This window comes from Pseudopipra pipra, chromosome 3, assembly GCF_036250125.1.
Source record: "Pseudopipra pipra isolate bDixPip1 chromosome 3, bDixPip1.hap1, whole genome shotgun sequence".
NCBI classification, from domain to species: Eukaryota; Metazoa; Chordata; class Aves; order Passeriformes; family Pipridae; genus Pseudopipra; species Pseudopipra pipra.
In genome coordinates this window covers 39,793,305-39,865,393 of record NC_087551.1, presented here as the reverse complement: position 1 = coordinate 39,865,393, position 72,089 = coordinate 39,793,305, and the positions used below count along the sequence as shown (strand labels likewise).

General features: G+C 39.3%; 1 protein-coding gene across 1 annotated transcript; it reads right to left on the bottom strand.

Annotated features, from left to right (window-relative positions):
• Window positions 1–25,573: 25,573 nt before the first annotated feature.
• Window positions 25,574–69,746, bottom strand: NID1 (nidogen 1). The gene is made up of 20 exons (XM_064648773.1): window positions 69,492–69,746; window positions 62,713–63,012; window positions 61,357–61,586; window positions 60,301–60,728; window positions 59,147–59,296; window positions 57,692–57,943; window positions 56,375–56,575; window positions 54,352–54,597; window positions 53,356–53,499; window positions 52,095–52,223; window positions 49,146–49,289; window positions 48,300–48,422; window positions 40,908–41,132; window positions 40,116–40,288; window positions 36,969–37,095; window positions 33,194–33,365; window positions 31,678–31,835; window positions 30,237–30,360; window positions 28,933–29,045; window positions 25,574–27,430 (listed from the first exon to the last, which is right to left on the bottom strand). Exons 1-20 carry the CDS (start codon window positions 69,696–69,698, stop codon window positions 27,309–27,311), a joined length of 3,768 nt encoding a protein of 1,255 aa, XP_064504843.1. The 5' UTR covers window positions 69,699–69,746; the 3' UTR covers window positions 25,574–27,308.
• Window positions 69,747–72,089: the final 2,343 nt, after the last annotated feature.

Below are 72,089 nucleotides of genomic sequence, written 5' to 3'. Positions count from 1 at the left end.
AAGAATATCAGCTCCTGATTGTGCCCAATAACTTCTTGCCAGTGGAGGTGCCTTAGGAGTGTTAAGTGTACATGCACAGACAGGTACATGACCAGCCATACTGTACTTTAATGTGTTTGAACTTTCACTGTTTATCAGTTCAATAATATGTGAATCCTGCCTGGGTTACCTGAGCCCATGGTGGTGAATGAGACCACAGAAGTTGCTCAGGCAGGCAGTTGATCTTGTCACCTAAATAAAACTCCCAAAGGTTTGAATCCAGACCTGGCCAACAACAGCAGCTTGGAGTGAACTCCTAACTGACATCCTTAGGAGAAAGAATAAAGCAGAACTGAGGAAAGACAAAGACCCTGCTAAGATACTGAGAGGAAACCTAGGCAGTAGGAAAGGCATTTTGAAGTGTGAAGTTTTCTGTTCATTAAATCCTCACTACAGTGAACATTTTAATATATCCCCTGGCAAGGACAAATAAAAACCTTGGTATTTTAAGTGGAGGAAAAAAAAAAGACAAGCATAGAGCAGTTTTCAATGAATGATGTAATAAATAAATACTTCAGATATGCAAGCCTGTTCAATCTCCCATAGAGATTGTTGTTACACTGTATATAGGAAAAAGAAAAGAGAGAGGAACGAATGAGCCCAGGATTTTATCAACCAGGTTTCTAGAAGATTGTTGATGAGATATGAAGACCATTGTGTATTGTTCCTTTAAGCCCAGCACGTGCACAATTCTGCTCTTCTCTGCACCAGGTAAACAGAAAGTCACTCACTCAACTTCACTTGACTGATTTAGACAGTCTTTGCAGAGAGCAAGGGCTCAGCAAATGTGAATCAGCGTGTTTGCCTGCTGCTGTCAGCCCTAGAGGAAATGTCTCATAGATACTGAACTTCCTGGAGCTTCTCAAGAGCCATGGTTGGTAAAAAATGTTCAGCCTTAGAGACACAGGGTGGTTTATCCTGGGATTTTACAAAAGGCAAGGAAAGAGGGAGTACACTCCAGAGGGGCCAGTGAGAAACAAAGATACAGATTTGCTGGTAATGGTCTTCCCACCTGTGCAGGGGCACACTGGCAGCACAGAGTATAACAGTTCATTTTGCAGCTATCTCTGGGTTCCCAGGCTTGTCGTCACTGATGCAGGGGGCAGTGGCTCCATGGTACTTCTCCATCACCAGAAGATCCAGCTGAAGAGGTTCCTGCACCCAGGGAGTTATCCCTACCTCTCCTGTAGAAGGTGAAGCTGTCACTAGTACAGGTTCTCAAGACACAATTCAGAGTCTAGTCACACAAAGAGCTGAATCAGCTGCAGCAGGGACAAAGAAGGAGGAATATTTTAAGGCAGATTTGTCATCACACATTTGTAACATGAGGGTACAATCTTACCTACTCTGCAGTGTAACTGTGCAGCTCTGGAGTCTTACTGTGTTGACATTCACACTTGACAAGCTAATTCAAGATGAATTCTCCTGGATAGCAGTTTATTTGAATTAGTGCTGTGATGGAAGCAAGCACTCAAGTCTTATCAATGAGTTTTGGTTCTTGAGCATGAAGTACACTATGAGGAGCACATGTATTTTATTAAAGCATAAGATTCCTTCTTTCTCTTCCTCTAATCTATGAATATTTGTTTTATCTACAGGCTTTGGACTGCATTTTCATTTACTGTGGCCTACTAATTCTTTAGGTTTTACACATTGCACAACAGATGATACTATATTAAATGTGTTATGCCTAACAGCATGAGCACTGTTAAATCAAATTATGAAAACCTCAGAAAAAAAATGGATAAATACACATGGCAGGTAATGTTATTAAACTATTGGACATAGACTGATCACTACAAATGGAGTTACATCATTAGAACATTTAAGGAAGTAGAATAATGGCCTGATTTTGCTAATCAGTCAATTTCTGCTATGTATGAAGTGGCTGCAGCTTTGTACTCCTTTATAAAAGAATTGTTTTGCAAGATGTACTGAAACTAAAAACATCATACATATTGATGCAAAAGAGGAAAGTATCATGATATATGACATATGGCACCAAATATAACTTGACATGCATGGCTAAAATATGGCCTGCATCTAAAATAAATAGTTTCTATGCACAGCTCCTGGAAATAGCACTTGAGATTATTGCATAGACTGACTCAATATACATGAAATCTACCACCAGATCCTAAAGGTTGCCTTCTGTGTCTTCTTAACCAGATAAAAGTCAGGTCATTAGAAATCGGTGTTTCTCTGCTTTGATGGAAGCACACAGAGGCCATGGCTCACGCAAAACAGAAAACTTCTTCAAACTCTTAACCACACGTTACAGCACAGACAAAAAAAATATTACAAAGGCTGAAAAAACATGAACAAAGCCTTGAAATGCTTGGAAGATTCTACTTTCACATGTGTGACATGTTATACCTGTAAGCATAATCGCAGAGTACTACTTAGCTGGACTTCTGTGAGAAGGTGCAGTGGCACTGGAGAGGGAGTCTGAAGGATCTAGGCAGGTCACAAAGGCTAAAGAGGCCATTATTTGTCTGGTGTTAGATAGGGGTGTCCAAATTGAGAAGTACTAAGCTAGTAAATGCTTGGACTAGTTACTGCATGTAAGTTATTGCTTAGATGTTGAATGAAATAAATATTTCCCAGCAAGGAAAAAATTACATTTTTGTGTTGTTTTTTTTTGTTTTGTTTTGTTTGTTTGGTTGGTTGGTTGGTTGGTTGGTTTTTTTTTTAATACAGAGCTTGGCCCAGCTATCCTTGCTGAAGTTGGATACTGAAGTCCTACAAATGCAGAGTCAAAAGACAGCAAGAGAAAGGATGAGCAGTGTAGTGTCTCCTGCGGAGAAGAATTCTACAGCAGAGCCCTCATCAAGGGCTACCAAGTGTCTGCCAAGTCTCCAGCAGCTCAGTAGAGTTTGCTGTGTAATTTTCTTTTGGCCATAATGTTTCTGTGGTGTGCAACATTGCCCACTAACTCTTTTTGTGTCATTGAACAGCAAGAAGTGGATAACAACCATCTTCTTTTTCACTTTTCCTCTCTACTAATGGGCAAGAAGACTTGGACTATCTGCGAGCCAGCTTGTTTTCAGCCACAAGAGGAAGCAGAAGGAACGGTCTTACACTCTAAAATGGGAACAGGGAACATATATATAGCCAACCCCTACCACCCACTATAGGCAATTTGTGCATATAAAAGCATATTGCTGAAGAAATACCCCAAGACCACTTTTTAAATGAAAACATGTGAGTTCAGCAATTGTAACTCTTTTCTTCCACTCTTTGTTTGCCACATAACTGTGTATACCACCACTGACATTTCCTCACTATCTGCAAGTAGATTTGCATGCAGAGCGCTTTTTAAATTGAGGTTTCAGATTAATATCACAGGAAATTTAAATTTTTAGATCTGAAGCAATAAATCAGATTGGAGGCAGTGCATGAAAAAACCTAAAACTTCAGCAACTGGCAAAACACAATTCAACTCAAGAAGGAAATTTTCCCATAAGGTACCTAGCCAAATTTTTAATGACATCAGTAGATGAAGGGAAGAACCTTTCAATTCATCACATCATTATCACATACATATCTGGCAGCATGCATGCAGACAGACATGCTATATATATTGTTCAAAACCAATGTTTTCTGTTCAATTTTGTTCTTTTCTCCAAGAAAAAGAAACTTTAAAATATGTGATACCTGATACAAATTCAAATTCTAAATAGTTTCAGTTAGTAAAAATCATCCAAAGTCAATAAAAACCATTAACTGCTTTCCTTCCGAAAAATAATAAGCAATCTATTAATATTTGGTACAGTACAAAGTAAATATTATCTGTTTTCTTTTAAATATTAGAAGGATATCCAAATCTCTGAAGACTTCTTTTTTAAAGATGGTGGCTACTGTAATTCTGATTTTTTTTACCACTTCTTATAGTTTATTAGAGACATACAGGGTTTCCCCTTTTTTCATCATCAGCATGACAGTGAGCTGCAACATGAACAATTCACACTCCTACCTGTGGCTGTAAACAGAGAATGCTGTTGGCAGTGACTAACATGACCTGAGGAGAACGCCTGTACTCTCGATAAGAAGGATTCTCCCCCATCCTTTGCCTCAGGAGGAAAATTGAAACATGACCCTGATGGAGTGTAAGCAGTGAGAGGTCCTCATGCAAGTGGTTGTTTTAAGAAGAAATGAAACCATGTGAAAGTGGTTGATTGCAATGAACATTTCATTAATCTAGAACTTGCTCTTAGTGCTCAGTACCATGGCAAGTTTGATACTTCCATTCACTTTAAGAAATGTAAACATAGATATGTAAATTTTCACTCTTGCATTCTACATTTTGATTAACACCTGCCTGTATTTTTCATACTGAAAGTTCCCCAGTTTTATTCTCACTGAAAATTACGAAGTTCAATAAATTATCTAAAATAACATTGAAGTTCAGAAGGCAGAACAGAAGAGCTTTCTTGTCCCTGCCAGGTGGTAGGAATTTTTTCTTCCTGAGAATTTTCTGTCATGTTGGCCTAGAGGTCAGTAGCTCTGGCAGACAAAGCCAGAACAAGAAAAATACTCAACTACCCAGAGTCAGAAATCCTGAAAATTTGTCACCCTTTCCAGAATTTTACTATAAAATAAAAAACAATTACAGTAAGACAGCAAAAAGGAAGCCATAATTGCAAGTCTCACCAAAGAGAATCAACAACTATATCTATAGCCTGCCTAGAGATATAGATCTTTACAGGGTGTGCCCTTCCTGCACGCTTCAGATGTACGAAAGAGAGTGCTGAGTATCTTCTGTCAGCTCTTAGGATGAGAACTTAGTAACAGGAGTCATTTTGCTTCTAAACAGACAGGAAATATCTGGTGATACTTCCAAAACTGTTAAGGGTTCTCCAGTATCCCAAAATATACATTTTTGGCTGCTACGCTCTATCACAGGATGACTTCAGAAAGGTTGTGTTGTGGGTAAAAAGATTTTTACTGTACTACCTTTGAAGTCAGTGTTAGCATTTCTATTTTTCTCTGTAGAAATGAGGATAGCAAATTTCTAGTAAAATGTTTCATCCCTTCCAAGTTGAATGTTTTAACAAGAAATGCTAAAAGGTTAAAAGATCAAAAAGCACCATGCTTTAGGGGCTAAACCAATCCCAGTTCCTAATGCTTAAGAGAGAAGATTGTAACAGAAATGGGTTACCCTCAATCTATCTGCTGCTGTTCCCCACTGTTAGGGGTGGAACAATGGAATAAAAGGGCAACAGGACTGCACTCAGTATGGCAACTCTTAGGAAAGGCTTTGCATGTATGTGAGGAATGGTTTCACTAACAACTGATGTAAATCAGTGCCAATTACATCACACAGCTCTAAATGATGTCCATCAGGCTGCCTGCTTTCCTGCAGGCACACCATCTGTTTCAGTCGAGTGTGCTGGAGGCTTGAGTCAAAGCCCATTGAAGTTACTGGAAGGATTCCCATGAACCTTTGCCTCTGTGACTCATCCTTAGCTTATACAATGCACAAAATATCAGGCTCACACACTGCACTGTGTAAACATGACGGCTAATGCCTAACCAAAACACAAAACAGCAGTCAGCGCTCTCACACCAACATAAGCCAGGACTTGGTCTGCTGAAACTATCCCAGCTGTTGTGATGTGCAGCAGGAACACACGGGAAGGTGATAAAACTGAACTGCTGCCTTTTACTGGCACGCCTCCAGGAGACAAGAGGACTCTTTCAGAGCCTGAGTAACCAATTCCGTATCTTCGAAGTGATACAACTATCAGTGGGGATGATGCGCCTAAAAGGAAAAACATGGGCCACAGTGGCTGAGGAAATCAACCACTGGAGAGGTGGGAGGAAAGACTCTCTGAAAGAACAGTAAGGGTAAGTAGAATTCAATGGCAGTAAATAAAATGGGAAGATGACATAAAAATAGTCAGCTATATTTATGGATTTAAGTTGCCTTCACTAAGTAGAGACGACAGCACTTTTCTCTCTCAAGATTATATAAAGGGACACAGTTCCCTGCATGGAGCTTCCACTGAAGTCAGTGTGAGTCATTTGTGCAGGCTGCTGGGAAATACGTTCCCAGGAGAGCTAATTATTGCATATATCATAACGAGCTTGCAGAAGAGGCTTTATAAACATCTGCCACTGGTTCGTTAACTCCAGTTCAGGAAACCGAACAATTGTCAGCCTAAATCTGAAAATAAATCAGTGAAGGGCCAGTCCTGACAACACCTTCAGTTTCTAAGTTATTTTCAGGTAAAATGTATATTTTGAAAAGTATGATGTTTTTATCTCCAGTTCCCCATAGGAACATACAGTTATTAAGACCTCTTCTCTCACTTTATGTACAAGAAAAAGAGACAACCAAACGGCCCCCCAAGTGCCTGATTTCACTTTTGGACTTGCATAAAACACAACACTGCACCAGTGCTAAGGGTTCAGCAGAACTCAATAGGGTGAGAAACATAAAATTTGATCGTATAAAGCCAGCAGAAGAGAAAGGAGGTTTTATTAAGGGCAGTATTCATGTGTTGCATTCCACAGTTTAAAAAGTCTATTTGCCTAAAATTGAACATGTCTGTAAAACAAATTTACAACTACAATCTGTCCCATCTGCAAAGACTAATTTATGAACCTTTAAAGCATGAGTCTGCTTGTGATTTAGTCAAAAATCTTTGATCAATAAAATCCTTTTATTGATCAAGTACTGAACATGAGTCATATATGGCAATTGAGATCTCTTCCTCAGCATCAGCAACAGTAGAGGCTTTATGACAATCCTGAGCATTTAGCTCTGTTCTCATAGAATAGATACAAAGTTTATTCCTACTTTCTCATTTCAAGAGAGAAATGAGAGGCTAAAGGATTTCAGAAATCAGCGAGATGGAAAACAAGGGCAAAATCTCAAGCAGAACACCTAATCCTGAAACAAAACTGTGGGATTTGCAGCCAAAATTTTCTGGATTAGTCGTTCTTTATATGCCTCATACTCAAGAAATCCCTTCTCCTGAGGGACTTTCCTTGGGTGGGTAAGTGAGAAGGTGTCATGTGAAACCATTTATCTCCACATGATTTGCAACATAGTGAGACAATAACATCTCATTATGTACAGCCTACTGAAAAATAGGATTGTGATAAATACTTGCACTCGTCATCATTATCTTGTACCAGACAATGAGAGATAAATCAAAATAATTCATAATAAATATTTAACAAAAAATAAGAAAGGGAATAGAGATTATGGGGTTTTTCACAGGCTGACAATGTTTTTCTGAGTCAATCGATTGCTCTGTGAGGACCTTCCTTGTATACACTTTCCTGAAAATGTGTCAGAAGAAGATGCAGCTGCATACCTGCCTCCTGTACAGCTTGTTTTTAAGGCAATGTAACCTCACACATGCAAAGTGGTCCTCACTCAGCACAGGAAGACAACAGAATAGATTGACTGGCTCAATAGCTATTAAAAAAAAAAGAATCAAGCTGACTACTTTAGCTGTCATGAGCTTCAAGATCTGAACAGTTTTATCTTTTTAACACTTCACTGACTTTTATACAGTAACAAAACAATTCAAAAAAGAAATGCAGCAAATTTGGAACTTGGTGCATAAATACAACAGAAAATAGACTCAAGGACTAGGATGGCTGTGGACGACACCTTTTCCCAATGGTTGCTTTAGACTGAGCCACGTTACCTTGGAAAAATATGGAACTGAACAAAATATACTATTTGCTTTTTGTTTTGTACAGATACTCTTTGGAGTCTTTCCTATATCCCTGTATTCTGATTGTGTACTAGTGTAAATGAGAAATTGCTCCAAAGAAATCAACTGATACTAACAGCAATAGGCAAAATGAGAATGAAGTTCAAAAAAGCAGTAGCTGTATCTACCTCTAGAGCATCTCTAAAACAAGGACCTATGATGTCCTTTCAAACACAGTTCACAGGTGAGAATTCCACTCTACTTTCATTTCATCACAAGCTGAAAATCCAGCACATACAGAAAAGCATTTTCCCAGTTTCAGGAAAGTCACTAGTTAGAGCAGGTTTGGCTACAAGTCAGATCTGGCTTTCTCCTTTAAATAACATTAGTAGGCCTAAAATGTTCCAATTTAAAAAGATTCTGGAACAAAAGTATCATTATGCACTGTGTAGCAGGGATCTGAGACCCTTTGTTATATTTTTTACTGCTTACCAATACACGTGCCTCAAAAAACCTAGGAAAGTATTGGCATCAGACATTATCGGGCTGAACTGGAAGAACTCCAAATCCTATCAAACGTATAGCACTGGCTGCACCTAGTATTTTGTGACTGTATTTATAGAACAGGGATATGGAAAGATTTAATCAAGGAAAAAACACCCTCTTATTATGGCTTGACCAATTCAGAAATTATACAGTCTGTACTCACACTGCTCAAAGAGTTGTCTGACGTGTCCTGTCTAAGAGAAGATTCCTGTAGCTGAATTTCCCTTTTTGTCCCAGTTCTTTCAATTTTTATTTTTTTTTTCTGCCTACGATTTGCTTTCTCAGTGGAAGGGATGTAAAGATATAGGACACTCAGCTGAGCTGGGCATACCTGGGATGATGGATGGTGGGAGTAGTTGCCAAAAGCTTGCACGCACTGCAGCACTCCTACAGAAAAACCCTGTGCATGAATGCCATGCTGTGAGGTATTGCCTGGATGAGTTTTTTTCAGAACAAAGCACAGCATCATGGCTCCCCATGTCACAGGGCTCTGAACCAGCCACATATAAATTTAGAACTAGGAGTTAGGGGATTATTTCTACCCATCAATAAAGTGATACTCTGGAACAGACTTCCAGTTAGGAACAGTGGCTGGAAGAGGCCTAATCAGTTTTAAGATAAAGCTTGATAAATCTTTTAAAAGAATAATAAGATAAGGCTGCCTGCAATTGCAGACAACTGGATTCATTTTTAGACGATCCCTCCAAGCACTAAGCTCTCAGAAAATTGTTAAACACTATATTGAGTTTGCTAAACTGTGTGCAGCATTTAGCCTAGGAAATAGACCTAATTCAGGTCTTGGCTTAAAAATATTGCTATTTCCAAGTGCCATATATAAAAGGCCTTTTGCATAGAGAAGGAAATTGAGTGGCACAATAGTGTTGACAGAGAATAATCTCTGATTTTCTGAGTTTATATCATCCCTTATTTTCAAATACTTGGGTGACCCTATTATTATAATTTATCCTTTCATAATTATTTTGCAAGGTGCTAGTAACTACCATCATTATTTTGTGGCTGTACTACAAACAACAAAGGCATCAATTTATTAATTAATTAATAAAACATGCTGTAATGCCCAGAATTACTCCACGTGAAAGAGCTTTTAAATCACTACACTCAGAATTTGGAACCTCTCCCTGAAACACTGGAATGGAAAAAAAGCTAGGATGGCTATCTCAGTGTTAGTCAACCCTTGGCTCAAGGACCAGTGATGACCCTCCAAAAGGAGCAGATGTTTTAAAATTTTTGGGTTTTTTGAACCACATTTCCATTCAGTTGGCTTAGCTACGCCAATAATACCTTTACAGTCCCTTTGTGATAAAGAAAGGTGGATGAAAATCCTGGGAGACTTAAAAGGCCAAGGCACTCTAAGGTGGGACAATACTGGTTACAACAGCTTCCTGACAAGCACGCTGGTCAGTCCTCTCCTAAGGAACGTTTTGGATTTCTTTTTTTGTTTATTTAGTTGTTTTTTTGTTGTTTTATTTTTTTGTGGTTTTCCTCCAGAACTGAACAAAAAATTGGAAATGAGATTAAGCATGTGAAAAATATCTTTTGCAAAGATTCAGTGTCAGATGAGTCACAGATCTAGACCTTCTCCCACTGTCTGTTCCAATGGCTCCATTGTGGTCTGGAGTGGCCAGTGGCCAGGTACTCCATGCTCAGCCAAGGCTGTGGGGCATGTTGGTAGCCCAGGACACTGACTGCCTGGCATGGCAGCTGATCTCAATAGGCTGCAGGCAGATGGACTGACTGACGTGTATGAGAGTGTGGTAGAAGAAAAATCAACCTTTGGGGGTTTGTTGCATGTTTCCTGGAATTGATATTTTCACAACAGGTTGCTTTGTTGGAACTTTGTTTCCCTGGGAACTAGTTAACAAGAAGATCACTGACTGGCCCCAGTATTACTGTTGGCAATTGCCAGTACAGAGCAGAAAAAAAGTTACTTCACAGGTCTGAGCTTCTCTCTGCCTGCACTATTTGAGTCTCTCAGACTGAACCTTAACATCAGCATTCATAACGCCTTTTTTCAAGAATCTAACAGCAATTGCTGCAATATATAGTACTGATAAAAATGAACTTAACTCTATTTCAGTCGAGGTTTTCAGGAAATTCGCTGAGAGGAATAGTAGTGTCCAGGGACCTAAAAGCTGAAGATTGCATAGGGCCTAGATGCCTTAATGCAGAGTCATCTCAGTAGCATGATAGCTGCTAAGAGCTTTAAGGCAGATTAGTAAAATGATAGCAGCTTCCTTACAATAGCTGTTTTTCAGTAACCCAGAGAGTGAGTCTGTTTGGCACAGTGCCATCCTAAGAGGTGTGCCTCACTATGTTTGGCCAGAATACTGCTCGTCTGTTTGTTCTGCTCTTTTATTGTTAATGGGAGGAAAAGGGTTCTACTCCCAAAGCTAGCTGTTCATCTTCTTCATTCCATTTTCCAGTAACATTTTACTGTCTGAACCTTCTGTACTTCCTGATGTTGCCACTGAAATTCACAGTCACCACAGTTTTAGCAGGGAATGTGCAAAGTTATATTCCTTTGTAGTCCAGGAATCACAGCAGAAGTTCTGAAGATCCAAACCCTGCCCAGCCTCTCCTTGCCCCAAGCCCACCCTGGCTGCCAATGCTTCAGGTTTGAAAAGCTCACAGCTGTGGAAAAAGATATATAGTGTTGATACACCACCACCTAGTGGTATATACTGCTCCCACACGGACTACCACGGGACAAGTGGAAGTCTGGAGAAATAGCATTGCTCATGCTCTGCCCAGGCATGGCTCCTGCAGCACCTTCGGGCTGCTGACTTCTTGCTGATAGTGGTCTTTCTCCAGGCCACCATGAACAGCAGCATCCTTTCTCACAACCCCTTTTTTTATTTATTTTTTTTTTCCATATTGGCTGTCCACCCCACAGAGAGCTCTGCTCAAACCATCAGTCCCTCCATTACAGACCTGACAGGGCCAAACTTGTGTTTGAGCAGAGATGTTAAAGTACTGCCTCAGTAGAAACCATTGCTGTCTGGAACTCAGGTCTGCCTTCCCAGGGTTAAGTAGGCATCTGGGAGATTGATCTGCAAGACGGATTCAACTTTTCAAAATTACTCTGGTTCTTTTTGGGCAAACTCCAGCTACAGCCAACAGCTTCCTAGGCAGACACTCTGTGCTTGCCCTCAAGAACAGGACCCTTCAGCCACTGGCTCCAAAAACACCAACACCTAGCTTCAGAAAGCAAAAGCAGGCACGAGGACACACTTTCAGCTGAAGAAGTGCTTCTTAGCTAACACAGCGCTCTCAAAGAAGTTCTATCTTATTAATATGTGAAACATATTAAGCTAAAGATACTGTAACATTTTATCCATTAAACATCTTTGAAGATATGAGAATGCTTAGTCTAATGCTATGCAGGCACTCAGAAATCAGAGAATACGGGCTGCCTGAAAACACTCCCCAAAACACAGAAATGAAGAACATACCACAAAAAACAAGTGTTGAAGTAGGACAAAAGAGTAGATCAGATTCTGCTCCCCTGATTTGGCAGTGTGAATATGCCATTGCAGAGCACCCATATTTGCTGCTGAGATAAGGCAAGTACTGGTCTTAAATATTTCCTCTCTGACTAAAATTCACCCTCTTTGCTTTTTGTTTTCTAGTTAGCAGATTTTAAAGCTGAAAGTACAAAAGAAGTGTCAGCTCTCCCACCAGCTAAAATCTGTGGTGAAAACATGCAATAGTGCAGAGCTCTATCTAACCTCAACATTCCTTGGAAGGAAAGTAGAGAATTCTTTGCAAATTCTCTCGACCTTTCTTTTTCAGCTGATTTTGCAACTTGGCAGTTTTTCTTCATCCAAGGATCACAGCCCACTATTTGGGGATTATAGTGAAGTATGGGACAATTATTGTTTAGCAGTTCTTTATGTAAAGTATTTCTAAAACTGACAGACTGCCTTTTGCATATACTGTGTAGGAAGTTTTCCAGTTGTGGAATCCTTTACAAGGTGAATCCTTTTCAAATTCCCAGGGATTGGTTCTACAGGAGTGGGGGAGAAGAGAAACAGCATTTGACATTTGAAATGCTGTACCAACCTTAATTACAATGAATTATAAACCTATTAAGAGATAGCTTTCTCTGTCACTTGTATCGAACTTGTATGGACTGTATCGAAAAAAATACTTAATAAGCCTACCATTTATGTCTTTGTCTCATGGGCACTGTGTATGTTATCTTTTAAACCTTTTGTTCCTTCCCTTAGTGATGCTTATGCCATTTTTACTGTTGCATTCAGATAAAGTCACAAGACTTGACTTTGCCTGCTACAAAAACCACGTTTGAGATCTTTAAACAAAAACCAAAATATGTTAGAGAGAAGCATTGTTAAGCCCTTTCTCTGTGTTGCACAGGGTCAGAACAGAACACCCAGCTTCCCTTTTGAAACCTTCCCTTTTTTCTGTCCAGTCAGCCACTCCTTCCAGCCAGTTATATCACCATTCAAGTCCAGAATCGGTGCTGCAAAACTTGTTATCCAAACCAGTTAATGCCCTGCTTTGGCAACTCATCTACTCCTTCCTGATTCAGATGACTCTTCTTCTGGGTCATCCAAATTCCCATGGGCAGTCTTCTTGCTTCTTCCTCTTGTTATCCTCAAATTGAACCCTATTCTGTTGTCTCTACTATATATTTCTTGTCCTCACTTCAAAAACTTTCAGTCTAGTTTTGCTTTAGCAAAAGGCTGATTTTCTATTTCTCTTCCTGCACTTTCACACTGCCACCCATATTACCACAGAAATATATTTTGCTTGCAAGTCACTAGACTCACCACTGGTATACTTCAAAAGCATGCCCTTCCCTAATGCATCCTCATAACTCTGAACCCATAATAGAGGTAAGCAGTGAAGCCTCTGGACACAATTTTTGCCTGGTTTCAGTTCATTTGGCCCAGACTCAACCCTATGTTTGAGCTCAATTACCTATCACACATCTTGTTTAGGCCTGTAACCCTCCACGGATGGCATTGTCATTTTTCTGATGTATTTGTTTTCTCTCACATGCATATACATGTGGGGTAGAATTTAAATCAAAGCACATCACACAAAGCTCCTCATTGCATTAAGTTTGATAACCTTTTCCTGGGCAGCAAAGGTATGCTGACAAAGTATTTTTCTCCATGAATCTGGACTTAGCCCCCACTTAAGAGATCTCAATGAAGAAGATCACACACCAGAGCGTTTCATGTTTAAGTGAGGAACAGACAGACAGGCAGCAGAGCTATGGTTCATGAACATCTGCCAGTGGAGCACCATCATGGTCAGACCTGTGCAGTCTTCCTCTTCATGCACCTCTCCACATTAGATCAAGGCTGCATCTGCCCTGGTTCTATCACATGGCAATTCTGTATACCTTCTCATACTCATGGTCTAAAGTTGATCCTGACAGCAAATCCATGAGGTGAGAAACTATTATTTCCCCAATTTTAAAGCAAAAGAAGTAAGCAAGTCATATCATCTTTCTGTCATAAAACTACCAACAGAAAAGGTTTGAACACAAGGCTTGGTGTTCAGGCTTTGTTTATGCACTTGACTTGCATAAGAACTAAGACACGTAATATTTCTGAAACTGCCAAATATTTTTTCTCAGGCCTGTAAAAGTTTTACCATGGACAGCTTACAATTCTGCACGTTATTCAAGCAGAAAATGCACTTACAGAAGATCGCAGAGCAAAGCAGAGAAATCAGACAGATCCCTATGCTAACCCCCAACAAATGCTACAAAACTTTAACCCACGCGATGATGCCCTCACTCTAAGAGGCACTAACCACCAAACCTGTCTCCTCTCTAACAATCTCTGCTCAATAGGTGCTAAATACTCTTAAATTCAGAGTGGTTCCTTTTAATCCATGGTTGAAGTATGTAACCTGTATTTCACACCTGTGCCTTAAAACCATCTCCTCATAGCTGTCTGCTCTAATAAATCACAGCTTCCCACAATTCTGAGTACTTTCAAACAACAGGGATGTCAGCGATTTCATCTCTCTGTCAGAGCAGTCTGTTCAAGGTTCTCAGCCAAAAGCAGCATCAGAGACAATTTGCTAGAGCTGCACAAAACCAGGCAGCTGCCAGCAAGATTATGAAGGAAGGAGAGGTCTAGGGCAAGTTTCCTGATGTTGTGCAGGAGAGACACAGATGGTGATTGCTGGGTGGGTGGAAACCTGAAGCTCTGTAAGGCTGTGGGTGCATTGATATCACTTCCTAAGAAGGTAGAAAAGGTAATTCAAAGCGCTGGCAGCAAGTCTGGATACAGTGTTGATGCGGCTACTGGGTGGTCCCATAAGGACTGGCTGAGGATGAGTTTCACAGGAGCCTCTTCACAAAAAGTAAGGGAGTATAGTATCAGCACTGGGCTGTTTGCCACTTGATGCTGCAGACACTTTTTTCCCTAGTGCTAATGGGTTTGATTAATAGCAGAACCTAAAATAACCCATTTGTGTTTCCCATATCCAGGAATGTAGAAGATATATTTTAAGATTTTTTAAAATAAAGATATGCTTGAGCTATAGTAAATAAAAGTTTTAAATTTACTCCATTAGTTACATGGATCTCAACTTTATATGTGGTTCATTAGAGACATGGGATAAAGCAGGACTAAATCTACTGGGATTTCTCATATTAACTGTTGATACAAGATCTCTCATTTCTTCTGCTTTTATGTGTACAACCTGCCTAAAACATTTACTTCAAGACAGAGGTTCATGTCTCGGGGTTTCTGTGCATAGCCTAAAGCTCTGGTAAAATAAGAGTCTTTTCATAAAAGAGAATGAGACCCAGCTGTGAAGTTTTGAATTTCAGCCCCTCTTCAAACATGGAGTTTAGACTGGAGTTCAGTTCCTAAACTGCACTTCCCTGTTTGGATGCTGTAAATCAGCTGGTCTGTTCTTTAGGATAGCTCTTTTTTGTTCCCAGCAGCCCTGATATTAGATGCCGATTTAAGACCTTTGGGTTTCCAAACAGTGACCTCGCCTTTCACTTGGCTATTGAAGAGTGAAGTATTGTCATACAATGAAGTAAAAGAGTTGAAATACATTGCTAATAGGTGACATCTATTTGTGATGGAAGACAGGTCCAGTGAGAAAGGCATAGACTCTGTATCAGCTTCCTGTACTTGAAAGAAATACGGATTTTTGAGAGGAAAGGGATGATTTTCAATTTTACTATTCTTCCATTTTACTGTATTTGACAAATATTCACCCACAGGCCTTGCAGACTTCAAGAAAAGAAAGTACCTATACTGTTCTCAGCTTTAGTAACTACTAACAATAAAAGATCTGTATAATTAAGGCTGAGATTTGTTCTTTAAATTTGGCTTTATTCTGCTAAGAAGAGAGCAACACAAGTATTCTATACTATCAGCTGAGAGCCTCGACAAGTCATCCATCATGCTGTGCCAGCCAGCACAAAATTAGTTACTCAACATCCTGTTGGCAGTGTACAAGCAAGTAAAAAAAAAAGTAATATCGTATTTCCAAAAATGAGCAAACACCACTAAAGCCTTCACAAATGTTTGTTTGTATAAACAACATCCAAAGCAAACACTGAATTTTCTTTTGAATTTTTAAGATACTGCACTCTCCAATAACCTCAAAACAACTGAATGCATGAGGTTTTAAGCAAATATTAGGAAAAACATGTGTTGCAAGTAACTAAGCAGTACTTTCCTTCCGAAGTTGTTCTTTAGCACTGCACTCAAATAGTTCATGCTTTTAAATCAGAGCAGACAAAAAAACCCACAAAAAAACCCATAAAAAAACCAAAACCCAACTCACAACAAAAAAAATCCCATGCACACTTATGAACTAACTGGTTTCAAATGCATGACTGTATTCCACATATCAGACTACTCCTAAACAAGATACTGGTTGATCATACTGATTAGAAAATAATTTCAAATAATTTCAAGTTATTAATACACTGGTGAGGGATGCAAATTATTAATACATTATTTGACAAGAAGCTGATATTTAATCCCCTGAGTTTTTGTATCACTACAACAAGCAATTTTTTTGTCTGATCACAGAAAGGTCTTCAGTAAGAAGATTCAATATAATGCCCACCATGAGCATTTGAATAAACCTCACGGAATGGATCAACACAATCGTAATCAGATTATTTTTGATCTTCTGCCACTAGACGGTGTCCGGCTACCCGAGCTGTAACCATGTCTGCATTAATCAAAAAGCAACCTTCAGAATTGCTGAATGCTCACTGTTGTGGTTTTTGCTGATATTTTGGGTAAGCTATTTTCAAGAGAGGTTTGGCTTTTCAAGTCTTACTTTTGATCTCTGTATGGTCTTTTAAACGGGAAACGATGAAGTCTTTGATGTGGATTCTTGCATAAACAGCAGCAAGGAACTATAGAGCACCTAACTGCAGCAAGGAAATGTGGGCCAGGGTTGAAATAATGTAAAATATCCTTTCTAAAAATAAGGGGAAGAACAGAAAGGAGAGTAATGCAAAGTCCAGAGAGTAAAAACCAACACCACTGTCCAACCAAGCAAGAAACAAAGGATCATAAAAGCAATGTCTGAAAAAATATAAAACCCTTCCTCTGTCTGTTGTGGAGCTTGCTATTGTGATCTTTTATCTCATATTTGAGAGCTACTGCAGAGCCATGCTGTTGTGAGGAAAGCTGCAAGAAAAAGAAAGGGTACAAGAGACTCAAGAAATGTGGGGTCCAGGCACGAATGTGTATTGGAAAAGAGCATTTTCTCTTTCGTCTTTACTTCTCTTTTACCCATATAATTAAACATGAAGACAAACGGAAAACTCTGCAATGCTTCACTCTGTTCCCAGAGCTGCTAATAAATAAGGCACCAGGGGGCCCCAGTCATTTACTAGCAAAAAAACCAGGGCAGGCTAACTCTTTACTTGCTGAAATAGTACACTTCAAAGTCTTCACTTAGAAAGAGAGGCAAAAGCGGAAGGAGTAATAGCAAAGGAGCATTAAAATTCATCTACATAGAAATTTGCAGTAAAATTACTAGAAAATTTTGACTCAAACTCAGTTTTACTGCTTGCATGCCAAGTCTCAAAGTATGGTTTTGTGGTGGAAAAACAACAAAAAAACCCGACTTATTAGTGTTACAGTGGGGATGGAGTGATTTAAAATCGATTTTAAAAATGCATTTGAGAGTTTTTGATCAGCTCTAGTGATGAGAGGTGTTTAGAGCTACCTATGCTGTATATGAAGGAAGTCAAGTCAGTGATGAAACTCAGGAGTTCAGGGCTGTTTAGCTGTAATTTAAGAGAGAACTCTCCTTCAGCTTTTCCTCAGAGTGATATCACACGTGCAAACACAAATTAGACTCATTCTATAAGAGTATTACAAATCACTGCACCCATCACAAGTAGTCTTCAGTGATGTCAGTCAGGTTGCATGTAGTCTTTCTCCTACACATCTGGAGCTCGCAACTTTCAGCACATTCAAAGCCATTCAACAGCTGCCTGGCAACTGGTTTAATTCAAAGTAGCTCACATTTTCTACAGATTAATTTTACTCTTTTTTTCTTTTTTTTTTTTATAAAACACTAGTATTACAGCCATTTGAGTGCTGTAAGGGGACAGCACAGCAAAGTAACAGGGATCCAATTACAAGCAGTCTAAAAAAAATCCCAAACCTTCTATGATGCCCAATCTATTTTCCATTTAAGGCAGCTGCAGCTGGATGCATCTTGGGAGTTCAAGGCAGCACACTGATCCAAGATACAAAGAATAAAACATTGTTCTCTTGCACAACTCTGGGAAGCCTCTCAAATTGCGGAAATGGACAAGCCCCTAAGGAAACTATACTTGAAGACTCTCTCTACAGAATTAGTAACTTACCTTCTGAACCAGAAATTGCTGTAACTTAGGTGATACCAGGCAATTTTGCACAAAGAAAATGATACCTGAGCCATATACAACATTGTGGCTAACTTGAGGATGATAAACTGCATAGTTAGATGGCTATTTAACTGATTACAATAATACAGTATTGAAGTTTAAAACATTGTTTCTGTTATGCAACTTGATGGTATACACTGGCACTGAGGATTCATTTCTGAGACTTGCCTGAAGGTATACAGCACTGAGCAGTATTTTACTGCTGATTGTTTTGGTATCTCATGACTGGACTGACTGCCTTTTAAACATTTCATGAGACCAACAGCAACTCAGAGAGGAAGAAATGTAGAATCTGAAATACAGACAGATACAGAAAAAAATAGACATCTCATCTTCAGCATAGCCTTCTGTCATACATCACTAGTTCTGCATTTTCCACATCCATTAATATATTTCAGATTGTTGTATTAGAATCATTATTTTGTTTGAATTATGCCTTGTTAGTACTTGAAATGACATCTTTAATTTAAATGTGTTTCACAATGCTCCTTTTCCTTTGACAACATTATTCCTGACTTCACTGCAAAATAATACTGATCAGTTGGATGAAGGTCCTTCTTGTTTTACTGATCTTGTGAGAAAATGCTTAGCCCCTCCACACACACATTTGCAGCATATGTATCTTTGCAGAAAAGTCTGAGGGCTGTGCTCTTGAACTTTATGTTTTCAGACTGCAGCCTAACAGGTAGCAGAGCTGCTGACCTGATACCTATGTTTATAGTCCTGCTTTTAACCACATAAATTTTAAAAATTTTCACATCCCACTAGTGAGTTTGAAGCTGGCATATCACTTTATGCCAAACATATATAAGCAGTTATTTGGAACAGAACATCTCTTGATGCTGAACGACACTGGTAGCCATCACTGCTCAGGGAATCCATGAAAGGAATGAGGAGCAGACCCAGAAGGGGTCTTACTCATCACAGATATGGCAATGAGACCTTTGCATCCCCCTCTGCACAGCCAGTTACTGCAAGGGCCAAATTTGACCTCGTACATACCCAGCTCTATAGTTTGACCCTGCCCAATGCCTCGGGCCCAGCAGAACTTTAGAGGAATCATTTCTTTGCCTGTCCCACACTACCCTTCCCAGGGAAGCTCCCTCTAAGTACTTCCACCTTTCAGTATCCAAAAGCCTTTCATCTGCATTTTGACAGTAAGAGGCCCTCTGTGTTCATGCCAGTCCTTCCAAAGTTGCAGTTTGGTGGATTAATTCCCCTCTCACTTGGAGAACAAATACAGCTCTCATTTTCCAGGACTTATGTCAGTCCCAGGGCTTTCAGTGGAGAGGAGTAGTAGTTCAGCCCCTCCACATTAGCCTCAAGAATTCAAAACAGGATCAGTAAATGGATAAATAGCTATTTTTTATGTTGGAATAGGGCTCCTGCAAGATAGAAATGCCAAGAACCATGAAGAATAACATTTTCAGAATCACCAGGAAAAAAAAACCCCACACCAAGTATCCCACCTACCCCCCACCCCTACCCTAAAGGTAAGCTTAGTGCAAGTCTTCTGCTATAAAGAAATGACCTAGACCCAAACCCTTTGCACAGGTGCACAGGGAAATGAAAAGAAGCAATGGTCACTAGTTGCATCAGAGGAAATTCCCACTGGACTTGAGGACTTCAACACCAAAGTGATTCAGTACTGAGATGTTGTCCAGAGAAGTTGTTGCACCTCAGTCTTTGGAGATTTCAGAAGCTGACTGCACCAGGTCCTGAGCAATCAGCTCTTACATGGAATTTTAACCACCTCTGAGCTGAGGACTTGACATACTCCAGAGCTTACTTACAATCCAGATTTGTCCATGAATTTTCTAAGAAGGCATACAGTTAACAGACTTGGGAAAAAATAATATCTTGTGTTGGTCTTTTTATTTGCCTCTGGGAGACAAGATTATTGAGGGTCATATGTATAAGGGCCGAGGTTCTAAAAGAAAAAGTTATTTTTGATAAAAATTTATGAAAAAACCTCTTATTGTGTGTTTCTTAACTGTTGTACATTTGTTGCTTATTAAAAAGATATCTGAAGGACTTTTTTATATAAGAACTTGCTCATTCTCCCTTTGTGATTGTTCATTCAAGTAAAAATCAAGTTCAAAATGAAAGAAATAAAAATTCCATAGCTGCAGGAATGTGAATTTGTCACAGCACCAGAGAATAAAAACAAAGCTAAACTTTCTAGCTCCACTAGTAATAAAATACTGTATGATAACAAATGTACAGTTTACAGACGTTTTCAGACCCTAATGTCATTTCTCACAGACAGTCAATTGGGCAGACAAACTAAGAAACAGACAGACAAATATGAGTACTGCCAACTTGTGCTTGAAAAGTTTGGATTCCAGAGAACACCCAGTGAGGACTGAACTTTCAGAGGGAGCACCTTCCCTGAGAGAAACAATTTCCTCCTCTCTGTCTTAATCAATGGCTAACATTAAAACATCATTACGGGCAAAGTCCAGACTGTCAAGTTCATAAAATTAATCACTAAAATCTAACAGATGGATGAGTGTAAGTCACAGACAGCTAGGGTGAAGCACATGAAGATGACAGCCATCTGTCAGTACTGAAATTTGCCCCTGCTCCTCCACATCTATGTGGAAGAGACACATCATGCCAAATGTTTTTGGCCCAGGACTAAATTCACTTTATTCAATTGATACAAAGGCCATATCAGACTTCATACTCTGCCTTAATATTTGGGTGTAACACAGTACAGGACCTAGCAGACATGACAGGGCCTAGGCTGAAACATCTATAAAAAAAAGCCATTGGTTTTGCAGGTTAGGGTCACTCAAAAATTTCACTGTGGTCTGTCAGCATGACAATTGAGTAACAAGGCATATAAGCACAAACTCATTTCAGCACATCAGTCTTTTACTGTTTTAAAGAAATCAGTGCCATGGTTGCATTGTCACTTGGGGTACAAGAGCCTAGAATTATACTCAGACTAGAAGAGAATGAAACGAGATATGTGGTTTGCCATTTCCTCATATGTGTATGTTTGAAAGGACAATAGACCACTAAGATAAATGATTAATTACAGTGCAATCAGTTAAAAATACATAAGATACATCTTCCCAAACGTTAATAACCAATAAGACAGACAGCCTGTAATACAATGCAAGGGGGAAAAAAATCTCATTCTTACAAATACATCAACAGGGACCTCTAGACTCAAGCTGCTGGATAGGTTTAGCAGCTTGTTAGAAGACTATTGCTTTGTTGCTGTTTATTATTAAAGAGATCCCTGTGACACACTTGGTGTACAGTTAATATGCACAGCAAGCCACAGCTAGAGGATCTAGTCCTGGAAGAGGTGGTGCAGGTGGGTATTAGAAACCATCTTGAAAGTACCTGCTTAGGGGAGCAGCTGCACCATGAAATACCAGCGGTGGTTCACCAGGCTATCTGGGGCTGCGTCAGAAACGAGGGAAGTCATGCCCAGTAGCATGTTCCCCTCTGGTAAGAAGCTGGATGGACTATTACTCTCTTCTGGCTTATCTACTTTGGTTTCTTATCTGCATAAAGCAGGGAAGAGAGGTGGAAAAAACAAAATCTCATGCTCTTGGGTTTTGTTCTCAAAGAGAACAGGATCTGGAATGCTACGGTTTATCCCACAGAGTTTGAAGTGCCTGAGATATTATGGTTCTAGTGGGAAAGGAAGAGGCTGGAAAGGTTTCCAGAATCCAATGTAATACAGCAACTCTGCATCTTAGTCTCTCTCACCCTATCCCCAGCAGTGCACTGCTGAACTAACAGACTGCAAATACACAGTATAACCATAATTTTGCTAATTGCTCCCCCTACCTCCCAAACTTCACACACATCTGCATCCACTGCAATAAAATCTTCCCCTTTAGTTGCTTTCCATCACATTTTCCCTTTCTCTATAACCCTGGGTAGCTCCTGGCAAAATTTACACTGTTATTCCCAATGTTGCTGTGCAAGTTACTGGGTCAGATCCAGAGGCACCACGTGGCATACCCCATTAACATCTGTACAGCCAGCCATTTTCCTCATCTTGAAGGCCCTGCACTTTACAGCTCCACTGTGTGCTTCCTGTGTGTTCAAGACACCCCATCAAGTAGGAAACACTGCCTGCCCAGAGTGAGCAACACCACCACAAACCAAATGGCCTCTGGTGAATACTTAAAACTAAGAAGCCAAAGGCTGAAACTGGTTACTTGTGGGAATGGCAGTCTCTCTCCATTTATCAACTCCAGAATCCTTCTGGACAAAAAAACCCATTAAGTTACTGCAACCCCATCTGCTTTGCCACAAAGCAGCAGGGAAGCCCACTCACTGCATTCCAAAAGCCAAGCCTTTTGTTTGTCAAACAAAGCTCCAGACTCATCAATATGTACATTTGTAGGATGCAATATATCAGCTACTTCATTGACACAGTATCCTAAACTTATTTATAAGACAAAGGACAGATTTCAATTACAGCAGAATTTAAACAAAGAAAGTGATTCAATCACTCCATGAACAAACTGCTGCCAGATCCCCAGCTGAGAACTCAGGTTCTGGAGGTACTATTTCTTTCTTACAGACAGGTCAAACAGGGGGCTTCTCACAACTGTATTCTCTATAGCAATATATGTTTCACATCCTGCTTCCCTCCACCCACCCAAGGCAAGTTCTCCAAGGAATACAATGTGAAATCCTACACAAAAAACCAGTTTGCATTTAACCATAGGTTAAAGTGATGCATTGTGACACTGCCATTGAGGGGTCATTATCCTCTAGTAATCATCTGTCATTCTTAATCATACGCCTGCAAGTTAAAAATCTAATACGTTGTGACAAAACTGTGCAAGTGGATAATGCAGAGTAAGCAGTTTGTCAACCTGGAAGAACGCTGGTCAGGATGCTGAGTTTTATAAAGCTACAGTGGATTTTCACCATGAGGAGAGTTATTTATAAGATAAAAAGTCAGTAAAGTTGGGATTTTCAAACACTCTTTAGAAGGAAAGGTAGCCAAACCACATCGTTAAGTCATCAGGAAGCCATTACTACTTTCAGTAGTTTCAATTTTTTGCAACTTATTACAATATTGGTAAACATAACTAATAATAGTCTTACCATTAAGTACTACTGTGTGTGCTGAAAGATCTGAATGTAAGCATTTAAGAAAACATTTAACTTATCTCTGCAATAACTCTAAGAAGTATTTTGTCTTTTGCTGAACCACTGAAGCAATTGTTCTCCTTTCCTGGAAAACCTGGAAATCTACCTATTTTTTGTAGCAAAAAAATGTGAACAGTTGTTACACAGAATCTTTTCTTCAACCAGAGACTGACACGATTATTAATCCCAGCCTATTATAATAATAAAAACTTAATAACTAAATAAAATACATCTTTTTTCCATCACCTCTTTAAAAAAAGCATCATGTACAAATAAATCTGAAATTTACTTGCTCTTGAGGCAAGACCACAACAATCAAACACTAATAAGCAAGTCAGGAAAAGGAGAGAGTAGTTGAATTAGACCCAGGTCATCACAAGAAAACCCTGTCTTATAAAAAGATACTGTTAACTCTCTATGGTTAGAAAAAGGAAACTGAAATTGACATTTTCAGTATTTAAAATACTTGTGAACTTTTAACTGAATAAATATGATAGGCACAGTAAAGATATCTTCAAATGATTAATGCCAAATCTCATCAAGGTATCAGATTCCTGGCCAGACCATGATGAAAATAATGCACTCAACAGCACAGGTCATTTTAGTGACCAAAGATTTAACAAGATTCAATGAGAAAGCAAGCATATAGGAATAAAGAACTCCAGAGTGCCAGGACCCAGAGACCACTCCAAGAACTAGCAGCTTAGCTGGTCGTTCAAGGCCAACCAGTTGGCAGAAGGTATGAAGAAAACTTGAAGGAACTTCAGCAGAGGCTCATCCTCAAACAGCTCTGTTGGGAGGCCTCAGTGAGGGCAATCCTCTTTCCCTTCAAGGCTATGGCTCTCACCCTGGTCCTCACCTGAGCTGTGCCACAGCCATGTATCCCATTGATTCAGGTCCTGGTTAGTTTGCCAACTTGACTGCAGACCTGCCTCACCACTGTGGACTTGGCTGGCAATCATTGGTCCTGGCCACTATGCTCAAACCTGATTATGATCTATGATCCTGACTCAATTTCCCAACTTGACTTTGGACCTACCCTTGTTACTACAGACTTGCTTGGTGGTCTGGTCCCTGGGGTGAATCCAACTACCCTCACTGGCACTGTCTGCCTCACTTGGGGTGCACTGTGACTCGCCCATTGCTGCTAAAGCCACTGCTTCTGCTGACCTCCCTTCCCTGAGGCCTTTCCCTGAGGGAACAGCTTTGCCCTTGCTGGATGCCGGCATTGAGCTACAATAGTTCAAGTTAGCAACAAGCATTAACTGAGGAAAAAACGATGATCCTTGAGCTTTTTTTAAAAGTTCCTTTTTTAGGGACTGGAATGCTGAAGGTTGCTTTGAAGTTGTACAAACTGCCACATCTACACCACCGAAACAAGTCTGCTGAAGCTCCCCAAAACCTAGTGCTACCTTCTGCCAGATGCAATATCAGAGTTAACAGAGAGTTATTCAGTCTTAAAACTCAGTCCACAGTAATACCGTTTCCCTTCGGGCTACAGATTACACTGGAGCTCACACATTAACACTAGAAGTTCTGCTGAGGTGTATTTTCCTTGACATCTTTGCCATTGTTCATTGATTCGCACAGAATTAGCTAACTAGGGTTTAGTGAATTAGTAATCATCATAATCAGAGGAATATTGTGTTGATCAAAATTTAAAAAAAAATTATAAAAATAATCAAAGCATACAGTAAAGAATGAACAAAGGCCCACACCTCATCCTCCCCAAGGCAAGGACATGTGGTAGCCATAAAAGTTGAGGAGTTTAAGTCTCAGCATCACCACCTCCAGCTGGCCACACTTCACTTAGCTCTTAACTTGCCCTGCAGCCACAGCCCACCTGCGCGGTGTGGCATCAGACAGCAAAGCACCCAGAAACTTGGTACCAGGACATCTTTGAGCATAAGGATGAATTCTGCCCCCATTCAGTCTTGCCCTTGTCCTATATTTCCACTTAGATAGAAGTCTGAAGTATGAACTGATTTATGCTTACTTGACAAAGGTAAACAGGAGTTTACATTCAGCTAAAAGTCTGTGTCAACACAGAGAAAGCTGTGCGTTCCTTAAGCACTCTCACGTATTTGTTTTCAAGTATCCTACAGTTTCCAAAAGACAAAAGCCCCAACAGCAGTTTTTTCCCCTGCAATGTTGCATCTTTGAAGAGAAGTATCATCACTAGATATGAGAGTTAGCTAAAACCCAGAACTCAACAGGAAAAGAGATTTGAGACACCACATATCACTTCCATCTGCAGGCATGACGTTCTTTTTTATAGAAAATAAAAAACAACCATTTTTATTGACTGTACTGTAGATACCTGTACAGAGTGTAAACTTTAATATTTCACCAGATATGTGAATAATTCTGGAGAAAGAGTTATCAAGCACCTTCATTTCAACAAATTTTTGATATTTACAGTAAGATATACCTGATTAAGTGTATGAATAGAATGAATTAGAAGTTATAAAAAGTTATACAAAAAGACTTTTAAAATGTTTATATGTTATTTCATGATAAATACACAATTAAGAAGAAGATGTCACACATTTAAGATTCAGAATTGGCTCTGTTTAAAACTGTTACTGTTATGTCTGAAGAGGGAGTGAGGAAATGGGGATGTTAGCTTACTGCTCTGATCATGTCAGTGAAATGTGCTCTGGCAGAAGCCTCACGAGCCCTGTTTTGCTCTGCTGCAGGTTGTCTTGCAGGCAAGCTTCCTTCCCAACACACAGTGTAGAAGACAAACTTCACTCCCAGATTTGTACTGTTAATTTGACATAAGAATATGCATTCTGATTTTCCCCTCTCTAAACTTACTGGTGATGACAAAAATATCAACTTTCTTTTGATTTTCAGTGCATTTTTTTGCTGTTACTGAACATGGGGGCGTATCACTATCTTTTATTCTTTTAAGCACCAAAACACAGGTGAGCTTGCTGAAAATCAGATTTTTGACTGCCATGGTATCTCATTGTCTACAAAAAGGCATGGCATGGTTTGCTAAAAAAAAGATTGCTAGGGTAGAATTCAGAGACCACTTTCAGGCTCATAGAATCAAACACAGAAGTATTATTTTACAACCTCTCAGGAAACAAATGTGATTCTGTATCTCTTTAAAACCAAATGAATCAACATCCATTCTTTGATGAACTATCAGCAATTGTTTAAAATACTATATTTTGCTTAGTGGATTTTAGGGAACTTTTTAGGGATCCACCTCAGATGGAAGAAAAGTATATCTCTTAAGACTCAAAAACTTCAAATACATCCACTAAGCGGTGTTGATTATCTTTAAGAATCATGTGCTGTAGTAAAGGATCCCATGAGCCAGGGTGAGAATTATTATCCTTACAACACACCGACAAAGTACTGCTGTAATGCAAGAGTCAAAAGTTGAGATTCAACTTTTGAAAGTGAAAGGACTACTAGTGAGAAGGAATGCAGCTAGGCACTAAAATCTGTGATATTACTGGGTGTTCCACTCACATCTATCCATCTTTGGGACCCCCTGGTTGCTTCTCAGCTCGAGATAAGGCCCAGCCACATGGGCCTTATGATGGGCTTAGCATGCCACTGTGCAGATAACTTCTGCATACTCCAAGGTACAACCCAGTCTCAGGATTCGGGTAGTGCCACCCTCTTCACTCTGTTCGGTATTTGTTACTTTAATTTTGCCAGGAGACACATCCTCCTAGACCAGCACAGATGCAACTAATGCCTCCACATTTACCTTTAAAAGCAAGGGGACAATATTAAAAGGAATAAGGTAAAGTTGGACCCAACCTGGGCAGCTTTGTATTGCTTAACTGCTACAAGACATCCACTGCCTGCGTGTATGTGTGACTGCACATGCACATTGTGGCTTGCTGTCAACAGCATGGAGCACTTATCTTTAGGGCTTGATTGTGTTGATAGGAGTGAATTGTTTACAGCACATTTCGAAAAGGTGTCTGCTGCTCTAAAGCTTATTTTAATGTTCAGTGTCTTTCTATACAATCCACTCCAACTGTGTTGTCAGGGCAGCGGCAAGTACGGCCTCCTGGGGTAGCCAAGCAGAGGTGAGTACAACCACCATTATTCACTGTGCAGTAGTTATGCCCTGGAAAAAAAGAGATGTAAGATGTTAAAGAAAAACAAATGCAAACCCACAATAAAATCCAAAACAGATATCTATAAGAGACATGCAGATTTTATGGCTACACTGAAGAAAAAAGCCATAATGAGATTAAGAGTGAAACAAAACTATGCTTTGGGCAGATGACAGTCACCATATCCTTTGTTTCACGTTGATATTCACATCAAAGAAAGATCAAGATATCAGGACAGAGTGGAAGAGGCAACATGAATCAACTGGGCTGCTCCTGAAATACATGTCATAAATTGGCCACATGGTCACAGACATTAGAATGAAGAGACAGTGGGCGAGGAAGTAGAGAGAATGTAATACGTAGGGGTAAAGTCCAAAATGCTACAGAACATCATCCTCAGATACCACCTACCACTAAAACATCGAGGAATGATCCATGATAACAAAACAAAACAAAAAAATTGGGTGGGTGAGGAGGCGTTAACATTAAAGCGTAAAATGAAAGAGAAGGCAGTGCCAGAAGCAGTGGTCTGTGAGGAGAGGCATCCATCCCAGGAAAACACTTGAAACAGATATATGATGAGAAAGAAATGACATTAAGGTACTGAATATTATAGCTATAAGCACATACTCAGAGTACACAATGTTGTTTAGTTTTACATCGTCTACCAAAATGGAACTGTATATTAACTAGTAATAGCAATGTAACTGATTTCTTAATTATGATATTTATGCATTTTTAGGCTCTGAGCCAAGACTTCAGTAAAAAAAAAAAAAATCAATTTCACTTAGTGCATATATTGAATAATTTGAAGAGAAACTATCTTGGGGGTTTTTTTTAGGCTTAAAGCAAAAATATTGCCGCTCCTATAATTCCAGACGTTGTAATAAAAAAGGGTGAACTCTTCTCCTAACTGTGATTTGCTAATAACAACATTACTGCAAAGTGATGCTACTTCTCAAAAACCAAATTATATTTCAAGGGTATCAACTTCCTCTCTTCCTCTTTTCAATAGGATTTTTGAAAAACTTAACATTCAACAGAGCAGAAAGGCCAGCTCAGCTCAGCCACTCCACCACCTGCTGTTTCCTGAACATTCCATTTTGAAAAACACTATCTCATTAAGGAGATCTGAAAGACCATAATATTTCCTTAGTTTAAACTTAAAAATAAGTAAATAATGTCCCAGCCATGAATATAGCATTCAATTTAGCTGATGAGCATCTGAACTGTCAAAAACTGCTATATCTATCATCTTGATCATAGACTTGTCCTTTCAAAAAGGACAGAACTTCTCCCCTCCCAATTCTTCTGTCATGTGGCAACCACAAAAGCTACTTTTATGTAAAAAAATTGAGGTGGCTTTGAATTTCTTAGTAAACAGAAATTTAAGCAGCAACCAGTTCTTCACTACCTAAATCAGTTGGCAGCTTATAAATGGGAGCTACTACTAAGGTCATTTATACACTAAGGTGTTAGGCAGCTGTAAAAACTCGAGAATCATATGGATTACCTCCTGGGCACTGAGCAAAGGCCGTGGTGATTCCATAGAGACGGGAGCGCTTGTGAGGCTGGAAGTTATCATTTTCTAATGAAATCATGCGATCCACTGCAACAACAGCATCCCTGCCATATGCAGAAGAGAATATACAGAAGAGAGATGAAGTGGAAGTACAGGGATAAACAAAACAACATAAATAAAATCAAAAAGCAAACCCCCAGTAAACAAGCAAAAAAACCAACCAAAATCAAAAGTCTGAAGTTGCCTCTTTTTAACAATTAGGAAGAGGTTCCAGAAGTAAAATCCTCCAAGACATCATCTTTCCTGGACAAATCAAGTATGTTATGACTTTCATTCTAGGCAGATAGGAAATTTAGCAGGGAGACTCCTTACTAATTTTGAAGGTGCTTGCAATAGAGGACAATGTCACCCTACCGGAGGGGACATTTGTTAGTAGTTTTGACACATTCTTCATATTCTGCCCCTCCAACATGTTCTGTGGTATAGCTGTTGTTGCAGCTATTATGCATAATGATTATGAAAATGTTATATTTTGGATGGAGCCTGATCTCCAGAAGGAATACAGTTGGTCACAAGCAATCTTTTCTTCCTAAATATAAAAGGGCAGTCAACTGACAAACCTGTATCACACTTTCCCATTTATACAAGCCTGTTCTAGAATAGCACTTTCCAGCTGTTAGGTTCTAACTTGCAAATTCTTACACACATTAATAGCTATTAATAGCAGACAGAGCCATACAACCATTTACACCAAGGAAAAATAAATATTTTAAAATGCAGGGACTGGATTTATTTTCTGGAAATTTTAGAGTGAACTCTAAAGTCTTGATCATATGGCAGCATTTTAGAGCATTTACTCTAAAATGCTCTGAAATGACACAAAGAAATCATCATCAAGAGAGTAAACCCTTTTTTTTTTCTCTTATTTCTTGTTGAACATTCATATAATACAGGGCATAGAAAGCCAAGAGTAACGATTTTCTGCCCTTTACAATGCAGCAAGTACCACCATAAGGGAAACAAATTAGCGCCCACTCCTTTTCCAAAAATGTACAGTGTTAAAAGCATTTTCTTATAGGACAAATCACTCTGCTGAAAATGAAAATGCAGTTAACTGGCAGCATCAATAGGTCAGCTCTACAGATCCACTCCACTCTGGATCAGCTATCGTCAGGAAAGCAACAAAAGAGGAATATGTGAGAGGTCAGACATGAGAAATGCAGTATGTACTTCAGTTTCTACCAGGGAGAAGAAAAGATTAAAGCACTCCATAATTTCTTTAACAGATAACGTACCTTCTCCAGTCTGTATAGTATAAATTCTTCCCATAGCTTGTAACACCAAAAGGATACTGAATACCTTCAACAATCTTTCGTCGACCAAGCTGGTTAGGGTTCATGCACTCCAGCCTCTTGGTACCTGGAACGTCATGAAACAATTAAGCCTTTGAACCATAGCAAGGGAGTTCTCATGAGGGATGAAGGACAAGCACAAGCATGCAAGCAGGAACACGGTAAAAAGTCCTGGAGGTCTTTCAGTGTGCTGTTTAGTCAAAGCCTTCCTCCGTGTCACATCTATGCACGTGCCAAAAATTGAATGAAAAGTACTTTGGTGCTAATACTAATCAGCACATCACCTAAGTTACAGTAACACAGATGTCCCATGCAGCCACAAGCTGAGATTCCTGCTACAAAGACCGGCATCCTCAAATTGGTGTGGAAGCTGACAGAAGGCTTCCTCTATTCTGGAGGGATACTTCAGCCATTAACTAGTTCCACCTCCTCTGCAAGGCATTTTTGCAAAGCTCATTTGGTGAGCATGTTCCTAAAATGCTTGCTGGGTTGAGCCATGAGGGTGTGACTGCAGGAAGACCATCTAACTTGTAGATGCAAGTAGGGTGCAAAAAAGGTCTACCTGCAAAACTACTACAGGCTAGGAACACCTGTAGTTTTCTCCTAAACAGTGGGTTTCAAAATTAGACAAAAAGAGAAAAGAGACAAATGTGAGAACAAGAAAGGCAGAGAGAGAAAGGAATTAGAGATAGCAGAAGAAGATATATTTGAAGGTTAGAGAAAGTGTTTTATGGTGAAAAATAGAGTTCAATCATTTTGTTATTCAAAGCTTGAAAGGTGACTTGAAGCATAGAAGTGCCTCCACAGGAAGACATCTCTGCCAGAGTCTACAGGGAGAAAGACAACAAGATGCCAAAAAAAACCCCAAATAATTAAATGAGAATTAAGAGTACACTTTTTTTTAACCAGTAAGACACTGGCACAAAACAAGCAGTGGGTCGGTGGCAGATCTTTAGGGTGCATTGCTTTTTCAGGCCTTGCTTCAGTCAAATATAAGCCAGACTTGGCCTCAGGTTACAGGTCTTAGAACAATAGTGCCAGGATGACATTCTGTAAGCCAGATCAGATAAACCTGTGTTTTTTCCCCTGTTCTTAAACTAACTTCTTCTACAAAGGCCTAAGCATTACCTAAAGAGATGGTCACATATAAGACACACAGACAACATCTGTTGAATTCCTAGAGAGTTTTGTGATCAGAAATTAAATCTTTCAGCTTGCACAGAGACTCATGTGAATTCCACAGCTACCCGGAATAAATCAAGAGATCGTTAAAGCCAAAGCGAAAGGCATGAGGTTTGACATGTAGCTCAAAGAGTACATAATTTCAGGATTGGGCATATTTGTTCTACTACTAATATGAAGAAACATTTTAGCACCTCTTTACCTGCATCTACCCAGCACAGCATTGAGGAATAAGGATCAAATGTCAGTCCATTTGGTAACCCAAGATCATCTTTAACAAGAATTCTTCTGTTTGTGCCATCCATGTATGAGGTTTCAATTTTAGGAGCTTCTCTGTTCCAGTCAGTCCAGTACAAGTTTCTTAAGAGGAAGAAAAAGGCAAGAGTCAAGACAGTGACTGATCTCAAAAGACTGTTGTAATTAAGGAAAATGCTAAGGACACAAAAGTAACACACGCCTCCCCCAGATAATTTAAATAGATAAGAAGAACCACATCGCACTTCAATATAGAAGTCACAAAAGTATAGTAAAGACGTAGGAAACATACTTTCATTAAAAACAAAAAGAACAAGCACACACATGAGATGAAATGTTTTCTCTACATTGTTTAGCTTTTGTGCAAGATGCCAGCCAAAAAGACCTCTATTTCAATGGTTCTAGGGACCATTCAAGATGTACATCTACATTTTGAGTTCTTCATCTCGCTGTCCATCATGTCTGCTCAGGCTGAAGCAAGAGTATTTTTTATTTAATTTTGTATCACTCCAAAATTCATGGATCATATGCATTCTTTTCTCACTGGAACATCTGGAATCAGGATGCCCCTTTCAAAAAACTCTCCCTGAAAAGAACAGTACTTTTGTATAGTACTAATGTCAATTAAGCAGTCATTTAGTAGAGCTTCCTAGCAATTCAAGACTGAGAAAGCCTCTATGCTTCCGAGCATTTTGAGTTGCATGAGGGCAACAGCAGGCAAGTTCAGACAATAATTAACAGACATGCACTACTACTATGGACTCTGTACTAGTTTTAATTTTCCCTGTATTTCTTTCAATATTCAGAGAGAAAAAAATGTCAACTGATCAAAGACTACATAAAAGTATGTAGTACATCAATCTTTGCAGGCTGGAATCTTAACTTAAAAACATTTACACTTTCCTACTGACACTCTGCTACAGGCTCAATTTTTAAAACACGTAGTTATCTGCATCTTCTAATAGAAGCCTAATAGAATCTTCTCAGACAACTCAATGACAGAGGTAAAACTGATGATAGAAGAGATACCATGGGAGTTTTCAAAGATGGAACTGTACAGGAAGAAAGGTTGTCATGATGGAAATGAAAATATAAGATTGCTTAATCTAGTATTTTAGACCAGTAATCTCACAAAAAAAAGATTCTTAGGTAAGGACAATGCTTGTCATCCTACAAACAATGTACTGAAAGCCAGGTACAAATAACTATTTGAAAGGCACTCAACAAAATTGTCTAGCACAGTATTGTCTAGCAGCCATTTCAGAATTTTCATTTCCAGTATACCACTCAGACACAGGACACAAGTAGATTGTTTCATTCCTGTTTGTTAGCTGTTTTAGGAAAAGGTAATCTATTACTATCTACAGACAGCCGGAAAACACAGACTCAGAGTACACACTCATGTTAAATAATTAAATAAATAAAGTTAAGCTTGCACACATCTCTTGACAGCACATCTATACCCTCTCACAGGATCCACGACAATTGCTCTGGGGTTCACCAAGCCGGTGTCAAAAAGGATGCGACGCTGGCGCCCATCCAGCCTAGCCACTTCTATTCTATCCAGCTGAGAGTCAGTCCAGAAGATGTTGCGACCTAGATGATCTACAGCTATCCCTTCAGGGCTTCCCAAGTCTGCAGGAGGAGAACAGAGAAAAACATTCCTAAGCATTATATTTATTCCCAATACACATCAGCCTCATAAGCATAACTTTTAACTGAGATAAGTTTTCTGGCTGTGGTCCAACAAAAGCTATTTCGTGTCATTTGGAAGAGGAACATACATTTTACCTCAAAGTTTAAATAAACAAAGCCTTCAAAGACATAGAATGACATGTTCTTTGAGGAACAAACTCACCACACATGTAAGCACTCTTTGAGAAGCGGACATAGAAAAAGCAGATAGCAGAGAAATGAACAGTAGATAGTATCAGGATCTTATTCTACCCTGCTTAGCAGGTCTCAGAATGGATTTATAACCCTTAATATTTCTCCTTCTTTGGTACTGACATACATGAAAACTGGGTTTATGCTAAGTTTAGCCAATGCAATAATTAAACATAATCAAACTCCAAACACTAGAGACAATGACACTAGCTAACTGATGCAATTTAGATCCAGTTCTTTGTTTTTGCAGAGCAATCCTTTTTGGAACATGTTTTAGTACTGTATGTGCACAGTTTTTCTTGGACAGTTAGTTGTTCCAAAAGCAACAGGAAATAGCAGATAATGACCTTACTGCTTTTGCATTAGTAATTTCGAACTCGGACAAAGGATGCAGAAGAAATATATAAAGTTTAATTCAGTCATGATGAGAAACTGCTCTCTACTTTTCAAGGTTCATACATCCATTGAAAAGAGCAGGCAGGTCATGTGGGATGTAATGAAGCCAAAGTCAAGTAAAAAAAAAAAAATTTAGTCCAATTTCAGTTCCAAAAGAAGAATTGTACCTGGCCACTCCCCAGAAGAGATGAAATGACCCTTCACACCGGCCAGCTATTGAAAAAAACCAAAAACTGCACCTTTCAGATGCTGATCCACACACTGATGGAATGTGGCCCATTAGCCTTCTTTTAATTCTCAAGTTTATTTACTGACAGCCATTAAACAAACAGTATGTAACATAAGCAACTTTTCTGGAGAAAACGCATTTGGCCCAGAACATTGGGTAGAGCTCTCTAAAATTTGCTACTGTGACTTTGCTATGAATAACAGTTGCACAATATCTTAAACAGCCCCTGCTCTCTCACTCAAGTGGATTACATTTACCACCCTTAATGTGCACACATGACATTTTAGATTTATATTAATTGCTGAAGAGAGAGAAAGGAACAAATAAGATGTATCTCACTGCTTCTGACTCACAGCTCATGTTGGGGGGAGAAGGATCCCAGTCTCTGGGATCAGAATATTACTGACTAAATGGTGGTGGAGGAGCTCCCAGAGTCTTTTAGGAAACAGGAGACAGTAGCAGGCAAAAGATCTGCTGTCATGGATTCCTAGGAGACCCTGTTCCCTGACTAGTTTCCTTGTTTCAATTTCCTTATGTCAGCTATTTGTCAGGAGATTTAAAGAAGTCTAAAGTAAATGTCTCCTCTGTGTGGTTGATTATGAGCCAGAAAAAACTGTCCTCCATGGAAGGAGAGGTAAGGGAACATTTAAGGCTTCATGTATTACCAGTCTTTCCAGAGGCACAAATATGTTCCTGCTATATCGTCATCAGGCCTGACAGTCACAGGCTCTGTCCCTGAGGACAGGTTTGTACAGCCATGCACAGCTGGTATGACTTGAGTAATTACAAAGGAAAGCTCTCCTCAACTTGCCTCCACAGCTGCAGAACTGAGAAAGCCTCCATAGGTTATACAGCTGCAGGGATAGAGAACTGGATGGGGCTCCACAATAAAATGTTTCTGCAAAGCAATGCAACTTGGATCACAAAAGCTTTAAAAAAACCCCCAAAAAAGTAGTACATTCCACAAAAATACACATGAACTGAAGAAAGCAGCTGGAGCTCACAGGAGGAAAAAGGCAAAGATCAAACCAAAACAAAAGATTCTCATGAGTCTTCTGAGAGGGAGGCATTTTCCAATTTCATGAGATTTTAAAGTTTGTTTTGGCCAGCATATTCAGTATTTGAATGGATTCAGTATTATTTTGGTCTGACCCCTTATTGAAATGCCCATTAACATATTGAAGGCGAAGTAAAACGTCGCTCCTAATCTCTTCAGGAACAGCAGTCATTTCCTATGCCAACAACAGAAATCATGAGATGTTTACCCATACAATGTTTTTTGTAGCAGAGAAAACCCATGAGGTTTCCATGTGACATTGAAGCATCTCAAATTACCTTAAATAATCAACCTAATTTAGTTGAAAGTCTTCAAAAATATTCTTCCAATATTTTATACATTGCAAGAATTTTAATGTGTACACACACTCTCATTAGACAGACATTCATATCCATATAAAATTTTTAACAGAAGTAATTCCCCCCATTTTTAAAAGTGCAGATTCTGAAAAAATACTTTAAAAGTGGGCATCAGAAATCCTTTCCTGAAGAATTTGTAAATTGCGCAAGGACATGCTCTTACTACACGTTAGTCCCTTTCACATTAAATGTGTAGGGAGGCAAAAGAGGTCTTACAAATACCTCAGCCATAAAGTTGTACAGAACTATGAAGCTCCATAACTACTGGAATGGTTAGGGATGGCCTTAAGCTCTCCCTTCTCCCTTCCTAGGACAATGGTAGGATCCAAGCCACCTCTATCTCTCTGCTGTCCCTAAAAGCTTGAATAGAATCTCCACAAACTGGCTATTCCAAAGCACAAACTCCAGGCAGCAATTCTCTACACATCCAAAGAAAACTGAAGCAAATTTATTGTAGAATTTTAAAACCGTCTGATAATTTTTCTAAAATAGTTTCCTAATTTTTTGTAACAATGGCTGCAGAGGATTCAAAGTAAGGGTGACCTCCTCCAGTATCTTGACTTCACAGGTGTTCTAGGATCCTAAGGACACTAGTATTCAAAATGCCTCCAGCTATTTTTGCTGGGTTTTTTTTAATGACACCCCCCCCCCCCCCCCCCCCCCGCATTCACTTTGTTCTCCAAACCTATCCTTTCCCTTAACCCTTTCCACTCAAAAAAGGTTTTAATATCTAAGCTGCATGGGCTTACAATTAACCCTTCTAATGAAAATGAACATGGACTGCAGTGAGAGCAGATTCTTCAACAAAAAAGTGTAAGAATAAGACACAAACTGTAAAGGCACTAAGTCCACAACACCCTCTAGTCCAATTCTCAAATCCTTGAGCAACTCCAAGGGCAAAAACCTAATGAGGTGGCTTTATTCACTTGCATTTTACAGCTTGAGTGGTAGGCATGGAAAGTCACAGCTGAAATGATTTCTAACCACTTTTCAACTGTTTTGATCCCCAAGCCAAGGAACAGAGCAGGAGTTCTCCTCTTCAACCTCCATGCTCACCAGAGCAGGCAGCTGACTGGCAGAGATCAGGAGAGAAAAGGACTACACATAACCAAATCTCAGCTATCCAGCAACTACCTTGCTTGCCAGAACAAAAAAATCAGAGAATGACGCCCACAGATGGCATTCTGTGTTAATACATAAACACAACTCTTTAGTCAGCTCAGGCAACACCTAGGAAGTATACGTTACTAAATTCAAGTCTCTAATACCATCTCTAGGGAGTAGCAAGAGAAAGAATTTCGTGCTGTTACCTGTTTTGATGAGGGTGGTTGGCTCCCCACCATTCAGGCTAGCCCTGCTGATCGAAGGGCCGCTGATGTCTGTCCAATAAACCATCTTGTCCACACAGTCATAAGCAACTCCAATAACAACTTTGTCCTGTTGGTCAACAAGCAAGTTAGATCAGCCTAGGCTAAACAATAATTATTTGGCCAGCAGCAGCTTACGGTTTTAAGTCTCAAGGCTGAAAAAAACAAAATTCTTGAGGGAAGACGGGAGATGAGGACAACAGGCAGAGAAAATGATTGGGTGACAGTCACTGTCAAATAGTTTAGAAAAATACTTTCAGTCATAAGTCCCTTTTAACTAGATAACACCATTTACCACTATTTCAAAGAAGCATTGTAGGTAGTAGTACTGAACAACTGGTCTGACTTTTACAACTTCACCATCTAAAGAAAGTTCATGTTGACATTTTACTGTTATCCCTCATATGCTTTCTTTCTTTTATTCTTTCCCTTTAAGGGGGAATAATGACTTCTGTCAAATCTGACTTGCATTGACATGCAACCCATGCACTACAGCTGCGTTTCAGTGTTACCTACGTGGCATCATTTGGCTAAAAAAAACTTCTAGCAAAGTAAGGTTTTAAAATAAAAAATAGCTTAAACAAATACTACATAAATCATTCTGCTGGAAACAGTGTTCCCAGGGACAAGGAACATTCATATGGAAGAAAGATAGGACTAGAGTTTGAATATGGAGTTCAAACTCTCTCTCCTCCATGCAAGTGAAAGAAACTTTCAGGGTAAAACAATTTTACATGGATTCCCAGGTCTATAACAGTTGCTGCTTTTGTAACTTGCAACTTCTTAGAAAAATGGTCCAAACCCATGCATTAAAACAGATGCACTTAATCATCAGCTTACCTAATGCTGTAGGTTGGAAAACAACCTAAACACCTCTACTGTCACTTTGCAAATACACATCACAGACAACACAGAGTCAACAGCATTAGCAGAGACTGAAAGTTTCATTTTAATTGAAAGTTTTAAGGAAGAGTTGCATCTTATCTCTTGGAAGTTCATTCCTGAAAATATTTCTAATTAATTCATTTAAGCTAGATCAAGTAAATAATGATACTAGCTGACAAGGATTCAGAATCATGTCTCTTTCAGCCTAACTACCCCATTTTACAGTCAGTATTTTACTTTATTTTTACAGTACTGCAGCAGCAGTTTAGACAAGTGTCGTGGTTTGAATCTTGTTTTCCCCCAGAGGCTAAGAGAAGTGGTAGACCCCAAGGGGTGGAAACCCTTGGAAGTTTTGAAGTTCTGCCCAATGGGCGCTCCTGCAGAAATGTCAACATATCACAACCAGACCGGAAGAGAAGAGTTGTAGTTTTGGTTGTTGTAGAAGAGGTGGCCATGTTGTAGGGCCACGAGGAAGGGGCTCTAAGCCCCTTGGGCCCTCTGGGGCCTCCCAGCCCCAGCTGGGGGGCTGCAGGGACCTGGAACAGCATAAAGCTGGGCTGGGTGCCTGTAGTTATGCTGGGAGAATGTTTTCTCTATGGGCGCAGAACAGCAGCAGGCACTGACCAGAGAAACGGTGGCAGAGAGCCAGAGATAAGGACCTGAACTGAAGGAGCAACAGAAACATGCAGCACCGCAGAGTTTTAGACATGCAGCACCAGAGAGAGAGGAGCTGAGAAGCTCAGAGCGTCCCGGGAGCTGGATCGGGACGGCCAGATGGAATGCAGGGGGGAGTGACCTTGGTTCTCCCCCCTCTTGCACTGCTGCCACGGTGGCAGCCTGAGAGGCAGTGGCACAAAGGCCCTGCAAGCAAGGAGCTGAGTCTCCTGCAAGAGATACCAGACCGTCACGGAGACCCCCCTGTGTCTTCGTGATATGACGCGGTGATACGACCTTGTCTGGGGTTACGAAGCCCACGGAAGACCCCTCGGTTGTGAGGCGATGGGGCCGGGGGAGTTTGATACCTCCCTCGTTGAGTGCTGGAAGAAAGCCAGCTATCAGCTGCTGCATGTGGAGAAGACAGACAGACTGCTGCCTCAGAAGAAGCTGCTGCTTAAGGACTGGAAGGGATCTGTCCTTCTTTCCCTCCTGGACTTTTATTTGGAGGGGAGAAGAGATCTGGTCCATTGTAAATACTATATGTCATGGTAGAGATAGCTGTGATCATGTGTATAATGTGATATGTTACATTTATTTGTACAGTCATTGTAATATATTCCCTTTCCCCCACTTTGAGTCTGGTGTGTTTTGTCTGGAAAAAACCCATCTCACATTAGGTTGGGAGGTGGGAGGGGGAATGGAGCTAGGGATTGGATTTTGGGGCTATCTCAAACCATGACAACAAGGGTCAAAAGCTTGATTTCACTCGTACATTACAGCAGTTTGTGGTATTATTTACTGAAGTGAATCTGTAATTTAGATAGTATTTGGTTTACTAAATACTCACTGTAATATAACTGGAATGAAAACAGAAATTCTAGGCCTCAGGCAAAACAAATTAGTGCTATGAAACAGAAAGTGAAAAGGGTTGGCATGTGATACAGGTGATTGAAAATAGGCCTTCTCAGCATCAGGAATTCATTTACAAGGAACAAAGATTTTGAAGAAAGTAGTAAGAAGCGTGGGAAAAAGATTTGCCACCCACTGGGCCTGCACATGGAGAAGGAAGCAACAAGAAAGGAAGAAAAATATATATGTAGCCAAGAAGTGCAGAGAACTGACTAAAAAAAGAGGAATAGATTAAGACTTAGAAAAAAGCTTTGAGGGAGTAAGAATGAAAAAAGGGCCTCTCCACATACTGCTATTGTAGGTCTCCTAAACTTTTATACCAGTCAAAAAGTCAATGGAAGTGTGAGTATAGAGAAGTTTATATGATGAGCTGTTGGAGACATGAGATTAGATTTTGTCTTGTGAGCTATTGTGAGCTGTTCTTTAAAGGCAAATAATTTCTTTTATAGCTCAGCTTTAAGCTTTTTGACTAGATAGATCAGTAGTTTTCAGTGACAAATTGATGCGATACTGAAATTTTAATCAAGAGTAAAATTTGAGTTTTGAACTTAAATTATTAAGTTATGTAGACAAACACTAACTTTCATCTTTGTCATGAATCTTCTAAAAGACATGGACTTAGTCTACTAGGTTACTTACTGGAATATGCAAGAGTGCTTTTGCACCATTTTTCTTCATATTGTTTCCCTCTAGTGGAACATGTTCAATTTTACCACTTTGGGCAAAGAGCAGGTGCGTTCCTGGCGGCAGAGGTACTGTATCTGGTCGAACAGAGGGCCCAATAACAACAGGAGGAGCAGCTGTGCTTAGACCTTGTTAATAGAGAAGGAAACAGATCGGGAAAAAATTAGCTTGTACAGCACAACAAGGCTCCTTATTATTTGCAGAGACACAATTACAGTCAGACTTCTCAGAAGGAAACAGCCCTATAAGCAGACACTAATAACTATAATCAGATGCAGAAAGCTTCTGAAATTTCCCCCTTGGCTGACAGAGAAGTTCTTTTCATGTTCAGCTCCATAACTGCTCTTTCCTTCGAATGTCTAGAAAAAACTCTTATTTTGGAACTGAAGTGAGGAAGACGTAGGAAGGAATATCCTTCATTTCCTGAGGCAACTCAGGTTCCACAACTCCCAGAGGGCAAAGACTATATGGGCCTCTCATAGTTTCTAGATGGGGAAGAAGCTAAAAAACTATCTTCTTATTCAGAAGCTCAACACAGCTGTCCAGATGCCCTGGCTGAAGGAAAAATGTGTGTTGGAGTTACTGAAGGGCTGCAGCATGAGGCATATCATCATCACCCGGACAACAAAAGCCTGAACTGCTATAGTTCAGTGCTCTATCTCAGGGGCACGACTAAGCCCCACATTTGGAAGACAGTGCATTTGGGTGGAGAGATACCCACAAAAAACAACTGCTTCAGCCACTTACATGGTGGACGAACTCCTGGCCCACTTCTCGTGCCATCAATCTCATTTCCATTCCTATCCACACACCAACAATATCCACTGCCAGAATGGCACTGAGTGGGTAGGTAATTCCCATGCTCATCACACTGGGGAATGAAGTGACCAACCCTCGTATCCCTTGGGTAGAAAGCACCTCCACTGCCAAGAGCTACTTCTCGTTCATGCTGGCATTTGGTCTTTTCCGCTTCTGGGGAAAAAAACACAACAACAAAACAAATAAACACAAACCTCAGTGAATATTTTTGTTTCACTAACAACTACATTCCATTAACAGTTAACATATGCTGATCACCTATACACAAGCATTGTTACCTCTATAGGAACATGGCACTGTTATCAACCTTGAAGGCATATGCCTTCAAGTCTGCCCTATGAAAGTGTGACACATTTGCCTTAAACCTATGTTATTTTGTCTTTCACCGTTTAGTTTAAAAGAGAACAAACAGGTCCCCTGCACCTTTCTTCAGTGGAAAAAGAACAGAAGGTGGAAACCATGGTCTTTCTCCTTGAGGCACATGAGCAAGGCCATTCTGTTTGACTTTCAATTTTGATGTCTACCCATTGGCAATTATTCCACGGGCCTTAAAATGTGACTAATTAACCAGACCATAGAGTGACTAAAGGTCATTTTTGTAATGCTAAAGGTCGAGTTTCCCTTCAGAGCCACAAGAGAAAACCACAAATGAGGCAGATGCTGGAAGCAGCTCATTGCTATGAAGTATATTAGGTTATTAAAGATCAGCTGTCAGGTTTGAGCACTCATTTGATACTTTTGCATCTAAGAAAGGAATTACAGGAACAGACTGTCCAGGTCCTGGTAAAGCAGAGAAACATATGAGACGCACACACATGCATATGTATTACTGTAGAGGATACAGAGGGAAGATGAACTTTTCAGGTTATCAGGAGATTCAGAAATCTGGCTTTTTACATTTCAATTTTACAAAATAGTCTGGACTAAAATATACATCTCATGGTATTACCTGTCAAACAATAGGGAAAGTCATCTAGATCAGTATATCATTCTAGATGCCAAACAACATAATAAAATTATAAGAATACAATAAAAATAACATAGTTCCTTCCTCTGGTTTAGTTTTACCTTACACTTGAGGACCCTGAAGTCTTCTGTGTGCTGGGAGAAAAAGAGCTCTAATTATGGGGGAATATCTTTTTCCTGTAAATGATTTCTACAGACAGAAATACTTAGCATAAACTGTGTGTTGAAGAGACTTTAACATTACACTTCCATTTATTCCTTGTTTTTACACTGCTTGGTAGACAGCCTTAGTTATGTGTGGCTCAGATTAGGCCCAGCCCATCTGAGCAAAAACCTAATCCCATGCATCTACAGACTGTTGTGGTGTAAATTACACAAAATCAAAAAAGAAGGGTAGTTTTTTATTATTTAAACTAGTTACGCAAGCAAAACTTTGGACACGTTTCATGCACCTGGACACAATTAGAGAAATATAAATGACTGGAGAATGGTTGACTCTAAACAACTGAAATATTTGGCATCACTTTTAATGTGGGTGGTGGAGAGTCTTGAATCAACCTACAAAACCAGATCCTGTAGGAAAGCGTCCATTATCTGTCTCCAATTTTGTTTGCATGTATTCAATGTGCTATGCAGTATGCAGATAAAAGAAATGCTGATTTCAGTCACCAGATAGTTTTGCCACCATTTTTATTTATTCTAAACTCTAATTATATGCAATGCTCATGAGAGAAAGAAGGGAGAATGCAGAGTACTGGTAAACTGACCCCCCTGCTTTTGTTCAGCGCAGGAAGAAAAATCTCAATTGCATTCCTATGATCTTTGAGAAATACTATTACCTGCCCCTCAGCAGGATATAAAAACGAAAGCAGAAGCTGGTCTTTTTTCCTCCCGTCTGAAACTTACAAAATTAGAGTAAATCCCGAGAGTTTATAATTTTTCGAATCAATAGTCTATATGAAAATGAATTAGCAAATATGATTTATAGAAAGGAGTATGTATACCCTCCCAATTAGGACACAGCTGTTATACATAAGATACGTTAGTGTTACTGGTAACTTGAAACATCAGTATCTGTTCTAAATTTCAAGACAAGTCCACATTTATATTTGCAGATTTTATATGGGACTTCTGATTAAATTTTTCAAGAGTACTTATATTGCAAAGATCAAGACCAATCTCACAAATTGCCTTAGATAAGGCAATTAACAACACTGAAGTCAAGAGACTTAAACAAATTAATTTTCAAAAATAGCATTAAGTTCCTAGAAGGCAGAGGATATGATTTGCTCTTTCTAAAAAAGATACAGATGACGGTGGGCTGGTAGAGATAGTCTGGTTATACTGTTCATACAGTCCTATGTTTTACTCAGTATGCTTAAGAGAAGATGCTCTGATTTTGAAAATTTTAAATTGCATTAATTAACTGTCTGAAAGGAGGCTAGCTATGATAGAGTTTGAAAGATGAGACTGACACAGCAAACAAAGCACATTTCCTGCCTTGATGACATAACAGTATAAGTTAGACAAAACATGTAACAAGAAATGGCACATATTTACATAATACAAGAGCTACTTTGTAAGCCAGCTTCTAGACACAAACCTAATAATCAGTATATTTCCTTCACTACAGCACCCTAAATGTGGTTTCTTAATGATCCTGCCTTTAATATACATACTGTAATATTTCATCCAGTCAAGATTCTTCAAAGATACAGAGCAATTAAGAGGAGAGTTCTCTGATCTCTAGATGGGCAGGAAGAAAATTCCCATTAAATATAACAGGTAGAGCTAAGAGCAAATAACACCTACCTGGTGTAACAGTGCTGTTACATCTACTACTGCACCTGATTGCAGCAAATGCAAAACAAGTCATGACTATTTCAAGGCTCTATATCCAGGAGTTACTAGGCCCGATTTTTAGAGGTTCTTTAGATTCTTATGAAACCCACATTTGAAAGCCAAGCCAAATGATCATGTCAATGATGAGAAAAATTATATATACTAAGGTTAGTTCATTCTGCCAGAGATGAAACAACCAGTGAGAACAAGACCTTGGCAATCCTTTGTGACACAATAAAGCAGGGGTGGCAGCAGCCTTTTATTAACAGCAGGACCAAGTTCTAGTATTTTTTCCGTATATGTTTAAACATTACCAATCAGCATTTGTTATAAAATAAGTAAAACCCAGTTGCCACTGGGTTTTGGTGCAGTTGATGCTTGACTGATGAAGGTAATGCACTGATCTAAAAGCTTTGTGTTTCCCTATGGCATTCTACACAGGCCCACAGGACAGTGTCGTTTTTGAAACGAAGCACCATACTGTGGGTTACCTTAATTTGGTAAATGACAAAAAATTGAAAAAATAATCAGAGTAAGTAGTCAAATGTCATGCAGTAGTGGCATCTTTAGTAAATTCCCATTTTACCTTAGTCTTGTTTTTAAATTTCCTATTAAGAAATTTAATTCTTTCGTTTGAATTCCAGAGGAAAATATGCAACCGTAGGTTGCATCATTTGTGGAAGAGAAACAGATCAAAAAACATGAGAAGGACAAGACGTAAATGTAAAGTTACACTTCTTGAAATACATTTCTTGAAATATCTTTAAATAGAGTTATCTTGGAAACTACAATCAGAAAAAGCTATCAGTAGGTCACAGTTCAGTGCTGTAGAGACTGTGAGAGGGTATAAATAAGAATTCAACATATACACAGGGAACAGCACACAGGTATAGAAAAGAATACGAGGCTGGGGAGATGATTCAAGGAATACCGGGTCCAGCTTTGGCAATCACAGTTCAAGAAAACAGTGAAAAACTGAATGACTGTACAGAAAAAAGCTCCTAAGATAGAAGCTGTAGAGCAGAACAGAGATCAAAGGTGTGATAAAGAATTTGTGTCCCATGGACCACAGCACACACAAGTCAGAGTAGATACGCAGAACGGTGCAGCTTGAAATTATGCTAAATGTATATCCTTCCTCAGAAAAATAAATTTGTATTCAGTATTTTAAACATTTTTTTTTCCCAGTTGATTTGTAAATTACCAATGGCAAACTGGAATTTGAAAGTGACTGAAATATATAATGGAACTTGAATAAATGAAATCAAAGTACATTTTTACCTGATGTTTTCAAATGTTGGAGTAAAAAAAATATTATGAAAATACCCACATGAAAATAACGCACTTCCCTTTGTCTCTTTATTTTCCTTTGTAATTCTTCACTTATAGTTTTGCTCTGGTAAGTGCGTTTCTCGTGTGAAACTAGTTGCATACACAGGACCAGAGAATGGCTCTTAACAGTTCCTAGTTCCAAGAATCTAGACTTGTTTCTGTTTAGTAAACAGTGTCTGCGGTCTGCAGAGGTAGAAACACTCAGACATCTGGGTTTTTTTGAAATGGAAAAATGAAGCGTGAGGAAATAATGAAGTACAGACTTTCTTAATAGCTGGGAGCAGCGGGACATTCCAGCATCATTAACTCTTTCATTAACCTGCTGGTTCACTCCTACAGACGTTCTCTTGTGTGTGACTCGAATCCATTTTTCTTGTTAGTTTCTAGTTCTACTTGTTTCAAGAGTTGCCTTTCAGCACTGTTAAGTTTTAACAATAGGTTTCATGCAATAATAAAGACACCAAACAAGCAAGTAATTGCAACATGGGTTGGAACAGGGTACAGCAAAAAAGAACTGTGTATTCGAATGAATGAAACTTTCCATGCTATTAACAACCAGGAAAGACTTCAGTTACTTCACAGAGGCTAATTAGATCAAAACCTTAGTGGGTAAAAAGGGGAAGAAAGGGTCTCTAATTCCAGCTGAATACAAACAATACAGCCTCATCTGCAGTCTCCATTCTGAAGCAACTTAACTTACAAACTGGGTGCTAAAGTAAACTAAGCTACTTTTGGTAGGCTTCAGAAAGTATAGTTTGTTTCTATCTCCTGGCAATGATTAACTGATGGATATATCCACGTTAAAGGCACTAAAGCTTTAGCAACAGATGACACCCCAAGGGCAGCTGCTGCTCTGTTAACTCTAAGCAGGGAGCAGTAAAATAAGCTGTAAACGCTGCTATTGCTGCAGACTAGCAGAACAATACAGATACTCCCTATTTCAGTAACAATTCAGCAACAGTGAAACTTCTTATCTATACGGATTTTTTTTTCTGCTCAGAGCATTTAATGAGCAGAGACAAAATTGATAGAAGTGTTTCTGAAAGCTTGTCTTCTACTGATAGTACAAAACTATATAAAAAAAAAAAGCAAAACAGTGAGGCATATATAAAGACTACCAAAACCTGGCAGATCTTCACCCACTAAAACAGTAGATACAGAACTCTCAAAAATATTTTGTTACTACTATTAAAATTGTGACATGGAAAGATTACCATTCAAAATACAATTGTGTTGGGTACAGAAAGTGAAGAAGTGTACAGAACAAGCAGCAAAAAATAACAAAGTTACTACAAAATAGTACACTGTGCTTAGCAGTTTTGTAGACACTAACCAAAGTATGGGAAAAGGTATTGTTCTTAACAACAACAACAACAAACCCCAAACAAACAAACAAAATCCAACAAAAAAACCACAAAAAAACCCCAATCCCCCCAAAAAAACTCAAGTAAATTATCACATATACTCAGAAGACATTGACTGTATTCTGGTAAAAAAGTTAATTAGCTGACTTCAAGTATCAGTCTTCCAAACCACCTGTTTCAGGTACAAAGGGTATGTGGCAGACATGAAAGCAATATTTTTTCCTCTGCAATTCTGCCTGAAAAACTGGAAGCTTTAAGGTTTAATTTGCTTCAAGTTATTCACATCAAATTTCTCCTCTAGGAGAAATAATTCTGTTTCTATCAGCCAACTGGTTAGCTAAATATTTTGACACAGGTCAGAAACACTAGGTTCTTCATTCATCTGGCATTAAAATGAAAACACTCATGGGTGATCATGCATGAAAAGTTAGTTAAAAATAATATTAAAAGATTTACAAAGTGGTAAAAGCTAGACTTCAGAATTAAACACTGCAAAACCTCCAATTTACCTATGATAGAAAAATCTACACGCACTGGGTGATTTCACATAACATGATGAAGTGTCACGTAAATATGATCTAAAACCAGAAACAACTTTGTGAATTTTTTTTTTTTAATACTTTCCTTTAAACAACTCTTTGTCTTTTAATTTTAAAACACAAGTATCCAATTATGCAAAAAAAAAAGTCAGAAATTCAGAAGTAGGGAATATAGTGGCAAAAGAAAATATATCAGTTTTCAGGTAGTAATACTGTGCGGTACAGACAAGCACTTTCAAACAAACACATCCACTATTAAAACAAATGCACAAACAAACCCTCCTCAATTTTGAATCAACAAATACTTTGGACATCATTACCACAAAGTAGAAGGTAAATTATGAAGAGAGCCTCCCTTCCCAGTCGTACTGCTTCTTGCTCTCTTTCTCTGTGGGCCTATGATTTTCTTCTTACTCTTGACTGCACATTTTGAGTTTCATTCTGTTCAGAGATGAAGGGATTTTTGCCCAACAGCAAGGTTAGAGGAAAGAGAATTGGGTTTGAACAAACAGAAGCTAAGCTTTATTTTCTGGATGAAAGTATTCACCTTTCTGCAAAACCTGAGTGCTGTCCCAGAGGTTTGCCATGCTGTTGAACTAAAGTAACCATAACAATGCTCCTTTGTGCTTCAGTGTTCCTTATTTTCTTTCTTTTTAAGCATACCTTCAAGATGAGTTTTATACTTCAAGGCCCAAAGCACAATGGAGGAACAGAAGTGTGGGATGGTAAAGAACTTTCTGTTGAATAGAGAACAAGCTGAGTAAATATAGAAATAAGTGCCAGCTAGAAACCATAGTCTTTCTGGACTATAGGGTATATGTGGCATGTACGTATCTAGATACCATTGCAGACAGTCTTATGACTTTGGTCTCATTTTTCACTTTACTCCTGTAATTGTACTCATTTGCATTGCCAACAATTCCAGATCTTTTATGGTAAGTGACTGAGTATGCAAATCAAATCACCCCCATGGTCAAACCTTTACAGAAGGCAACTTCAAAAGATAATGTCAGCTTGGGGCCGAAAATTGCTGAGGATAGAACAAACAAAATATAAAACAGGACATTGAGCAGGATATCATGGAAAAGTGATAGCAGTCAAGATACAGGTTTTGACACAAGCTTGGTGAAATTCTAAATTTGAAAGACTTAAGAAAGAATAAAAAGACACCACTTTGACAACACACATGTTGTTTCAGAAAGGAATCAAATTAACATATATCCTCCAAATCCCAAATTATATTTCTGGTTCAATTTTCAAGAACTATATAATTTTACCTCCTAACACACATCGGAAACCATCCCCACGATAACCTGCCTTACACTGGCAGCTGAAGGAACCAGGAGTGTTATAGCAAAAAGCATCTGGATGACAGTGGCCCTGCTGACATTCATCTACATCTGTAAAAGAAAAGAAAAATCTCAGGTAACTGTTCCTCCTGATGGACAAATCAGAGTGATGAAAAAATGTGCAAACCTGACATATTTTCAGGCTCCTATTTTAGGATATCTGATTAGACTTACAGATAGTTCTTTGGAAGTACATCTAATACAGAAAGACAAAGGAGAAAGAAAAGCATGCATGTGTTTTAGATTCTGTATCTCTACATTCTGCTATTCCAAAGGGTAACTAGCATTATTAACACACACAGTATTTTAGAAATACATGTCTGTACTTTTCAAGGAAATTACTTAACACAGCAAGAGAAGTAGGATTTTAACAGCAGTATTTCCAACATGTAGTTAGGTAAATCTTCTCCCCCACTGCACTCTGACTGACATGAAACAGAATGTAATTTTTTTACATAGTCTAAGCATTATGTTTCACCACTGTAATAATATAAACCAATACAGTGCAAACACACCCAGCAGATGAAGATCTGCAACTACAAGTACTGCAGCTTCTGCAGTTACCTCATCCTGGACCTTCTATAGCCCAAATATTGAAGAGTGAATTCAAAAACTGAGGGGCGGAAAAGACATGCTTAATACAAATGCCCACCTGAGGGACTTAAACTATGAAATTTCCTACTTTAAATCACAAGTAACTATATGACATTTCAATGACCGTCCAAGTTGTGCAATAAAGAGTAAAAAAGCCCCACAACAAATGGTGCTACTCACCCTCACAGGCACGCCCGTCTCCCAAGAAGCCCGGGAGACATGTGCAGATGTAGGCGGACCCTCCAGTGTACACACACTGAGCACGCTGAGGAATGTCACAATTGTGTGTGCCTGTCTGGCAGTGGTTTACCACATAGTCGACAGCTGCAGGTTAAATGTATAAGAGAGGAGATGAAAATTTCAATTTTCATTCATAAAGTCTAAGGCTCATAAGTTCATATGAAAGAACAGCTGTGAAAGCTTACAGAAGAGAAAGGAAACAGGTTTTTTTTGGTCTGGGGGTTGGGATTTTTTTTTTTTTTTGCCAAGATCTCCCCTTTCACTGGTGTTAAATCTTATTAACATTTTACAAGGAACTGACTCCTCAGCACCTCACAGATGTTTGTTAGCACAGAATGGGGCAGAGAGGCTACCACAGTGACAGAACCTAGAATCCATGACAGCTTTGTTTATGAAAAGGAGTCCTGAATGAAGAAATGTAAGGCATCTCACAGAGCTACCTCACATGTTAGCTTAGTGGCCAGTTTACTGCATTGGGAATTATTAGATGACCTGCTACACTAACCTACCACTGACCCAGGGCTGCTGTCACTTGGCAATAGATGGGAGCTGTGACTCACTCAATAGGAGATAAACAAATTTGTCAACTACTGGAGAGATTTTTGACCAACAGCGTAAGCTGGGACCAGACCTGCTTTTCATAACTTTCTCATGTTGACAGCAGTACTCTGAAGGCATTGCACTGCTTTACACACAAATTATTTCAGGAAGTCACTGGAGCTCTGCCTGTGCTTACCTGTTACATCAGTGAAAAGGAAAGAAAACAAAGGAAACCACGGTACTTAAAATAGGAAGAGGCAAAATACTACAAAAATTTTGGTCCCAGAAATAAAGCATCCAATGTGTATATCTAGGAACAGACTTCCAGCTGCTGTAATAGAGAATCCACTGAGGTTCTCTTTACACAATTCTTATGAGAAGCTGACAGGGCACCCAGACAAGACTACACAACGCTCCTTTCATCACAGTACACAGATGGAAACTACCACAGTATCAGCAGGAAAATAACAAAAATCTGCCATCAGAGCCACATCTGAAAACAGTCATTTTTTCCATTTCTCTGGAAGAAGTAACAATGTTGTTAGAATCATTAATATCTTTCTGTTTGATGAAGTAAGTTTTAGATTACGAAAGGAAATTATAAAATAATCTATTAAGAATTGCATTATAAATGCACAGAAGTTGGAGCTCAGAGGGAGTCCTCAAGTCCTCCTATTTCTCATCCTACAAGTAGGAGAATAGGATTTATTTACAACTCTCTTCTAAAGCTATCCAGTGAGTCATGCAGCTGGTATGAAAAAAAAAAGGCCAGTTCCAAAAAAGCTGAGTCAAGGCTGGTATCCCAGAGCAACCTGCAAAAGCACAGAGGGTTGCTGTTGCCCCTTCTGGGGTTCAAGTTGTCTGGGGGGGTTATAAAACCCTCCACTGTGAAAAGGAGAACAAGATTACCATGACATTTATTTTTAATCTGTTGGGAAACTAGAGTTTATCATCCCTCTCTTCAGTCTTACAAATGCGGCTTGGTTTAGGTTGAAGGAAGAGGTCAAACTGAAATCATTCAAGCTGGGCAGGGAATTACTTAGTGCTTGCTAAAAGTGGGACATCAGCTTCACGGGAAAGTGATAGAGAAAATTTGGTGACACCGTGACTAGAAGGAAGAATGTTTCCTTCTGGGTCTAAATCACCGAAGTGCAGTGGTGGACATAATGGAAAGAACATAAAGCTGCTCTTCCACATCTCACCCTATCCCTTCCAGTGGCCTGGTAGAAGAAGCTTCTTTTTCTGACTGTTCTGCAACAAAGAGAGACTTAAGGGAGTAGACTAATTGGAATCCTTACTGAAGCAGAGAAATTTAGCTTGTGATGGAGTGTAATACACAGCATACAAAGCCACAAACTTCAGGAAAGTCATGCAACTGTCTGCTATAAGATGAAGGTTCCTCAGTCTTAGCTGAAGAACAGTCTTAGCCATAACGAGGAAAGATATCGATGCATGAACTGATCAAAGGGTAACTAAGCTTTTACCACAAACTAGTCACAACAGAAGCAAACAATTCTCAGCTGTTATCACTCATTTCCAAAAGAAACAGGAACCGGTCCAGCTATACTGGAAGAGTGCATACAGGGTTCGTCAGTACAGAATTACTGTCAGGTTGCAAAGACAAATATTCTAGCAAAACAAAACAAAAAAAATCCAATCTCTATCCTATCCTGACAGTTGCAGCTCTAGAAGTAAAGCCATTAACTATTTTATCTGTCATTACCTCTCTTCTATCAGCCATTTGTAGATTCCTTTTTCCAAAAGGAATTTCTAGAACTTGAGTGAAAAACAGGGCAAACAGGAAAAAGGTATCTCTTGTTAGGACAACCTTAGTCTAGCAAATACAGATTGACTCAGGCTTCCTTCGGAAATAAAGTTTTAAAATTATATAAAAATAATTCAGCAGCAGCTACTGAATTTGAAGTCTTAATGTTCATTAAAATGAGCTACATTTTCTCCAAATCTCGAGGATTTTAACAGTGAAGTGATCTGTGGTTACAATTTCTTTTCAGCACGATTAACTATTGCTTTGGAATAAGCCTGCAATAGCCAAGATGCACTGATTTAGACCTGTGCACCATCTTACCCAAGGGATGAATCTGTAACTAAAGCGTAATCTGTTAAACTGAACTCTGGATTAGACATAAGAAAGAAACAAACCACAAAACTCCAAGAAGTCAAAGCACAGCCCTTGGAAAATGCAGAAAAACCCACTAATCAGTAGCTGCAGCGCTAAATTCAGCTCATGTTAGAAGTAAGGGTAGATCATGAAGGACTGTTTCTGTCCCTGTGAGCTGAATCACAGCCCAAGAGCCGGTGGGCAGAGCTTTCAAGAAATATGAAACTCACCAACACAAGTCCGCCCATCTGCTGCAAACTGGTATCCTTCAACACATTCACAGCGGTAGGTTCCTGGCTGGTTATTGCAGTCTGCATTGGTGCCACATAGACCTGGTTGCTCTGAACACTCATCAATATCTAGGATATTACAAGGATTTTGGTTATGATAAAGACGCATTTAATATGGATGCCAGAAAAACAGAAACTTGGAACTGTTGATTAATAGCAGTCTTATATATTTCAGCTACATCTTAGCTAGACCATACATCTTAAGAGATATTAGTAACCTGAAAACAAGATTTCAGGTAACTGTGTCCTCAGCTAATTGGCACCAAAAAGGAAAAAACAAACCGGAAGAGGCTCTAAAATGAAGTAATAAGGGGAAGGCACGGGAAGTTGTAGAGAAAAGAGGAGCCACTGAGGAAAAACATGCAGCCTAGAAGGTGATCAGCAGCAGTGATGACTACTGGGGGAGCATGAACTTTATGAAAGACTTCCCCTTTCATTATCCATATACATCTCTAATCCATTGTCGCTCAACTCACAGCACCAGAGGACTGGAAGGGACAATGTGGTGCTGTTGTTTTCATTTGCAAGTTGAGTTAAAGGTTGGAGTGAGGGAAGAGTTGTGCTTTGGTTTTTTTTTTGTTTGTTTTTTTTTTTTAATCAAAAAACCCCAAAACTTGGTTAGCTAATAGGGATGATACATACTTCATTAACACACATGTTCACCTCTTGAAAACAAGTATTTGTGCTGTGATTTGATTACAAAGCAAAACCCGAATACATTATGAATACAGAGTTGGACAGAGTTGGGAAATATAATCTTCTTGACCAGAACGGATTTTCAAAGCAGATCAAGAAAAACATTATTTCAATGAATTGCACATATCTGCTCTGCCCACTCATGCATATGCCATTTTTCATCTCCCTTGAGAACTTTTAACCTAGTTGATTCATTTTAACCAGAACTTGCATTACAGTAAATTTCTCACAGCTAAGTTACCACATATTTTATAAAAAGACAGACTGGGTAGGAAAGATGCTTTGCAAGCTAGCAAAACACACCCTTCAAGACAGTCAAACTTGCCTACTTTGATTATTGAGATACATCAGCTAGACCAGCAACCCTCTAACCTATCCTTCTCAAAACCAGCCTCTCAGGACAGTTCATTTTGCTAGAATGGCTAATCCTGATGGTCAGTGCACCCCAAGGAAAACAAATTCCACTTTAGCTTTCATTTTGCAACAAATTAAAGTTTTTTGATACCATAACAAACGTTTCCATCTCCACGGAAGCCAACTGAACATTCACAGAAGAAACGATTTCCAGTTCCTGGACGACACACAGCGTTGGTGTCACAGTTATGAGTACCAGTGTAGCAAGGATTCCGGTTAATATCAGCAGAACCATCTGACAAGACAGATCATATTTAGCCTTGACGACTGTATCCAAGTAATAGCATTCAGTTAAGGCCTAGAAGGAGTCTGCTTATAGTACGCATTAAACAAGGAAAAAAAAATACTTTTTGCACCAGAAAGAAAGAAAAGCCACAAAAACCTCTCGAAAGGCAAGATTGACAAAAGTAATTCATCTCCCAGTCACTGATAGTAGACTAAAAACACGATTCATAACAGCTTGGTTTATTCATCTTAATTAGCAGAACTTTATTTTGTATCAAACAAAAGTGAGCACAGTTTTTTTCTTATACTCATCTGGTGTGCATTTTCAAATTGTTTGCTTTTTTTCTTGATTTTAGTGCAAACTTGGACAGCTTATCCAAAAAAATACACTTCATAGGCTGCCTACAATTCAAAGATAAAATGCCATGTTTCATGATAAGTTATAGAAACTCACCCATGGTGAATCTTAGTCCCCTCTTTTGCCCTTTTCTCTGACAATACAAAAAATTCAGTAATAGAAGAACTTCAAAATTAGGTAAAGATAAACAATATACTCCAGTTATCTGAGAGGCAACAGATTCAAGGTGGTATCTTGAGAGTATTTCAAGGAATTAGACAGAAACTCCATTGAATTTCAAGAAGAGATAATCTTCTTGAAGTAAAAATACAAACTTTCTCAAGTAAAAATACAAACTTTCAACAGTCTCATTTCTCTTCCTAATTGATGGATCTGGACTTCCACTGACTAATGCAATAAATTAATTTAACTCATTAATACGCAGCTAAGGCAGGCTAGAAAAATATGGATGCCTGTTTGTTCTTAACTACTCACAGTAGAGAAAAAATTTCAATTCATACATACCACTGATTGGGCCAATGGAATTACTCATAGCATATCGCAGAATCTGCTCGTCTCTGTTATACAGGACAAACACACTGTCCACCGAGAGCTGCTGAGTAGCAGAAGCAGGACGGTGAGAGTCATCGTGAATGCATTCATCAAACGAGATGGTCTGTCGCCACTGATAGGCGCCCGTGTACGTGGAAGCAACTCCATCCCTTTCTGGCTCTGTCACTGTGTACTCTCTCGTGGACGATGAAGTGATCACTGCAACATGACAGCAAACACGCTGATCAGAACAGAGATCAAAAGTACTCTGCCAAATGCTATCTGTAGAATCGGGATGCAGTCTGTGCACTGTAAATAGAAATTTCAAAGGCAAGAAGCTATGAAAATGGATGTATTTCCATGAAAAGGAATAGGCACTTGAGTACACTTACTCTCCTCTCAGGTATCACAGCACTGATAAATAATTTGATTTATTTTGACATATTTTAAAAATTTTACTTTATTTTGTGGTTTCCAAGTAATGAAAGGAAAATTCAACTCAGCAAACTCAGAAGTCCCTTTCAGTGAATTTATAATGGATCTACAAGAGCCATCTCACCAGCACTAAACTACACCCACTTTTAGTTCATTGTAGGCTATTAGCCCTGGATTTTAAAAGCCCTGAAGAAGCTGCCTGTCCGAGAGCTCTTACATTCTTCACAACAGTTTTCTATGTTGTCAAAAATTGTGACCAAAACTCTTCAAAGAGGGGCTCATGGATCCTCCCACCAACAGGAAGGTCATCAGAACACCACTGTCCTTTGTTTGGACATCAGAACACACCTATACCAATCCATTTCCAACAACTGGCAAGATGGATTTCTGCTAAGTAACAGACTGTTAGATACATCATAGGACAGCAGAATAGCAGCTGTTTGAGTACTAGTAGATCAAATCCAGTCTGAAGGATGCCTCCCTCCAGCCTCTGATTTTACCTCCACGGGAACGGCATTTCTGCCAAGTGTTCTATAGAGCACATGCTGCGCAAACAACTTCTCCCAAACTCTGAAGCTGTTCAGCACGAGGCAGAAGCTTCCTACTGCTTCCACTTTCTCCTCCTCTCAGTCGGTAAAACAGGCAAAGCACAAGAGGGGTTCATCACTGGCTACCAAAGCCAGACATTAGTGAATATAAGGCAGCTGAAAATGGTGTAGTTGCATCATTGCTATCTCTACCAACCAAAAGTGCACTCCTGGAATAAAGTGCAGTCTCTCCAGTATTCATGTGCCTGTGGGTGCACCTCTTTACTTCTCTTCAGCAGGTGGGCTGGTTGACGAGCAGCAACACTCCAACCTCACTTTTCTTTTTTTCTGTATTGAAACAACCATAATTTTTTCAAGGAAGAAGAAAGCAAAAGAGGGGAGCTTGCTCTGTAAATAGTGAATGAAGAATGGCTCTCAGGAAATCTAGAGTCTGTGATAAGGAACTGAGAGAGAGGAGAGAGAAACTGATAAGGGAATTAAGAAGTTCCTAGTTTTCTAGTCAGTTCTTAAAAATCAGCTCAAATAATACTGATAAATGCTTGCAAAAGTTGTTGCAATGCAGTTTATATGACACATACTGGTAAACAATTGGTTTACTCAGTCTCATCAGACATCAAAGCTCACTTAATGACATTACCACAAAAAAATATACACCAGTACGGCTCCTACTAAAGAGCTGCGGACCTACAAAAAAACTTTGTAACTTATACGCTGCCATCAACAGTGTAAAAACAAGGCCAACAAAAAGGGAAATCGACAGTGTTTTGCAAACATCAGTTCAGGGAAATTTGAAATATTTTTTTCAATAAAAAGATTTTAAATATTTGCATTGTCCCACTCAAAATCCACCTCTTTTGGGACCTGTTCCTAAGACACAAAAAGCAACTTTCTATAAATTGAAGGGTCCTAAATACACTTGCTAAAAAGGGAATAAAATAATTTTTTTGGATTGTCTTAGTCTCTGCTTTAAGAAGTGTGCACTTTCTTATCATTTCATTCTTAGGGAACCTTACCAGAACTAGAAGTATGATAGAGTTCAGTGTATGGTTCTATATGGACTGATGCACCAGATGGTATCTCAGGTATTCTGCCCTCCATTTCTGTGCTGATGGTAAGGTGACCATGCTCATCAATACCACTGAATTTCTGCTTTACAACCAGCTTCTCATTGTTGCCAAGAAAAGTTACTTCTGTTTGCCGTGTAAACTCACCACCTAAAGAAAGAGTATTAGTTAAACCACTTAATAGGTGTTTCTGAATCCTTCTGTTTAAAATATTACTGTTTTCTGCAAGCTTTGATATGGCACAATTGCTAATATATTGTGTTTCTAATGAAATAACTTTCAGAGGTATACTGGGTTGGACTCGGTGATCTCGGAGGTCTTTTCCAACCCAATCGATTCTATGATTCTACGATAATATCCTTGAATACTATCTTAAGCACTGAACATGGTAAATTGCAAATAAGCCTGAGGAAGCAGGGGTTTTTTTAATTTAAAAAAAAAATTCTGACCAAGCTAATAACAGTAGGTCTTATCCTACCATTTAAAAGGGCAGTTTAGAGAAAATTTCTATTAGGAATACAGTAAGTTTAAAAAAAAAATTAAAAGTCCAGTACATCTGTTTCCAAATCAAAACCAAGTGAAACGTATGTTGTAAATTCCAGAACAAACTTCCAAAATGCCAGATCCAAGAAAACCCCAAAACAAAAAGTTATGTTCATGTAAATTCATATTATAGGGCTGTAAAGGATAAAATTTTAAAAGGAAACACATGTTCTCCTAGAACAGATTGAATCTACAGCTTGAATTCATGTGCACAACTGCACAGCTTTGGCCTCAAACTCTTATGAAAAGCTTTAATTGTGAAGAGGGGTTTCCCTCAAACAAGTTCAGGAGTTGTTTGCATGTCATGCAGCAATTGCTTCTGTTAAGAATTTCAGACCCTCATGAGGTCAGATTTTCTTTTCTCTTTTGCTCCATTGATGCAATCAAGAAATTAACATGCTAGACTTCTTGAAGATATAGATGTAGCTTTTTTTCAGTAGCTCTGTACACTGTAGTAACAAAAAAAAAAAAATCATATGCTTTAAACAATCTTTCTTGCACAGGAACTAGCCAAGCCAATCTTCTTTCTAACACACTTGCGTGCTGGTACACCGACAGAAAATTATAAAGTCCAAAAATGGTGAGAAGTCTAATTACAAAGGATCAATTTGAAGCTCGGAATAAATGTGTTTTCATCATATATTGTTCTAAATACATGTCTTTTCTATCAAGACAGAGGAAAGCATAGCACAGTTTTGAACACTGTATTAATTTAGAAGTTACCAGTAATGCTGAATCCATTTTTATATCCTTGGTGTTCCACTGCAAACATCCATCCTATGATACCTCCAATAGAGGCAAGAGGTAGTAAAGAATACCCCAAGGACTCTGGGATTGTGCTGATAGCAGTGTAGGCACGCCCTTGGTTCATCACAACATAGGAGTGGAGATCAGTGTTCTCAAATGTAATTGGAACAGGGTTATTTCCTACAAAGATTCTTCCTTTGACCTTTCCGTTGACTCTCTGAGGAGAACCTGGTAAATCAATACAATGCATCAGAACAAAATGACAATTCTCTCATACTCTCCAAGAAACATGTTCAGAGCACTCACTATGTTCAAAGGTATTAGTGTTGAAATACAGAACAAACAAATACTCACAGAATTAAGACAAGAAATTGCCATGTGTTCACTGACTTATGTATGTATATACATGTTTGTTGTTATTATACAGATTACTAAATAGCCAAAATTGCCTAAAGAGATGCCCATTAACAGTCTTGTCTTCAAGGATAACTCTGTATGCTGTTACAGTATATCTGACAGTAAGTGGCACACAAACTTCTTCTGAAGATCACCCTTCATATCAATACACACTGAATGCAAATTTATCCATTCCCTATTAAAAGGTTAACACCACTAGGTGTTAGAGTAATTGACCTCTTATTCTAACCTATTTTTGATTCTAAACTATTGACCTTTCTGAAGACTGTCAGTGTTATAGCTATTCTGGATTGCTAGTTTTCTCCTGTATATAATTTCCTACATGGAAGTTCAAATTCCATTATCATCAGATCCTTTTCTTTCTACAGAAAACACAATTTTATGAACTGAAAGCTTTCCTGGCTTATAAAACACAAAGTCTGCAGTCAGCTATTAGAGCTGTTGAAATGCATCTATACTCTGAGTCAAATCACTGTGAGGATTACAAGTGTATACATAAGAAATTCCTTTATGGATTTTACACGGGAACAAAGTTTAAATGGGTATTTAAAAAAATCTTGCAGATCAGCCCTTTAGTAAAGCAGCTTAAGGGTCAGACAAAGAGGAGCCGTGCTCTTTAGTTTGATGATCAAAGTTAATTTGTTCATCCCTTTGAACCGTCCATTTCTAGAGTGAGGACCACATCAGATTATAACATAGTGGAACTTCATGACTAATTCTATCAAATATCACCTAATGTTATGCTATCTTTCAAATTATGTCAGTTATGGAAGAGTTTATTTTTTTCTAGAAAGTCATGTTAAAATGCATAAAGCATATAACTGACCACTTAAAATAATTTGCTTCATTCAAAAAAGCACAGCATTTTAGAAAGTATAGCTCACTGCTTAAAATACCATTCAATATATCTCAGTGATAAGTCTTTCAAAGATTTTTTAGTATTTAAAACAGGTCACGTCATTCCAGTATGTCATATGTAATTGCTACTTATGTGCCTAGTTTTCAAAGAGTTACCTTCTGCTACGCATTGTCTGCCATTTCCTTTGTAACCGGCAATACAATTGCAACAAAATCCGTTGGGATAATCTTTGCAAATAGCATGAACAGAGCACTGGTGACGGTTGTTAGCACAGGTCTGTTGGACATCCGTGTGGTAGCGAAACACTGCAGAAAATAAGACCAGATATTTACACTTCATGTAATTACTGTAGTATTCATACCTCCCTGGTCAAGTTTAAAAGTCTCTCTGAACTCACTTGATTAGCTTTTTCATTTTCTCTCTAAGGAAAGCGAACTATTGTAGTTGATTTTGGCTAACCTTGCAACACGCAAGTAACAGTCTATTATTTTGCAGAAAACATCAGGACTTTAGCTGTTTAATTTTTTAATTAGGAAACAGTTTAATTCTATTGTCTTCAGTGGTTTAAACTTCTTGTCAAAACTAAACACCATAATTTTAACCTGTTCTTGTTTCCAAACCAAAGCAAAAAGGAGACTTTCCAACCTTAGAACAAAACACATCAGTACAGTACCCAGGACGGTGCAGCAACTGATGCACCCTGTAATCCTAATTGGTTTACCCTATTATTTCATGGAGATAGCAATTCTCACATCTGCATCAAGAAACATCTGGCCAGTCAGTCACGCTACTCTGAAATTTCTATAAACATTTTATCAGAACTTAGAATTGCTACTTCCACCCCTGGAAGACTGGAGGCCATGAAACCCTAGACAACAAATTTTACAGCAGTTTCTATTCCCAACCTTTATTAAGTCACCTGTATTCAGTAGCACATCTAAGAAAGGTCTGTGAGCTTGATTAGGGAACTAGTTTACTAGACTGGCAAGATCTGAATCAGATGACATCCAAGTTGACTACTTTGATGAATAACAAATTTATGAAACGTGTCCGGATTTTCAGATATGAAGACAGTGAGAAGGAAACAGATAATTTCTTTAGTAATTCAATTTGCACACACCTCTGGTTTTTTTGTTGTTAGTTTTTTTGTTTGTTTGCTTTTGGGTTTTTTGTTTGTTGTTGGTGGTGTTTGTTTGTTTTTTGTGGGTTTGTTTGTTTGTTTTTGTGGTTTTGTTTGTTGGTTTGGTTTGTTTGGTTTTTTTCCCAGCCTATCCATCTTTCAGGGAGCTAAGCTACAAAAAGACCTTACCTATTCCAGTTTCATCAAATTCTTCCACATCTATGACTTGAGGTTGCTGTGGGGGGAACCGCTGGACCTGAAACTGGCGAGGCGGAGCTTTTGCTGTTGGGAAATCTTGAGGACTGTAAAAAGACTCAGTTGAAGGTGTTCCTGTTACATCTTGGTATGGAGTCAAAAAGTCTTCTGCAGCTAACTGAGGAACACTGTATGTAACATGGTGCTGATCCTCTTCGGTGCTGTCTGTACTACTTGTGATATACTGCTGTGTTATTTCAGTGGAGCCGTAGTCTGACATGAATGGTTTAGAAGTCATCTCCTGGTCTTCTTCATCAGGCTCTAGGCTCTCCAAAACATTGCTGATCTTGGCAGGCACAATGCTGTCAGATGAGCTACCAATCTCAAACACCCAGACACCTTGCTTCCCAGCATTGCTGCTTCTGTCAAAGAGAAGCATATGCCAAATCAAAACAACCAAGCACGAGTTGTGTGGTATTTCTAGCCTACACAAGATGTTATCCTTCACTGAGGAGTGTCAGGACAAAACTGTTTAATTATCTTATCTACATACTTATCTACAGGTACAGTTTATTCAGCTGTAAAACACCCCTGACAGTTCAGATAGCATTTTATTCTCCATACCTAGAGCTCTGAGAATTTCTAGTTTTCTTGTCTCCAAAGCAATGGGAACAGGAGGAGATATTTGTGCCACAAAGATCTTGCTACCACTTACTAGAACTTTCTAACTCATTGCCTTTCCTTCTTGTTCACTCTTTCTTTCAAAAAAGGGGCTGCCTAGGATAGACCATAAAGAATTGAAGTCTAAGTGGTACAATTTGTAGAACAACTGAGTACACAGCGGTTCCTACTAGTGACAATGAAACTGTGGACCTTTGAAAAATTATACCAAAGTACTCATATTCCTCAAGAGGGTGGATGTTCATCAGTGGCAGACTTTGTGATTCCTCATGCAATGGTTAATAGCATCTTCTTAGTTCTCAGTGATTCATGCTACAATTAAGAAAACCACGTAACTCTTGAGGAGTTTAAACAAGGAAAAAAGCATACTTGTACAGGTTTCTAATGCTGTCTTCATCATTAGCAATGACATTGTAGGAGCCTGGCTTTTCCCAAAAGTAGTAGTTTGTAGAGGCTTGACTAAAGCCGACCATAGCAGGAATATTTTCATCGCCATTCTTGGAGTATGTGCTATAGAACTGCAAACTATCTTCTGGATAAAGGAAAATAGCATAGGAACTGGAGTCAGAAGAGGCTAAAACAGCCTGGAATGTGTTTCTCTGTGGAAAAAAATATTAACACCCATTTACTCATGTAAAAATAGTCAAGAGAGACAACAGAATAATACTTTTCCTTTTTTTAAACACAAAATCAACATTAGAATTTCCATCATACATAATGTATCATGTACTTCCTAGGAAAAGTCAACATTACACAAGTTTATATTTTGCTAAGGCAGTTTCAGCTTTAGCATTCATAAACATGAAAAAACCCCCATTATTAAAGTGAAATAGTCAGAGGAGGCTGCCCAAAACATAACAATTTTAAGTTCTACAGAATATTTAAAGTAAACTTTAAGTTTCATCTTGCTTCAAGCCTTTACCCATAGGAACACTCCTGCTTACTGTAGGAACCACTAAGACAGCACCTCAGACATCAGCTACTCATTGCTATCAGAGTGCAAAATTGTTATTATGAACACAGTGCTTGTGTCAAGTTAAGCAAAAGAAGTTATCATTGACATAAAAAGATTTTGTAAGTTGTGGTAATGTTCTCAACTCGATACATTGTGAGCAAGCTCATCAGCTGGAATAATTATGGTGTACAAATTTACATATTCATGCAGGATAGTACCTAAATGGTTTAAAAAGGGGAAAATGGTTGGTGAGTAATAATAAAAAAAACCCTCTAACTGCTTCTTCATTCAATACTAGCTACAAAACATGAGATTTTTCTGAATGCAACATCATCCATTCAAAATGGTCTTCAGTTCCTACTAGTCCTTATCTGATTTTAGATAGTCTGACATCAAAATGACTTGAGTCTGTTGAAAAATGCAAGCCAACAGGATTATATTGCAAGGAGGGAGGGCAGGTTATTCTACTATTTCAGTTATTACCATCTCACACTTAACATTCAAAGTAAGAGTTGTCCGGGAATACAAAGAAATCAGCTATGTATCAAACATTTTCTTTTTAATTAATAAAATATTGTAAAAGAAAAATCAAGTAAAAATTCTTGTAACTCCCATTATACTACAGCCTTTTCAGCAATAAAATACATTCTTAACTCTGCAGGATTCATTTAAACACAAAGAAATTCAAGCCTTAAAAACAAATAGGTTACAGTGTTACACTTTACCTGAACATGCATCCAACATGACTTAAAGTTCTGATTAATACTCACCTTTTCTTCCAAAGCATGATCTTCTCCTGGTGCCTGGTAAGGACCCACAAACTTCCAGGTAACAATAACAACACTGCTGGGATCAAAAGCAGTCTCAGGAAAACCTCTTTTGATATAGTCTGATGCAAGTTGCAAGACATCTGACGACGAATCTTCCCTGTAATACACATTTCCACGTCCATCTGTTGTGTCCAGGTCAGCCATAAAAGGAGCAATAGCCCCAAAACTCACTGGGAATTGACCAAGATATTTTTCTTCATCTGAAGGTTCATTCACTGCAATAATCCCGTTAGTGGTAACCTAATAAAAGGATGAAAATTGTAACACGGATACTGTTCATATGGCTGTCTCCTACACATAGGTGCTGTAGATCACAATATTTTCATTGCATTTTGAAAAGAAATTGAGTCAAAAATCAGGTTCATATTCGAAAAGTATCTGGGTTTTTCAAGTTCTTGTTTTGTATCCCATGTCAGGAGTCCTGGTATTTAAGTTGCCTAAAACCAGAGGTATACTTCATGGATAGCCCAGCCTTTTTTCCCTAGAAAAAGATTTTACCTATTTAAATTTCAGACACTTATTGCCTCTTCTAACAAAGATATACTTCCCCACCATTGCTTCAGAAGAAGCTGATAAAACTTCTGAGCAAAGAACTAATCTACACATAGATACCAATCCAAAAAACTGCTCCATGCTTAAATATTGTAATAGTTTGGGTGAAAGTCTTTTGGGAAGATGTACAGATTTCTCTTCGCCTCACAAGGACTGCTTTAATTTTCACTTCACTACAAACATCCTCCTAGGAACTCCTCTACTACTGTGCAAGGCTGACAACAACAAGCTGCTGCTCATGTGAGTACAGCTCTAATATCAGAGGCTATGGAGGCTAGGAGACAGAATTTCCACAGCAGGCCCTATAAATTCTCTTACAGCTGAGTGCTCTGACACAGGCCAGTGGAAAACTGGGTCTATTATTTGAAAGAAGAAAAAAAAGCGCTAAAATATATAAGTGATACTCTCAGTTTGAAAATGCATACACAGTGGCTCAGTGAGATTTAACTGGTCAGTGAGACAATGACTCAGAGCCAACCACCTCCGACTAAAACTGAAATAAACACATACATACAGTAGGTGCTAAGGCATGTCCAAGTGTGACAGCCAAACTCCACTGGCAAAACAGAGCCAGCTCTCACACACACAAGCAGCGAGCAGGACTACAGGTGTCAGGCCTTGGGATGGTGCACAAACTGCTCAAACACAGCTTTGTGTCCCAGGCCTTTCTTCCAGATATGTATGGCACTGAGTGAATCAGCCACATACAAATCTATTTCCAGGTGTTGGACTGCATAACAGGACACATCTGACTACCTGCAGGCAGCCAGGCACTCACTCTAGAGCTGCTGCCACATATACAGGGGACTCAGAAAGGAAAAGAGGTTCCAAAACTGTCACTACAAGCTGTGAAACTAAAGCTGCAATCTCTTGCAGGTTGATCTCACTCACAGGGATTCCTGGGAGTCCGAGGAGAACAAACCGCTGCTGAATGCTGAGGATCACACAGTCCTGATGTTCTCAACTTTATGCAGTCTTTATAGATGCTTAGAAGTGGGTCAGAATGGCCGCTGTGACTCAGACTGCAAGGTCATCTAACCCAGTAGTCTGTCCCCAGCCATACCTGCTGGCTTACAGATTAAGCAAACAAGAGGACATGCACGTACTTCTCCAACCAGCCTCCAGCCACATTCACCTCAAGGGATTCCCTGTGGTTTGACTGTTTATTCATCCTCTGTGGATCTCTTCACATATTTGTTAAGTCTTCCCTTCAACACATATAAACTTTATCATCCACAAAATCCCTGGAAAAGAAGCTCCATGAATCTGTGACTCAAACCCTGAGGTCTCTCCAACACTTTTTGGTTTTTGGTCTGGCTCCCAGCTTCATTTGATGGCCCCTAGTTTTTGTATTGGGACATACAAAAATCCTACCCAGTCTTTCCCACTACATCATTTCTCCTCCAGAATGAAGACCCCAGTCTATTCATGCACTCCCTGTATAAGAGTTGTTATCTGTCTCTGATCACTCTCGTCATCTCCAAATTTTTCTTCCCCTTTTTCCACTATATAAATTTGGAAACAAGGAGGCCAGTAGGAGGCCACATATTCATTCTCTTCACAGAGAAATTGTGGGCTGTGCAAGCCCATCAAGGATACAGGTTACATGTATCTTGGCAACATCCCTTAAAATCTGGACCACTATTACTATGGCTACACACAGCAAATCAGAAAAAGTCTAGTATAAGAACTCATGATGCCAAACACCCCTTCATATACAACACACACCTATACCTTGAACCCTCCTTTGGCTAGCCAGGGGGTCAGAGCATGCCCATTGCCACAGGTTGGTGGTCAGTCAGCTTGGCGCATAACTGGAAAATGGTCAGCAGAAAACTATTAGCTAAACTTAGCAAATAGTTCCCACAGTATATCAGAATTTACTTTAAAAGTGGCTTGACATATGCTGACTGTATTGTCTCCAGATGTATAATTTCACTAGCAGCTACAGTGTAAAATATTAAAAACGTTAAGATCATGTAAAAACTGGCAAGCTGGCTTTAGGTATGAACAGTATATCTGAGATATATAAGCAGAAAATAATCTGCACAAGCACAATGGGAAAGGAGGTCATGTTAGAAAGGGGGAGAAGAAGCTGAGTATTGTGATAACTTTTTCTCTAATCATTTATGACTTAAAAATGGTCACAGATTCTAAGGCAAATTATGAATTTTAGGAATAGAGAACTAAAAAGACAGCATGGGTTACCTCAGTATAGACCCTGCAATTACAGTCATCCATGTAACATAAATCTAGTCCAGAAAGGTGTCCAGAACTCCTACAACATCTGTACACTAGAAAATGCCTCATTCCTATAAAGCAAAGCTAAAACATGACCTGAAAATGAAACCCCACCAAATACACTCTACCACTAGAAGACAGTATGGAGGATGGTGGGCATTATGGTTTGTTTGCTAAAACCTTTAGCAAGGATATGTACTCCATCGTTAAAGTAATAAATTTAGAGCCAATTAAAAGTTTTTCCCTTCCTTCTCCTTGCTTACACTTTTTGTACACAAGCAGCCCTGCTCCCACTCTAAATCCTCTTGTGAGAGATGACTGGTGTTTGAAGTATTTTAAACAAATTCCATGCTCTTCATCAGATTTGGTGTGTACAGACTCCGTGGCTTCATGATCCCCCATTTATGGCAGAAATTAAAATAACATTAAGAGAAAATACAATCAGGACTAGTTAATACCACAGAGTAAAGCAGAAACCAGAAGGAATGGCCCTCCTCTTTTCACCTATTAGTGACATGGTTCTGACTATTCTTTCCCTATTTTGCTAACTTTAATGCAAAAAGTAATTTTATTAAGGAGATGCAGAATGCCAAACCCATTTTTTTGTAGTTTATAAGTGAGACAGTTCACTTTCAAATGTTAAGGGAATGTTTGGTTGCATGTACTCTATCACCCAGAAAACAGTTGCAAGCCATTAAATGAAAATAAATACACAAACTGCTCACTTTGTGCAGTGATTTTTAGTGCAGAGAAAGAACACTTATTAATAATGAAAAAGCGTTTTTAGCTTTAACAATATATTTATATTGACAAAGACGGTGAATAGTATGATTTAATTTTACCCTGTCTCTTTTAAGTTCACACAGACAGGTTAAAGTGCAAATCCCAAAATAAAGACAAGTAATTCAGAGTACACCCTGGGTTTCATCAGAGCATCATTCCTGCCAAAAGGGAAAGGGGGAAAAAAATGCCTAAGGTGGGCGTTGCTCAAAGACCAGCTTTACAGTATATCTTTCCTTTTAGGGTATAACACTATTTAACTTGACAGGAACTAACATAGATGTATTTTTAGATGTTAAACTTCTGGATCACACACATAGTTAACATACATTTGGGGTTTGTAGCAGAACAAATCATACACACACTATTATAGGTCCATCCTGAAAATCAAGTAAGAAGAAGGAAGTGCAAAGTAAGGAAGCACTTCTATTAAGAGAAAAAGTATCTCTGTGTGTACTACAAAAATTCAAGTTTCAAACAAATGAGGCATTTTTTTCCCTGTTCAGTGAGTAGACATTTTAAGGACTTGAATATTTCTGAGTAAGAGAGTTTAGAAAAATTGAATGTATTTTCATAATGAAGTGACAATTGACTTAAAGCAGCAAAGCTTTCTAATAGAAACATAAACAACCATTAATTTAGCAAGTCAAAAAAAGTAAGGATTTAAAAAATTGAGCCAAGCTTGCCTTAAAGGATTCTGGATTCTTCCCCAAATGGAGATAATTCCCTAATCCTTTCATTTTTCCATATCAATGAGTCTTAGTGTAAACTGAAAAAGCCTTAATAAAAGCATGCTATTAAAACAAATATGTTTGGTTAGTGATTGGATTCAATGTTATAAATCTTTCATAGGAAAACACCATATTGAAGATTACAGTATGGGAAAGTCTGTTTCCACTTATGAAATAAAAGTGCTCTCTTTTGTCTACGAAAAAAGGTTTTGTTGCCAAGGATTTTATGACGAGCTGATATTAAACAATTGTTTCTCAGAACTCCTTGCCTTTTTATTCATGTGTAGAGATAACTCAAACAACTCAGCTTCTAGACTGTTGAAAAAAACAGAAAGAGAATCCACAAATTTTCAACTGATTGAAGGCCAAAAATCAAGTGCTCAAAAATTAAGATAAGCTTAACACATTATCCTGATGAATCATACAGAAAGAAATATTTAATCACAACACAAAATCTGATCTAGGAATTCCTTTGTGTATTATCACGTATACTACACGTTAATTGTATCAGCTTGATAACATTTACCACCAACTAGCAATACTTTGGCAAATCTTGCTTGCCAAATAACGTCATAGAGCTTAATAAGTACTCATTGCAAATATACATAAAAATAATAGTGTGAAGGCACTTTCAAAACTGCTCAATACCCTTCCTTAACAGGTTTACTTCTCTTTTTCCTACCCGTTCACAGTTTGTACTGTGCTTCTGTTTTGCAGTACTCATGCCAGCTTCAATGCAAGATAAAAAACTCTTCATAGTGTGTAGACTGATACTCAAATGCCATTGACTAAAACTGCCCATCCTTAGTACTGAGTAATCATGCTAGCAGAGTCCTAAAAGTGACTCTGAAATAAACTTTATATGAGTATTCTTTCAGACAAAGGCTAACTAGAACTATTCCTCTTTCAGGGCATGGGCAAGTAAAAAGATCACTAAACTTAAGAAATCTGGTGTGTTTAATCCATTTACTGCTCTTTGAAAACTCTGCCCCCTTACCTGACACATTACTTGTTATCTTTGCTTCTCAATGGCTGGATATACAGTCCCCTATCTTTTAAGAGTATGCCTGTGCTTTAAAAAGTGTATCTTTTACTTAGGTTGGCTAATGAGTGGCCAGACTTAGAGTACAGAAGACAAGACAATGAACTAAGGGTCAAACTGAAGTCTGAACTCCACTTAATACTTCATCTTTACTGCCAGCGTCAGTGAACAACACCCATTTTCCACACACACATAACTTGAATCCCACAAAAGTTGATATTTCAGGTATGATTGTCAGGATTTATCCAGCTTGGGGCAGTGTGGACAACAAAAAAGAACATAAGTGGCAGAACTAATATAATTCAGTGTAATGCAAGCATGTTATATCTTCAGTGAATACCCACAAAACAGAGTCAAGTACATGGGAACCACATCAAACTTTGCACGACTGCAGTCACAAGGGAGCTCTAGTTCCCCAAATGTCTTCATGTAGATTAGTCCACAGAGTTGCACCTTTGACCCACAATGCTAAAACACACTGGCATATATGGACAGGGAGATGGGTTTAACTTATCAGATTAACACATTGAACATACTGCACCTTCCCTACTAAGGCCTTTCAACTGCCAGCCTAGATGAGGCTTCAGGGGAAAAGGGGCAATGATAAAACATGTAGTGCTCTTGCAGGGTTCTGAAGACATGCTGCCATTTTAAACACTTTTTTTATGGCTGCTTTTGAGCAGCTCTGCTCCAGACAATCTGTTTTCAATCCCACTTTCAAATACGAAACACCCTCCATTAGCTATAAACGTGCACAAACAACTCTGGGATACAGACTCTGCTATAAAGCACACACACATGGCTGAGATCTGCCTACAGCCCAAAGCCTGCAATTACTCTGCATGTGGACTTCCCCTGCCCAAGCGACTCTTAAGCAATGAACATCCAAGAGCACCCAAGACATTACGAGGCAGAAAGCACTTCGGTGCTAAGAGATGCAAGTCTTGGACATGTCAGGCTACTGGTTAGACAGTCATAGTTTCAGTTTTGTGACTTCGGTATGCTGAAACACAAAAAACAGACCACAGCGAGGATGTTTTAGCTGAACACGCTCTGTGTGTATAAGCACTGAAAACGCCTGGGGACGGCGTTCATTCTTGTTAATCGATTTGCTTTACCCCCCTATTACCTGTTGAATCTTCTCCCAGTACAGACTGTGAAGAATTGGCAACAGCCACAGCCTGAGAGGGACATTAACACGACCCTACCACCCAACTGAACACAACTGGAACAATTAAGCTCTTTGGACCGACCTCTGACCTCGGCGCTCACACAACCGACACGGAACCCAAGAAGTACCACCCCAAAGCGCCCCGCGGAGCCCCCAGGAGCCGTCCCGACCCTCCGGCGGCCAAAGGGGGCCCCGCACTCACGTAGAGGGAGCGGACGGCGGCGCCGTAGAAGCGCAGCGCCGTGCTCAGCTCCAGCGCCGCCGAGCGCGCGTCGTCCCCGTTCTCCAGCGCGGCATCGCCGCGCTCCTCTCCATGCGGCAGCAGCGCCAGCCGCTCGGCGGGCAGCGCCAGGATGGGCAGCGCCAGCACCAGCAGCGCACAGCGCGGGCAGCTCGGCGCGGAGCGCATCCCGGCGACTCCCAGCGGGAGGGTCAGCGCTGTCCCGCCACTATAAGCGCGGGCAGCGGGGGCGGCCGGGACGGGCCGGGCCGGCGGGCGGGGGCGCCGCGGCCAATGGCGGCGCGGGGCGGGCGGGACCACCGGCCCCGGCCCCCCCTGGCTCGGCCCCGCCCGCCCCGGGACCCCTGCGGGCCGCGCAGCCCGCGGAGCTGGGCAGAGCTGAGGGGGACTCAGCCGCAGGGATCGCTCCCGGCCCGGGCATTGCTCGCCGCCTCTGAGCCTGCGGGAGCAGAGCGGGGTCCGCGCCAGCACGGGGGGACCGGCTCCCGGGAGCGCCCCGCGGGCGCTAGGATAGGAACACTCAACCGCTTTCGGGATCAGTGTCGTTTGTGGGGTGCGAAACTCGGGAAGATAAACCGATGCAGGGTCGTAGGCATCTGACAGATGCTTTCAAAGCCGCGGCTCTCCGCCAGGACCGGTGGGGTTTCTGCGCTAGTTTGGAAAACTCCGACTCAAAGTTACTCTAGCAGCTGCAGTGTCTTCCAGCAGCTGCGGTATCTTCCCGCAGCATGCCAAGAACTAACATACTGAGACCAAATACCAAAATCAACATGAAACAAAAATATGAATCCAGGTGCTTATTATCCGGGGAAATGAATAAATGCACTGGAATGTGTTTCTTGAATTGACACCATCCATGTCAGAATTTCATTTGGTTATAAAATAAAACTAGAAGACTTATAAATCTGCAAATGAAAAATCACCGATATTAGATACAGACAAAAGTAATATAGTTGATGTAGTTCCCATGTACTTGACTCTGTTTTATGGGTATTCACTGAAGATATAACATGCTTGCATTACACTGAATTATATTAGTTCTGCTACTTATGTTCTTATTTGTTGTCCACACTGCCCCAAGCTGGATAAATCCTGACAATCATATCTGAAATATCAACTTTTGTGGGATTCAATATATACAAATATATTATTTCTGACTGTGCCGCCTTGTTTTATAGCCTAGTCCTGCTCCCTTGGAACACTCAGAAGCAACTGAAGAATGGTTATATTTCATATATTTTTTCCAAAGCTTCCAGCAGTGTTTAAGGATTAAATCTTGGCCAGTAAAGTGCATGCTGTGATATTTCCACACAATGTTTACAGCAGAAAATCACCTGAGGGAAGGTAGCTGAAATGCTATCCACATGCTTTTTACATGGCATTGAACTTTTCTTTAAATGCCTGCTCTTTTTGTTGCTGTTGTTTTGGTTTGGGGTTTTTTTTGGTAAGAAAACATAATTTTGTACTTGGCAAATTGCAAGAGCACAAGACATTCCAGGGTACGCTATAACTATGGGTACCTGCAAGAAAGAAATGCATCTGTTAAGCTAATCACTGTGATCACTAGCAACTATCTACAACTGTCTTCTGTATGTCAGTGAAAACAGTCACTGAGAAAAGTAGCATGGTGGTGTGGGAGGAATGAAAGTCTTGTCTCCTTGAGTTCTTACTGTACTTACTGAAGAAAACTCTGAGAGGGTAACATTTTCCTATTAAATCCACATGACTTCCTAGTATTATGCCCAGAGTTTGGAGGGGCCACTGGGAAGCTAGACACTTAGTGTAGTAAATTTGAAATCTTTTTGAAGGCTGAAAAGTTAAATATCTACATCTGCATGTTTAAAGCACAGGGTAGTAGCCATGTTAGAGTAAATCCTTTGTCCATTAGTCAGCATATTGAGATTGTTTAGTCTATATTTACCTTAAGAGGATTACAGTGTTTCTGTTGTAGCTGAACAAGTTTACCTTGTATGCAGTTCCCACTGTGAGGGGTGGTGAGAATTGTTAGTTTAAGACCAAAAAAAAAAAATTAAAACAAATTCCTGTTGTCCTTTCTAGAGTCTTCAGTAACGACCCGAAAAAGGGATGGAAAAGCATGTTTACATTACAAAGTAGTTAATTGGGAGATATTAATGGCTAACACCAGCCCGAATGGAAAATGCAACAAGATTTAAGCAGGGAAGAAAAGTATTTAGATACAAACTGGAATATCACAATTGAGAAAGAACACAGCTGGTAAATGCCAAGAACTCCACAATTTCATTGCATCTTAAATCAGATACGACAGCAGTTTACAATGCAATAGCATCTCCTGAGCAGGCACTGAGATTCTGTACAATAGATGAGATGGTTTTATTGTGTTACAGGGAGGTAAGTGAGGTTCTAAAGGCATATAATAACACTGTGTTTCCAGAGATTGCTTGTGAGATCAGCAATGTCACAGAAAATTCACCACTTGAAAGAATTCAGACTAAAGCAATAAAAAAAGATCAGACGACCAAAGGAAGCAACATACAAGGAATTGCTAAAGAATTGAACATGTGTACTTGATTAAATGAT

What these genes read in the sequence shown, in the direction of transcription:
- NID1 (XM_064648773.1), bottom strand. Translation starts at nt 69,698, where the DNA reads ATGCGCTCCGCGCCGAGCTGCCCGCGCTGTGCGCTGCTGGTGCTGGCG. An exon ending in AGATGGGCGGACTTGTGTTG is followed by an intron (nt 49,290 to 52,094) that starts GTGAGTTTCATA and finishes TTTAACCTGCAG; the next exon opens with CTGTCGACTATGTGGTAAAC. An exon ending in TACTATACAGACTGGAGAAG is followed by an intron (nt 29,046 to 30,236) that starts GTACGTTATCTG and finishes TGCATATGGCAG; the next exon opens with GGATGCTGTTGTTGCAGTGG.